The sequence below is a fragment of the Paroedura picta genome, chromosome 6 (assembly GCF_049243985.1).
Source record: "Paroedura picta isolate Pp20150507F chromosome 6, Ppicta_v3.0, whole genome shotgun sequence".
Lineage (NCBI taxonomy): Eukaryota > Metazoa > Chordata > Lepidosauria > Squamata > Gekkonidae > Paroedura > Paroedura picta.
Genome location: NC_135374.1, coordinates 77571992 through 77643722, shown reverse-complemented (window position 1 = coordinate 77643722; position 71731 = coordinate 77571992). Strand labels below are relative to the sequence as shown.

At 42.5% G+C, this 71731-nt stretch overlaps 1 protein-coding gene across 2 annotated transcripts; it reads right to left on the bottom strand.

Moving 5' to 3' along the window:
* Positions 1 to 12601: 12601 nt before the first annotated feature.
* Positions 12602 to 52351, bottom strand: GEMIN8 (gem nuclear organelle associated protein 8). 2 transcript variants are annotated; one of them, XM_077343200.1, is made up of 4 exons: positions 52059 to 52351; positions 45010 to 45046; positions 35724 to 36141; positions 12602 to 15216 (listed from the first exon to the last, which is right to left on the bottom strand). In XM_077343200.1, the coding sequence occupies exons 1-4, from the start codon at positions 52334 to 52336 to the stop codon at positions 14963 to 14965; spliced, it is 987 nt and encodes a 328-aa protein (XP_077199315.1). In that variant the 5' UTR covers positions 52337 to 52351; the 3' UTR covers positions 12602 to 14962. The 2 variants fall into 2 exon arrangements, with proteins under 2 accessions (XP_077199315.1, XP_077199317.1); XM_077343202.1 differs by lacking the exon at positions 52059 to 52351 and adding an exon at positions 51887 to 52003.
* Between the last annotated feature and the right edge of the window lie 19380 nt (positions 52352 to 71731).

Sequence of the window (71731 nt, the reverse complement as noted above, 5' to 3'; positions counted from 1 at the left end):
CCTGGCAAATAGAAGGGGAAGAAATGGAGATAGTGACAGATTTTATTTTCCTGGGCTCCAAGATCACTGCAGATGGGGACTGCAGCAAAGAAATTAAAAGACGCTTGCTCCTGGGGAGGAAAGCTATGGCAAATCTAGACAGCATCCTAAAAAGCAGAGACATCACCCTGCCAACAAAAGTGCGTTTAGTCAAGGCTATGGCCTTCCCAGTTGCAATGTATGGCTGCGAAAGTTGGACCATAAGGAAGGCCGAGCGTCAAAGAATTGAGGCTTTTGAACTCTGGTGCTGGAGAAGACTCTTGCGAGTCCCTTGGACTGCAAGGCGAACAAACCAGTCAGTCCTAGAGGAGATCAGCCCTGACTGCTCTTTAGAAGGCCAGATCCTGAAGATGAAACTCAAATATTTTGGCCACCTCATGAGAAGGAAGGACTCCCTGGAGAAGAGCCTAATGCTGGGAGAGATCGAGGGCAAAAGAAGAAGGGGACGACAGAGAATGAGGTGGATGGATGGAGTCACTGAAGCAGTAGGTGCAAACTTAAATGGACTCCGGGGAATGGTAGAGGACAGGAAGGCCTGGAGGATCATTGTCCATGGGGTCGCGATGGGTCGGACACGACTTCGCACATAACAACAACAAGAGGCACACCGGGCCAAATGTTCCCCTGTGTGGGTGCAGGAAGACGTGGGGCAACCTGCCTTGACTAAAACTCCAGCCTGCAGCCTGGCATGAAACCTCCAGTGCATAAACGGTCTATATGAGACAGGGTGCTGATCTTGATGGTCCACTGTTCTGATTCAGCAGGGCTCTTCTTATGTTTTTAAAGAACTCGATGCTGTTTTCAGCATCATTTCTGAGTTTTCTGTGATACCCAATTTTAGCCATTGTCTTTGTATGTTTTGTCCAAATGTAAACTGGCTACTGTGTGATATACAAATTCAGGACTTTAAGTTAAGGTGACCAGATTTTAACATTGGTAAAGCGGGACACCATTGACCGGGGGAGTTCTTGATTAAAAATTTGGTCTATATGGAGCAACAAAAAGTTTCATAGAATGCATAAAATGCAAAAATAGTATTGTAATATATATATTTTAATTTCAACATAAGTAGAAGAAGAAGAAGAAGAAGAGTTGGTTCTTATATGCCGCTTTTCCCTACCCGAAGGAGGCTCAAAGCGGCTTACAGTCGCCTTCCCATTCCTCTCCCCACAACAGACACCCTGTGGGGTGGGTGAGGCTGAGAGAGCCCTGATATCACTGCCCGGTCAGAACAGCTTTATCAGTGCTGTGGGGAGCCCAAGGTCACCCAGCTGGCTGCATGTGGGGGAGCGCAGAATCGAACCCGACATGCCAGATTAGAAGTCGGCACTCCTAACCACTACACCAAACTGGCTGTACAATTTGCCAGGTACCCCCAGATGTCCCTCCAAAAGTGGCACAATCTGGTCACCTTACTTTAGATTGTATTTGATGCCTTTGCTTTATTCAACATATATCTTAATTCTACAGATTGCATGGGCTGTTCTTTAATTCAGAGCAGGCAACCTTATATGAAGTCTGAGGAATGGCTCTGCAGTGTCTTTAATTTGGAAATTTTGCTGTAGAAATTCTTCCTGTATTCCTGATGTTCTACTTGTATGTCTAAAAAGGTAAAGGTAAAGGTATCCCCTGTGCAAGCACCAGGTCATGTCTGACCCTTGGGGTGATGCCCTCTAGTGTTTTCTTGGCAGACTCAATACGGGGTGGTTTGCCAGTGCCTTCCCCAGTCATTACCGTTTACCCCCCAGGCAAGCTGGATACTCATTTTACCAACCTCGGAAGGATGGAAAGCTGAGTCAACCTTGAGCTGGCTGCTGGGATTGAACTCCCAGCCTCGTGGGCAAAGCTTTCAGACAGCTGCCTTACCACTCTGCGTCTGAGTATTGATCCACCTATTTTGTATTATACATTCTAACCAGCAGCAGCTCTCCAGGGGCTTATGTAAAGAAAAGTATAGCTTGAGATCTCTTAACCTGAGGAATATCTTCCACAGGCTAACCATGTGCTGGGTTATGATTCAACACAGTGGGTCACACATTATGGTTTTGGGACACACACAGGTTCAGTCATGGTGGACTGTTTCAAGCATGATTGCAGCTGCTGAGTCGTATGAGGTCTGCTGTCTTAAGAACACTTTCCTAGAAGTAAGCCCCATAAGTTAAAAAAAAGAGCTTACTTACAAGTAGATCTGTTTAGGATTGCTCCCAGAGGGTGCTGGGCTGCTACCAGGCTGATTTTGTAGGAGTATGAAGTGCCAAGTCCTTATATAGTTTGCACCTCTCTCTGGCATACCAGGTTGGAACACCTCCTGAGAGGGTGACCAGGCAGCAAGGGAGACCTGTGTCCTTCTAGATGGAAGCAGGTGGCTCCATGGGGCTGCTGTGGTCAAGAGACTGCAGTCTATGTGTGCAGGCTCTCCTATCCCATGCCTGATTTGGGGCCAACAATCTGTGTTAAATAAAGCTGTGGCTGTGTTGAAGCCATTCAAGTGTCTGCGTCCTTCTTCCTGCCTAAGTGGCTGCCTGCAAGGCAAATTAAGTGTGCAGTACAATTTCAGAAACTAGTACTATCCATGAAACCACCTTTTGCTGAAAAACTAAAAGAAGGCCAACTATGAGGCTGATCATTTGCAAATGTTTTCCATTCCTTTCTGAAAATTAAAGCTGAGCCTTATATACTGGGGAAAAAAACTAGGAATAATAATCATAGTTACAGAGCATGCCCAGAAGTCCACCAAAGAATAAGTATGGAAAGCAGTGCAGAAAAAATCTTGCTACATTTTGGTATTTTTAAAAAATATTACAGGAAGAAGATTAGTTCACTTTAAACAACTTAAAGATAAATCATTGCTTGGTTTTATTAGTAAGCTGTGCTTATCTTCAAAATTGATAAGAACAAATTGGTTTTGGATCTTGTAGACACATGCTAATAAATCGACTTATAAGTGTGTAGCTTTGTTTAAGACTACAGTGCAACACTCAACTCAAAATAATTTGTTAAAATGGACAGTGGAGCAACTGGGCTATTCATGTGATTAAATTTTGGATCTTAGCACTGCTTGTAGGGTCACATCCTAATTGCTTAAATACACGTATGCTGAATTTGGAGTTGTGCCTTCAACAGTCAGTAAAGGGACAGAAATATGGATCTCTTCATTTAGAGCATTAAGAGCATCTTTATGTGTTTTCTCTCAGCGACCAAAATGGCAATTTATTTTACCAAAGAAAATGGTTAAAGGCAATGCATAGTATCTGAAGAAAACCTTAAGTGATGAACGGATATGCATAGGAGCAGGCAAGTATCTTGTTCCCATTCTGTCTAAGCTTTTAAAGGTAAGAACTGGAACTTTAAATTCAGTCTGGAAGCTTATTGGAGAAGCTGTTTTGGCACCATGGAAATATGCTTCATATAAATGTAGACCTTGATAATGTCTCAATACTTCAGTGCAGTGCTTTTGTAGCATTCCACAGAGAATCCGCTTATTTATCATGTTTTATTCTGTCCTTCCTTCAAGGAATTCAAGGAAACGCATTCAATTCTCCCCTATTTTATCCTCTCCTCATTCCTGTGAAGCTGGTTAGTCTGAGGGAGATGGCCCAAGTGTGCTTCACAGATGAGGGAAAGTTGTCTCCCAGATCCTAGGCCAACATTGTCACCATTATGTTGATACTTTATACTTGATTAAATACAAATTTATTATTTTACAAATACAGATAGTTGCCAGCACTTTATGGTGAAAATTATGCCCTAAAGCATGAACATATTTTTAGTAGCCACAGTCTACTTCACCACCTGCTTGAAGTGCCAAGAAAGCTTATGTACAGTGGAGGAGAAAATCTTTCCACAGTGATGCCAGAAGATAAATGTGAGTGGTCTGGATGTGTCCTCATTCCACGGAAGCCTAATATTATGGGTGACTACTGATATGGTCCACGTGCACAAAGCAAATACAGTGGCTGGTATACAATATCTGTAAAACGTCTCATAAAAGGCACACAGAAAACAGTTACTATGTGAGGTATCAGGTTCTTATTCCAGACTGATAAAATGTTTCTGGGCTTTAAAAAAATTATGCAAGCTGGCCCTTTTCTTATATTATGGATAAAACTGTATTTCTGTTTTGTGCCAGTGCAATCTCTGCTAGAGTAAATTGAAGTTAGAATAGATTAGAAGAGTGCAACTTTGTTTGGGATTGCTTTGCTAGATCTGTACTTTTCAAATGAAGTTTTAGATTCCAGCTGTTTGGTATCAATAAGTACTCTAGTTTCCACCATCATTAGAGCATCACTGTTCTTAGAATGAGGGTCACACTTGCTTCAGCTGTTTGCCATGATAAATAACTGGGCTGCTTTCACAAGCCTCTCTGGAAACATCAGTCATGTCACAGAACAGATTAAAAAAGAAATACTGAAGAACCATCTGCCAACAACGGTGATGCTAGAAATGAATTAAATAACTACCCATGGAAACAGTCTCGGGTTATGTTTCCTTCAATCATGGCTCAGTATGTAAATGTGAGCAGTGATTGCTTAAAATAATTATAATTGCACATTAAGCAGGGTGCATAATTTCTCCCCTCAATGAACCACAGTTAATGTTATCTGAAAATTAGTGAGTACCATTTCAAAATTAATTACAGCATGCTAACTAGATTGTCACGGGTAAGTGGCATGCCCTTGTCTTTCCAGTATGCACTACTGCCAACCTGTATAGCAATAATTTTGTAGAGACGTAGAATATTATTTTAAAAACATAGAACTGGAAAAGAATTAATGATTGTAACTTGGATTGCGCGCTTTGGTGCACTTTGGCCGCTTCGGCGAAGCGCACCGGAGTGCACAACCCTAATTGTAACCTACACTTAAAATAGAATGGAGATCAAGTGTGGTACAGTGTTTTGAGCAGGGGTAGTCAAACTGCGGCTCTCCTGATGTCCATGAACTACAATTCCCATGAGCCCCTGCCAGCACTTGCTGGCAGGGGCCCATGGGAAGTAGTCCATGAACATCTGGAGGGCCACAGTTTGACTATCCCTGGTTTTGAGTGTCAGAGTAAGGTCTGGGTACCATAGGTTCAAACCCCACTCTGCCATGGAAATACTCTGTGTGACCCTGGGCCAGACATACTCTTTCAGCCTAATGTACCTCATAGGGTTGTTGTGAAGATAAAAGGGAGGAGAGGAGAAAGATATAAGGTGCTTTAGGTTCCCACTGTGGAGAAAGTTAGGGTATAAATGAAGTAAGTAAGGAAATAAATAAAAACTGTGCTGCCTGGCATTTGTATACTTGTGTATAATCTGCCTTGGGCTATATAGGAAAGGTGAAATATAAGTATTTTTTTTAAATACATAAAGTCAGACTTAATGGGCTGCACTGACAGGGTGGGCCAAGGCTAGTTAGATCCTGTCGGACCTCAGAATATCAACAAGGTTGGCCCACATTAGTACGTGCGTGGGGCATTATGAAGGAAGTCCAGGGTCACAACACAAGGCAGGCAAAGGCAAACCTCCTCTGAATGTCTCATGCCTCAAATACACCATGGAGAAGCAATAAGTATACTGTGACTTGAGAGTGCTTTTCACTAGATTGTTTAGGTGCAGCCATCAGGCACAGGACAGGCAATTCTCCATAAGGCTTGATCTGGCTAACAACCTCCTACTCAAAGAAATACGTGTTAAATTTTAATTGTCCTTTTCATGATTCCTTGATGCCCGTGGAAGCCAATGTGGGAGCAATATAAAAAACACAATAAATAGGTTTTGGTTCTAACAATCATACATTTTGATGCTTGTTGAATACATGGTGATTGTTAGAGACTAGCAGATGATGCAGCAAATTAAAGAAACTAGAAGGGCAAGAGGGCTGTTTCTGCTTACTATTTGAAGAGTAATGTTTTTTTTTCTGCATTACCATGGTAAAAGCAGTCAATACTGACTGAGAGGCCAATGGTCTGACTCAGTAAAAGGCAGCTTCAAGTCTGCAAAAGTTATGTATTATATTCATTAAATGTAGTTGTGGATCACAGTTTAAAAACAAAACCTTTCCTATAAAAACTGTCCATTCCTTGTAAAATACGCTGCCTTTAGTTTGTTTAATGCACTTCATATATATTATGTTCCTTCTTTCCTTGCAGCATACATATACAAAGTTGTGTGTTTGCCAAGAAAAACGCAGAACTATGTATAGTCACAATATCCTGAGATTCTTACTTTTCAACACACACACACAAATATCTACTGCTTATGACTAGGATAAATTAGAATGTTATATGGTAAAATCTAGTGAAGTTCACTAGGATCTTCCCTGATCATAGGATGGACCTTCAGTTCCCTTCTTCAACTTAAAATATTTGGAATGAACCAATAAAGGCAAATTCACCCAAGACTGAGCAATTACTTTGCAGAACTCAAACCCCGCAATGTTTTCCAAACCATATGGAAACTGCTTTTCTATGAGCCGCTCCAGAATGGCTGGGAGATCACTTAAATGGTCCAACTATGTGGGTAGAGGTGAACACATCTATTACCAATTTTGTGGAAAATACACCATCTGACTGTGCCCACATTGCTCTGTCACTGAAATCTTCTCCAAGCTGTTCTACTTGGTTGGATGAACAGGCATTTAAGACTACAAAAAATGTAAGGAAAGGTCTCTTTTCTCCATTGTGGTTGTGACACCAACTGAAAAAGAGCTGCTAATGGGCTTGCATCCTACTATTCAATTCATCTTTCTCCAAATTTTTATTACTTTCCTGAATCTCTTCTTTCCCTCTCCCACTCTCAAACTCTTTAATGCTTAATGCTCAAACTCTTAAAGTTGTCTGCAACAAGCATCCTGATGGTAAATTTGGATCACCAATTAAAAAACAGAAGAACCATATAAAGGGGGGAAATGATATATCATCAACTTGAGAGCTGAATCAGCATCTCAGTGGTGGATCTGCCAGCAGAGTTTGCTAAGGGTGTTTTTCTGTAGCCTTGATTGAACTGAGTCTGTAAGGCAAAAACGCAGCTGCCAACCATCTTAGCTTTCATTTATTTTGGTTCTGCTTCTACATACAAATGAAATTACCTACTCTTCTTTTTTTGCTTAGAAGATGGCATTCCTTCCATTGATTTCTTCCCTTACTATTTAGCCAATGCTAATGCTGTTTCCACTAAAATGTAAGACATTACTGCTGCAGCTGTCTTCCGTTCCTTTTGAAGGCAGGGCAAGGTTTTTTTCTATGGCACATGCTATTTAAAGTGCTTCTCATCCCTACTCCCACTGTTGGTGTGGACACTTAAAAGACAAACAGACAGTTCTACGTGTGCAAGTCTTTTAAGAACAGAAGGACGATTTTAGGTACATTTGTAAAGATTTCAGAATCACTTGAAATCAGTTCAGGAAAGATGATTTATAGTCACATTTTAACAATCTTCATGAATTTTACATTCATGATGTTAATCTAAGTTTGAATTGCAAAATCATTTTATGTTGTGGATTTGATTAGCACAAAAGTGATGGTTTTTAAAAGTTGACGTTCTGCTTTCCCAAGAAATCTTGACCATGTTTTATGTATTCTAATGAAATTTATTTCCTAATTAATTTTCCATCAAATTATAGCCAAAGTTTGCGTTCATATATACACTTCTTACAGATTAGTTAATTTAACAGTAGAATTGGACTGATTTAGATCACTGTTACAGATGTGGGCTTTCTATGCCACTGAACCTTATGCAAATAAGGGCTTGTAAACAAAACAATCCCAAGCAACCACCACTTATATATTGACTCTCTAAATGGACCAATGAACTGCTCCCACTTAGACCAATCAGGTTCTTTGGCGGGCATTCCAAAGTATATATAAGTTTGTGTTGTGTCTGTGTTCCCTGTTCAGCCTTTGGAGTTGGCGTTGGAGAGAATAAAAGGGCTGTAGTTTTAGTCTGTGGTTACTGAACCTACAGATGCTTCAGTCGCACTGCTCATATTTTTTAAAAATTATGTCCTGAAGTGTATAGACATTTTACTTCATTAACATTTAAAAAGGGGCAGTGTTACTCAAATATTTTAGGGAATCCCTAAAAATCACAACCAATGAAAAATCACATGTCCTAACTGGAATTCTCCCAGAATATTGATTACAAAATGATGGATCCAGCACTTTGCAAAGATAGGTATTTCCCTGGTGAAGTTTGAAGGGCCCCAATGTGCTGAGCCTCAGTCCTTCTGTTCTAGACCACTGTCCTTCTGTTCAAGCAGCACATGAGACCAATATATTCACAGTCCACAAGTCTAATGTCAAATTCATGTGGTTATTGTTCCATTGCGCAAAGAGCAATTGCCATGGTCAATGTATTGCAATTTTGGTCAACTAAGTCTTTGGTATTTTCTAATTAAAGCACATTAGCCACTAGATCTAAAAAAATAATTTTCTCTGACTATGGGTCCAGTAGTTTAAAATATCACACAATGGAGAGGAAATGAATATGGTATCCCTGTTGGATTAACACACTGGTAGAAGGGCTAAAGGGAAAGCATTCTAAGTGGCAGAGAGGTTTTCACCATATTCTTTTTTAAATTACAAAAGGACCCCTGAAACTTTCATTCTGTTTCCTCCAATAAGTTGATCTAGTCTGACAATTTCTTACAAGTACATCCATCCATCATGGACCTCCAGGTAGGTGTTTACCAAATATGCAGAAGTTTTTCCATTCAGGGCCTGGACCTGCTTAGTTTCAGCAAAGTTGCCATAGTTGCCTTCGGCCTATCCCCAGAGACACTCCCCCCCCACACACACACATCTTTCTGTTTATCATATTATGCCATTATGCTGCATTGCGTTTGCTTTCTGTGGGATACATTTCTACAAATTGTAGCTAACCAGTTCTAGCTTTAAAGACAACAAAGACAGTTGCCCCTCACTGAATGCCAGGGAAATATATCTTCAGCCCCATTGGGTGTAATGTCAGTTTGAAAAGGATGGCATGATGTCAGCTAATTTTACAAGCCAAAGCTGTGTTGCATTAGTGATTTCATACTGGATTGCAAAGCTGTTTTTCATCAATGCAAAATTACATGCGTGGGATGTTATAGCATCTCTGATTAAATCCTGCTTGCTGTAGCCCTACAGATTGTTTTGGTTAACTGAAGGTGGGCAGTGCGAGGAAAGCAAGCAAGCTTTGTCCAGTGGTGTCATTTTGCCAAACACTGTCCACAATCAATGAAGTATTGTACTGAAGATAATTTAACAATGGTGGCTCTGTGAAAATGGCTGAGTGTGCGACGTCCTGCATACCACAAACTACATGGTTACCGAAAACCATGATAAAAACAGAAAATTATGGGCATTGTGTTCTTCCACATAAGATTTAATTACTTCTGGAAAGAAAGTTGCAGTACTTTTCTCCAAAGGCACTTCTGTACAGAATAATATAATTATGAAGGATAACAAATGGTTCAGAAAACTTGTGTATCAGATCTTGTATGGACAGGAGAAATGCATTTATGATGATGACTGTAACAAGGGACTCTCACAATGGAATGTAAACACATTGATGCCATATATTCCTTCCACTAATTATTTGCATTTCTATGGCAGCTACCGAATATGTGTTGCAGCAAATACTGTTAATGGGGCTGAAGATGGATAAGTAGATATAGATTCTGTTTTTAATTCAATACCCTGAAAACCCTTTCAGATGGAATGAATGTTTGGCTATACACTGTTAATTCAAATGCATATTTTGTTTCACTATCAATTTTGAAATACTGTGCATGACTGCATATTTTTGGTCACAATCTAATCTAATAAATGCAGTTACAGACAGTGAATACCTGTTTGCACAGAGCAAGATAAGATATGGGAAAGAAAATTTGTACATGTATCCGTACATGCATCTATGTGAAGCTGAGAATGTTAACACAAATCTACACCTGTAGAACATGGAAGTAGTTAGTCTAATGGTGCAATCATAACAATACTTCCCTGGTGGTAAGACACATTGACTAGGATTCTTAATAAACTTGATTAGGATTGCTATGGATGTGACCGTTACATATGGATTGACTATTCAAGTAATCTGCAATTGTTCATTTCTGTGACTAGCAATGTCTGCTGCTCTCTATCTAATTATAGTTCTGACTGCTGCCTAACCATGGACAGTGTTCCCTGCATACTGAGCTAAGGTCTCTACGGATTTTATCGGTCTCAAGATAACTGTGTTGGTCTGAAGTAGAACAGCAAGATTCAAGTCCAGTAGCATCTTAAGTACCTACAAGTTAGCCAGGGTATAAACTTCTTAGTCAACTATCCTTTATCAGATAGCCTCACCACATTTCCCATCATCAATGCATCTAGTAACCAAGTGTGGACCAGTGTGAGGATATCTAAATCTGTGGATTGAGCACACACTGACCGAAAACACATATTCTTGCAAACTTGGGGGACTCCCAAGGTTTGCCAAAAAATCAGAAAACATTGAAAAAATACATTTTTTCCCTTCAAAACCCCTAATTTTAAAATATTGTCCAGCACTTGTGCAGAATAACAAAACTACCTTTTCCATTGATGCAGAACTTGCACCACCCCTCTCTTCACTGTCAGGTCAGCCTCTCCCTCACTAGAGACACTGTCAAAGTCAAGAGGTCCTCTGTGGCCATTGGCCCTGCTGTGGTTTCTAGCTTCCTGGTAACTGCACCAGCCTTTCCCCATCATCATAGGAGTTGCTGCCAAAGTCAGGCAATGCTCCATGGCTGCTGCTTACCACTGACCTCTCCCCCCGCCCAAATATCACTGGAGCTGCCCCTGCGACAAACCAATTGGATTTCTGCTGCTGTGGCTGCCTACCTCCTCACCGCAGACCTGAGTCCCCCCCCCCCCCCAATTTTGTTAGGCTTCCCCACTACTGTCACTGCTTCTCCTGGACCTTCAAGTTCCTTGAGTTCCCATGTATATTCTGACAGTGAAGTTGGCCAAATCTGAGGATACTTAAATCTGGTGAATTCATGAAGTGCTAAGACAGATCTTTCAAGAAACTTGAAAAAGTTTACAGGAAAATCTGAAATAAAGAAATAAACATTATAAAGACCTCAAATGATAAAAGCTCTGTGGAGTAAAGAAAAGGATGTTCTCAGTGGCTGCTGTTAAGCAACCACAGCATGTTTGGTTCTGTCAGTAAAAGACACAGAGAAGGTACAGGGACCCTTTCAAATCTATTTTGGCCTCTGAGGGAGTATCTTTTTTTTTTTAATTATATACCGCCCTTTCCATTAGGCTCAGGGCAATGCAGAGTTATGATACAAATGCTGATAAAAACATCCCTTTTGCGTCAGTTCACAGGAGTCCTCCACATGAGCCATTATCAGTGGTCACAGATACTACACTTTGAAGCAGCCGTGAGGCAGCCAGCACTACCTCTGTTATACATTAGGCATTAGCTGATCGCATGACTTGGAAAGAGCAGCAGACTGTGGGAATAGCTGTTTGAGTACTCCCTTACGGTCTGTGAACATCTACCTGGTTGGAATTGAAATCTGCAGGCACTGGCCAGCCTGGACAACTTGAAGGCCTGGTTCTGGGGTGACAAAAGAGCTCACTCAGAAACAGAGTGGGCCCAGGGTTATCTACTAGGGGGATCTGTAAAATTGTACTCCGGTGTCCATTTTGATTGAAACTTAAAAGGGTTTTAGATTAGAGGCAGAACTACAGTCTGTGCAAATTTGGTACCATACTCTTTAAAAACAGCTGCATCAGACTCTCAAATTTGTCCCCTCATTGAAAATAATGGTCCTGAACAGCCTGGACCTGGAGGAAACTCCACAGACTTGAATCCTGAACTGGTACTGCCTTACCTGAAAATGTGGAATAATGGTAAAGGTGGTATCCCTGAATCCTGGATCCAAAACATTTTTCAGAGCCCTGGTGAGGATAATCAGGGGGAGCCCTTTCTGTGATCTTAATTATGTGACCTTAATTCCTAGGCAGGGACTGGTAATGGGTTTGAAGATACATGTTCTACCATTGAATCCTGAAGGGATTTCATAATGCATTGCTTACATCAACCTCTTGGTTGTTGGGAAAACATGATCACAAATTTTGTTCACAAACAAATCAGAAGACAGGTATATGCTGTTAAACACAGCTGGCTCTTCAGGGAGCCACAAAATACAGAAACCTTCAGAGAGTAAAAGGGTTAAGAAATCAATGAGAAAATTTTTCAGCAGAACAGTCATTTTTTTCTTTAGATAATCTTCAAAAATACATTTTTCACTTAGACTGGATTTTATGGAGCTGAATTTTAATGGTTTAGTGCAGAGAAGCAATAGAACATTTTTAGTGGTAAATGCTATGGCAGAGCAAATGTGCTTAACAGGATTTTTTTTAAAAAGAGAGATGAAAGCTCTGTTAATAGCTTGACTGAAGTCACCACCGACCTTGCCCTGAGTGGGCTGGAACTTTTGAAGATGTCTGTATGTACATAGTTGGTATGAATTTCACTGCTCTACAATACTGAATACATTGTAACAACTGGTAACTGAGGTCTTTATCATACAACCCAAGGCAAGAAAGAGATATGCTTCGCTACATTTCATCATTTATTGTTAGCTTTGATGGGGAACTCTACAAGACTACATGTTGAGTTATGTGCCCTGAGTTCCAGTTTATAACAGGGTTCCCTGAGCTACTGAAGGCAACTTGCTGTACTGCACACTTCCCTCCCTCAGCATTTGTAAAATGAACTGGCTCCAGTTGTGTGAATACCGGGAAAACAAGAAAAGGACTGTTAAATGATAAAAGTCCAAGGCTAGAAAAGGCTGCAAACAGAAACAACCACATTTGATATTACATACTGGATGATGCTTGTTCAAACTTACAATGCCCATAATATAACCTAGCAACTTTATGACCTCATCCAGCTTCTCCCTCCAGAGGTTCTAAGCTTGCATGCCCCAACACAACACTGGCTTGTTATGCTGAGAGAGAAGGATGGAGGATCCTGAGATTCAATCCTCTCATTTCTGGTCCACTGACTTGATAATAAAGACTGTCCATCTTCTCTACAAACCAGGTTGCCAAGCTGAAATTTGTATGAAAGAGAACATCTTACAAATGAGGCTTCCATCCCATTAGGCTCTGAATGGAGTAAAGAGAGGCATGTACTCAAAGATCCCTCCTTTCATGATAAACTACGTCTTGCTTTGGTGTGCAATCCCTGCAATTTTGTTCTAATCTGTATTTAGTTGCCTTTCATTTTGCATGCAAATTAAGGCTGTTCAGTTTAAAAAAAAATACACACATTAAGCATACTGATAAATAAAAATGGCAATACCAGCACAGTGCAGGCTTGAGCTAGAATCAAAGCTACATCAAACCGGATTCTAAGGAGGCAAATTTCCCCCCAACATACATGTTCATAAGTGTCTCCATCTGATAACATCTTAATGGCAACACACAAGCTACAGGCACAGACCAGAAAGCTGAAGAACAGTGGATGTTTAGACCATGCATACATTAGTGCACACTGACATCTGTGTTACTAAGCAAACATTAGGATATAAATGCTTTAAATTATATGAATTCAGAAAATCTAATGTGAAAACCAGCCCTTCACCTGGAAGTAAGAGAAGAACATACGGTTTAATGGAATCAATCAACTCCATGTGAAAATCCAGTTTAAACCCAGTTTAATGCCAGTGATGAGTTTAATAACACATAGCTGGAAAATGTGAGAGCCATCACAACTAAGCACTTTGTTGGAATCCTTCATGTGTTAGCATCGGTATAGTACATATGCTTACAAAAATACACATTTTCATGCAATTTGCTAGTATCAGGGTGGTTGCGAACCAGCTGGTTACTATGATAAATATCTGCATTGTACACTGCCAAATATTATGCTTAAGTGAGTTACATACCAGCAAGCCCTATCCAGCAGGCATGCTTATGGGAGGCCCTAATTTGAAAACAGATGCTTTTAGGAAAACATTTTCTATAGAAGGTATTGAAGTCCATAACAGTTTCAGTGCATGCATAGAAATTTTGGCGTATGACTCAAAAAAAAATTATGAGCAACAAATATTTGTGATATGTCGTGTTCTCCAGGGTGCATTCTGTTGCTCTTTTGAGTGGTAGTCATTGAGTCCCCTGCATTTGAGTCCCCTGCATTGAGTCCCTCATTTCTCAAAGAAATGAGTACTGAATTTCTTATAAAAAATGTTCACTCATTGAGATTGCTTTGCTTTCTAACCAGCTTAATGCAGCTTAGCAGTGAGTCAGACACCCATATTAACCTTACAAATGTTTATTAATTAGGTACAGAGCAAAGATGGACAAACCCATTTCGGAAAAAATGTGGTTCTAAACTGTAACTTTACAGGTCACATTTCAGACAGAGAAACTTCCTGTCCTATTGAAAAGAATGAGGAATAACTCAAATAGCTATAATACAGTTGTTGAATACACCATAATTTTGCCAACTTCTTCAAGCTGCCTCTAGAGTATCTGTCAGTGCAGCTCACAAAGCAATTTTTTTGAAAACTCTAATGGCAAAAGTACTATAAACATAAAAAAACTCAAACTTGATTTCTAGGAATTAATAACATTTGACTATGCTTTAACCTCCCCTCCCAGCACAAATGCTATTCCATTTTGTATTAAAGGTCAAGGTAAGCCAACATTACAATTAACTGAACTATACGTTGTTTTGGAAGAAGTAAATTTTCTGTATTCCCTAGTAGTACAATTGGCCAACTGAGCTCTTCCTGTTGAGCTGGAATGGACCCTGGAAGCTAGCTGACAGATTCAAAGCACAACTGGAAAGGAGAAAGGAAAATAAAAAGGGCCCTTTTTGCTGACTCCAAATTCATTTGCTTAATCCTTCTGCTTGGTTGAGCATCAAGATATGCAGCCCTGACTCTTCTAAAAAGGGATCAAGACATACTGCTCAGAGTTTCAGAGGAATAATTGGCCAGTACTTGGGCTGCTTTTTATCACAGTTCCTATCGAAGCTGAGTTGCATGGTGGTCTCCATAGCCTGGATCTTGCTGGCACCCTCTCCATAAAGCTTCTTCATTTCAGCCAGCCTCCTCTCGCCAGGCTTTTCAGGGGGCGGCTGTCCTGACCGGCCAACTGATGGGTGAAGGTCATGGTCCGCCTCAACATACGTGTCGTGTTCTGCCTCAAGCTGCTGCTGTTTTCCTAAGAAATCAAACACACAAAACCAATCAGAAGTTAATGAGGGGAAAAGCAAAGCCAGCTGTGTGTCAATCACTGTCAATGAGTTTTAGGGACACATTCTGCTAAGTGTGTTACATCTACCTCAGCTTCTTCCTGTCTACAAGCATGTAAGGCCTTAACACAGGGGTGGGCAAACTGTGGTCCTCCAGATGTCCATGGACTACAATTCCCATGAACCCCTGCCAGCATTCACATGGCTGGAAGGGGCTCATGGGAATTGTAGTCCATAGATACCTGGAGGGCCACAGTTTGCCCACCCTTGCCTTAACACATTCAGGCAAGCAGTGAGTCTTATAAGGGCACTGGAACCCTTCTCACAGCCAGCATGAAAAATCCAGTTAATAGGCAAAGTACGCCATACGTGCTGCACTGTAAATACAAAGCCATTTGCATATAATATAAAATAAATTAGCTATCAGCACACTTAAGTATAATACACAGAATGTGCTTGTTAAAACATCTGGGAGATGACAGGAGGCAAAAGGCACTGTGTTCAAATGCACAAAATAAAGGAGCAAGTTTAGCACAGGAAAAAAATCTATTAGACATGGACAAAAGTTAAATTCACTTCATATTTCCCCAGAAAATGGAACCAAGGGGCCTAAATGGTTTTGCAGCTGTGGTGATGGAATGATAAAGAGGACAATGCAACTAGCTGAACGGCTGCCAATGGAAACGGCTGATATTTTCCACTGGGAAGGGAGGCATGAGCTTTAGCTTGCCACACATGTCCAAGCTGAGTTTGTCTCTCGAAGCACAGCTGCTGGCATCGTGTTGACACAAGCCTGCCAATTTCACACACTCCTGAATGCTTGCACAGGCTCTCGTCATTTTTCTTTAAGGTGCAAGCAGCCATGTGACAAGCAGCCATTACCCATATTCAGGCACAAAAACTCCTGCACCCCATTGCCTGGCTGACTTCAATGTAAAATGTCCACAGTCATATTTTCTCACTGAAGTCAGTTGAATGCAGAGTTCTTTACAATGTGGAAAACAAAATAAATGTATTAGTTGTAAAAGACATGTTGGAAGAGCTATGAAACAATAAAGAAGCCATTTCAACACATGAAGTGGCATGCAAAAGTATTCATTCCCCCCTCAGTGTTTGTCCTGTTTGGAGGGGGGGGGGTAGTACCATTTGTTTCTCACAACATCTCTACCACTTTGAAGGTGCAAAATGTTTATATTGTGACACAAACAGTACTCAAGCCCAGAAAACAGAAATAATGGCTGGGCATAAGGATTTGTCCCTGAAAGTCAATACTTTATAGAGCCATCTTTTGCTGCAATTACAGCTGCAAGTCTTTTGGGGTATGCCCCTATCATCTTAGCATATCTTAGCTATTGGGATTTTCACTTATTCCTCTAGGCAAAACTGCTCCTTCAAGTTAGATAGGTAGTGTTAGTACACAGCAATGTTCAAGTTATGCCACAGATTTTCTATTGGATTGAGGTCTGGGCTTTGACTTGGCCATTGCAGGACATTAACATTCTTCCTTTTAAACCATTCCTGTGTAGCTTCAGCCATATGTTTAGGGTCACTGGCCTGCTGGAATGTGTACATCCTAGTCTCAAATCTCTGGCAAACTGAAACAGGTTTTCCTTAAGAATTACCCTGTATTTAGTGCCATTCAAACCTGACCAGTTTTCCTGTCCCTGCCGATGAAAAACATCCGCACATCATGATGCTGCCACCACCATGCTTCACAGTGGGAATGGCGTTCTTGAGGTCATGGGAAGTGTTGGGTTTGTGCCATGCGTGGTGGGAGTCTGCCACATGTAGTCTGGCAAACTCCAAATGTGTCTTGTTCTTTTCTTTAAGCAATGGGATTTTTTCTGGCCACCCTCCCATAAAGCCCCATCAGAATATGGTGTAAAGTGGCTCTATGGACAAACCCATCCTTCAGTGTTGTCCTTCAGTGTTGTCCTTGGCATCTTTGTTGCATCTCTGCTTAATGCCCTCTTTGTTCAGTCTGTGAGTTTCGGAGGGTGGCCTTCTCTTGGCAGGTTTGTAGTGGTGCCATATTTTTTCCATTTTGTTATAATGGATTTATTGACTGTGGGACAGTCAAAGTTTTGGATATTTTGTTTATAACCCATCCCTGATTCATACTTCTCCATAACTTTGTCTCTGACTTGTTTGGAGTGCTCCTTGGCCATGTTGCTTGCTAGGTGGTGCTCTAGAATCAGGGGCCTTTTAGCACAGGCCTATTTATACATACAACCTGTGGCAGATGATGTGCCACTTGGACTGCATCCTGGTGGACCCCAATTAACTAATTATTGGACTTCTGAAGTTGTGTTTTGACCAGTGTCATAGCAAGGGGGACGAATACTTCTGCACAGTCACGATTTCTGTTTTTCTTGCCTTGAGTACTGTTTGTGTTACAATAAAAAAAATATTTTCCACCTTCAAAGCATAGGCATGCTGTGAGAATCAAATTGTGCTACCCCTCCTCCAAACCCAGTTTAGTTCCAGGTTGGAATGCTACAAAACAGGACAAACACCAAGGGGGTGAATACCTTTGCAAGCTACTGTAGCTGATGGAGGCTGCTAACAATTAAAAATACACATACACACTTAAAAAAAAACGGTATTCATGTCAAAGGCATAGATATTAGAGGTTTTATTGGCATGCCAGATATGGGTTTTGCCAAATGCTGGGGGGTTTTTTGGCAGAAAAGAACCACACATGAAGGCCTTCTTTAGCAACAGGTCCCCATGCCTTAAGCTGCATCAGCCTGTATTTATGTGTACTACCTGCATCACTGAACAGGAAAGATTGCCAGTTTCCATGACAACGGTAAGACCAAGGCACAGACAAATATGTGTGCTTGTTTTAATTTTAAGAACAAACAAGTAATCAGTGTCAACAGGCAAGAACATTGCTGCAGTTTGTCCACACATGCCTAAATGCTGCAAGTAACATCATGAAGAAAAGAGGCTAATCCACATGTCCTGCTTAGCAGAGCACTGCATCATGGGAAGGCTGGAAATGATTCCTGCTTTCTAACACAATAAAGATTTCTGAAGAAGGATCAAAGAGGAAGGCCCGAGGTTTGATAACATACTTCCTACAGCCACATATACAGGCAGAGTCCCGGATTTCCAACTTGGATCCCAGGGTCCATCGGACCAGCTCCCTCTCTCACTGGAGGGATGGTAGGGCCTCAGGCTGAACAAGATGGGATTAGAATAGATTACAGAGGATGTCCACTGCTGCCTGTTATATTGGGTTTTTTTACTCTTAATTGGGTAAATTATGGGGGGGGGGGTTATTGTATTTTAAATATTTTATTATGTAAACTGCCGCAAGACCTGCTGGGGAGCAGCGGTATATAAATCTAAAAATAAATAAAAAATAAAAATAAATAAAGTTATTAACTGGCAGAAGAGGCCCTTAAATTAAAGAAACATCCCTACCTCAGTACAACATATGGCTAATATATCAAATAACAGTAATGATAACTCAGCATTTATATAGCATTTTAAGATGTTTCCCATGCTTTACATCCAATATCTCACTGCAATCCTTACAACCACTCTGTCAATGCCTTTGCCTACATACTGCAGATGGGAGGCTTGAGCTAACTCTCAGGAGAGACAGGACTCTAGCCTGATTCTCTTATCCAATAGATGTTCAAAGTGATGATTATAAGCATAAGTACGGTTATTGCTGACCCAATGGATACTGCCTTCCATACCTGAATTGAAATATGTATCAGGTTCCAAGATGATGCAAGGGTTTCTTTAGCATGCCAAGGGTGTGAATTCTCCACTAAAACCATCTGCATACCACAGACCAAAGTTAACATCTTGCTATACCTGGTTCAAAATATCTGCCATATATTTTAAAGGGTGTGTGTGTGTGGGGGGGGGGGAGAAACCACACACACATGTGTAACAGCCTACTGACAATATGCCTGGTTCTCAAAACTAAATTCTACCTTGTTCCTCATCCACAGAAAGTAGCTATTTAAACTAAACAATCTGGAACTTCAATTTTTGACATGTGTTGCAAAAGATTGGGGACAGAAAGCATTGCGTCACCATTAAAGCTTGCTTTATTTTATTTTCATTTATTTCATTTTACTTCCATTTCATCAGCCTAACTGAGCAGAGTTGTGGATGGAGATGTGGAAAGAGGAGGGGCAAAGAAGAAGAGCTTTTTGATTATCATCCTCACTCATGTCTTTTCTTGGTTTGCCTTGCTCTTAATGCAACTCTCTAGAACGATGCAAAATATGCCGGCTAACAGCTTCCAGTATAATCAAGTGTTCAAATGATTTCTGGATGGCTAAACTTTATTTGGGCCAGGCTGCGTTTCCCGCAAGTCTAGACAGTTCAGGGATAAAAATGCATATGGTATGTATATTCAAGACTTTTCAAATATTCAGCAACTACCTCTGACGGCAGCTTAGGGAAGTATTTTTCAGGGAAGTATTTTTTTTTATTCTGGCATCCATTTCTCTTCTGGGCAGAAAAGGTTTAATGCAAGAAACATTGCTATTTTTCTAATCAATGGAGTCGTAAACAACCATTTAGCCACACAGCAGTGTAATAACAAGTTTTTACAGCGTCATTAAAATCACAATTTATACAAGAACTTCATGACGAACTGGCAATACAAGTCAAATAAATGTTCCACGAGTGTCTGCAAAATGAACCAACAAATTAGTCAGCAGGACTTCTTAGTTTAATGGCTCCAAGCACAAAACATTATATACCCCTAGCTCAATCTCAGTTGTGGCAAATCATTAGAAACACTGGAATTGGAGAACTTTGAAACTTGCAATTTGTACTAAGTTATCCATATTTCCTGAACATTAAAACTGATAGCTATAAAGAGTCTGTCCTTAAAGTATTCCACCCTCACTTATAACAATTATGTCAACATTATACTTCCAGAAAGCTTCATAACCAAGCCAACTGCAGGGTCTCAACTACAAAGATTAAGTGAATAAACCAATGACACATGTAATATCAGACCAGCTCTTTAACTCAAACTCAGGAATGTATTATGGCCATATAGAACTGCCTTATGCCATCTCAGGCCCATGGTCACTTATCTCAGGACTGTATATTCTGGCAGCAGCCCTCAAGTATCTCAGTCTCATAAGTAGCTAGTGGGAATTTAACGGTGGTGGAAAGTCATCGTGTCTCATATCAGAGTAGTGGACTTGGAGGAAGCTGAGGAGTTCACTTGACCTTGGGCCGCTCACCATCTCTCAGCTGAGTATTAGGATCGACATCCACATTAGGATACTAGGGCTAAAACTAAAAAGTTATTTCAAAAAGCATTATTTAGACATGAAGACAAACAGTGGCTTGTACTATGTGAAAGTGTGGGGGCTCACACATTACTTCCTTCCTCCCACATATATCCTTTCTCCCTCCACCCCTCATTGTAGTGAAATAATTGGTTATTTTTGGATTTGCAGCAAACCATAGCAAACTACTACATCAAAACTGGCTAAGTGGCTTATTTTATTTTATAGTTTGGAAGAGTGCCAATGATAGACTGGATATAAGAGCACATCAAATGAAAAAGAGCACAACAAATAAATAAGAGAGTAGTAAATGAAGAATTACTTAGTTGTCCATGTAAAGAAATAGGAACATATGCTGTATGGCCCCTTCCACACATGTTTAGGCCATATTTATTCTACATATCACCTTTTCATGTATACTAAACTGAGGGCAGCCCTACTTAAAACATCAGTTTTTTTTCATGTCTGCAGAGGAAAAGGTCAGCAGAGAATGTTTAAACAGGAACAGGGGCCCAGCGACCTCTTCAGCAGAAGGGTGGTCCCAAATTGTAAGGGCACTTCAGTAGCAGTGAAGCACTATCTACATTATTTATAGTCTGCCTTGCTCACTAGGTGAATAAAATCTATCGATGGGATGGGACAGCCAATAAGCAATGTAATGGGATTAGGACTGCAGGAATTCAAACCAAATAAAAATCTGGAAGAAGCTTAAGTATCAAAATGGCACGTTAAATAATGCAGAGATTACTTAACAGGAGAATGCACACAGCAATAAGTAGTACATACTATATATAATTGAGCCTCTTGTGGCGCAGAGTGGTAAGGCAGCCGTCTGACAGCTTTGCCCATAAGGCTGGGAGTTCAATCCCAGCAGCCGGCTCAAGGTTGACTCAGCCTTCCATCCTTCCGAGGTCGGTAAAATGAGTACCCAGCTTGCTGGGGGGTAAACGGTAATGACTGGGGAAGGCACTGGCAAACCACCCCGTATTGAGTCTGCCAAGAAAACGCTAGAGGGCGTCACCCCAAGGGTCAGACATGACTCGGTGCTTGCACAGGGGATACCTTTACCTTTACTATATATAATAGTACAGCACAAGTTATTTTCCCTTTACTAAACCATTCTTCCTGAACCCTTCTGTGATAAAGCTCTACTACTCTCTCCAGAATACTTCAGTTTTGCATCATTTGTCAACTGCAAGAAGAATGAGAGTCATTATGATGAAGCTAAAAGAATCAGAAGGTTCAGAAATGCACCTTCTCTTTTGGATACCTGCCATTTCCTTTCCTTACATACAAATTTCAGAATAATGCTCTTCCTAGGGTGGAAGTCCAAGCTAAAAAACATACAAACAAAAATCAAAATTAGAAACAGAAAAAAAACTCTCTCATAAACCCACAGTGGCCATGACTGAGAATCTTCCCGGATGAACAAGTCGGAAACATTTTATAAATATTAGAGACAACCTGCAAGGAAGAAAAGAAGAAAGACAGAAAGAAGGAAAGGAAAGAGGACACACAGTTGTAATAGGCAGAGACATAGCTGATTTCCCAAATGCCAAATACTAACATATCTCTTTTTTAAGGGGAAGGAAAGCAACAATAGAAATCAAGGGCAACTGCTACAGAGAGGGCAGTCCTTGATATATTGCTGTATATATTGCTGTAATGAGTGTTTCAGTAATCTTGAGAGGAACCAACAAGAACTCTGTGTCTCTGGGCTTCATCACGCTATTGATCTGTAGAACGATAACTACTTTCCACCTCATGGGGTCTTGGAAAGGATTAATGAACTAACAGCAGAGAGTCGTTTTAGAAATCTTTCAGTTTAAAAACGACCAACAGACACAAAGGCATCACAGCCTTCTCTAAAAAAAATAAAAATTAAAAAAAGGTTTCTCGCTGCATATTTCTTCTTCCATTTTTGAGCATATAATAGTCTTGCTGTTGTAATCCTATACATATACAAAGTTTTATGTTTTCCCCCCAAATTCTTTCCTGATTAATTCCAAGAGAAATGTCTCTGGTTTCATATGTATATCAGTCTTTAGTAGCTTCTAGATTAAAGCATGCATTTGCATCCAATGTTTTTGGCCTTCTTTTACCAAAGATGAAAAATGTCTCTTCATGTTGTTCACACTTCCAACAAGTATTATATATATTTTTGTACATTTTTGATAGCTTTTTGGGTAATATGTGATCAAAGTTCTTCTTAAGATTAGCTTAATTCAAATTTAAGACCATCCATATACTTTTCCACCGTTCCATTTGTATATCATGTCTGATATTTTTTGCCCATTTTTCTCATACATTCTTTCACAGAGTCTTCCTCTGTCTCAATTTTCAATAAAATATTATACATCTTGGCAAAAATATTCTCATCATATGTGCTCAACACTATTTCAAAAACAATTTTAACTTGGTCAAAACTATTCACTTTTTATCTGCCTTGAATCAGAAGATACATTAAAGAACTATTGACAGGAATAATCTTCAACTATCAAATCTTCTCTTTTTTCATATTACAATCCTGCTGTGAGAAATCTAGTGTATCACAATTACCATTTTGGTCTGCAGTCTGAATAAACAGTAATCAACTACCACTACAGAGCTAAGTATATTAACTCGGAAGTAGCTAACTTCAGTGGAACAAGAACACATGAAGCACTTTCCAGTGACTCAGACCTTTCGTCTAAAAGGTCAGTCTTATCTACTATGATCTATCACTATGATCTACTATTATCTTCAGAATCTGAGGTTAAGACGCCAGCATATTGCCCATTACCAGATACTTCTAAGTGGAAATGCTGGGGATTGGACCTGGGACCTTCAGCATGCAAAGAAGGTACCTTACCACTGAACCACACTCCCTTCCTCTGACATTCTTGGAATTAATATTCTGAGGCAACATTCCACCTACAGCCACAGAGAGAGATGAATATGGCTTCAAAATAAATGGACTGAAAAGACTAGTTTTAAAAGCCTCCTTGTTCCCTTTCAGATGTTAAAACAGCAAATAAATGTGAAGTTATTCTTGATCGAAACTTCTGTTACAAAGTTACGGTTTAAACAGGACAGATATATAATGAAGAGACTTAATTATTTTTTCCAGTAAAAAGTTCTAAGTGTTAAAAAGTACTACACAACTGTCAAGTAAAATGTTTTTTTAAACCCTCCCCCCCACCAAGTATGTTCCTGCCAAGAATAGTATCTCCAGCTGCCTAGCAGTTGTCAGAGTAACTATTGGTACAGACACAAAAGATAAAATAAGTTCCACTGATCGAGATGAAGCAGGTCTCAGAAAGTTAAAAAAATATTAAAATTGTTTCCATGCTTCTTGGCAACACAGCAGGCCACCCTGTCCATCAGTTTTGCAAGGGGGCCCCTTGAGAGGGAGTAATAAAACCGTATGCCTTTGGTAGGAATGGATACACAGGTTCATTGCCCACTCTCTACCTTACAGTTGCCTTTAACAGCACACCACCAGCATCGTTTACCAACACTGGGCTCTGGCGTCAGGACTAAGATGAGCTGCAAGCCATGTCTCTGGAAGCAATATAATTTCTGCTCAAGAAAACTGAAACTCGGTTGCCTGAGAAAATGGAATGGGGAGAGAGGCATATATGAAAAGTAAAGGAGAACCCCCTGAAACATTCTTCAGGGTTCAAGAAACCCCAGAAGTGATGCAAGCATGCAGACTATAGTTGGGAAGCATAGCCACCCTGTGCCCCTACCCTTCTCACCCTATCCAGGCCCATCATTGGCAATTTTGGGAGGAGGGGGGTCATAACCATATATGCTCATATCACCTGATAAATGTTATAACAAATTAAAAACATATTTAAAATTAAAAAATATATATAAATATTGATTCTGCCCCCCACTGCCCATTCAGAAAACCCTTCCAGGGCCTAAACGGAAACCCTAGGGCAGGGGTAGTCAAACTGCGGCCCTCCAGATGTCCATGACTACAATTCCCAGGAGCCCCTGCCAGCGAATGCTGGCAGGGGCTCCTGGGAATTGTAGTCCATGGACATCTGGAGGGCCGCAGTTTGACTACCCCTGCCCTAGGGTTTCACACAATCCTGACATAGGTGGACAGCAATCCAGTTGGTATAAGTGTAACCTACTTCATCACTAGAGATCATAAACAGGCATAGCAAGATTACCAGTAAAAACGAACAATTGAAGGAAAATTATTTTAAGTAGTAAGCTTGCTGCTGAGATCAAATTCCTCAGTGTCAAATTTGCTAATGATAACAAAAAACTTCACTAATTTCACAAGGATCAACAGACAGTCCTGGGAAATAGTCCTGTCAACTTGCATTGGCTTTGGATAAGATAGCCCACTTTGAAATATAAATCTCCTAGTAGAAAGTGGTTGCCAATTGCTGCCCGGATCAGGTTCAAGGTTCTGGTTTTGACCTTTAAGGCTATACGTGGGTTGGGACCCACATACCTGAGGGACCGCCTACCGCCCTAGATCCCCCGCAGGGCTTTACGCTCAGCGGGGGAGAATCTCCTGATAGTTCCTGGCCCTAGAGAAGCGCGCCTGGCCTCGACCAGGGCCTGGGCCTTTTCGTTCCTGGCCCCTACTTGGTGGAACGAGCTCCCGAAGGATTTACCAGCTTTCCGTAGGGCCTGCAAGACGGAGCTCTTCTGCCGTGTTTTTGGTTGAGGCCGGGGTCAGCGAATGAGTGCCAACATCCCCCCCCCAGACCTAGCATCTCCTCCCCACCCTCCCTGCCGCTCTGATAGCAGGGGTGGGAATAATAAGTTCCGCCATGTTGGGATTGTTTTAAAGTCTTTTAATGGGTATTTTAACGGGGATAGGACTGCTGTGACTCGCCACGAGCCTACGGGGAGTGGCGGGATATAAATCAAATTAATAATAATAATAATAATAATAATAATAATAATAATAATAATAATAATAATAAAGAAATGGGTCATCTTATAAAGCTACAAACCAAAGAATTTTGTAGGCCTTCTCAGGTGGATTTCTTGGAGAAGTAGCATAATTTTTAAAAGAAAATCATAAAGAATAAATCCTGCAATAGAACTTCAGTTCCCAAGAGCACTTGGCCAAAATTAACACAGGACCAAACAACAACCCCATGAAGAGAAAAGATCAACTTAATGGGTTCACTCAGGGTACAAAACAGTTTTCAGAGAATGTTTATTTTGGGGATAAAACCCAACTTGAAGTTGACAGAGATCCGTGAAATCTGTATGAGTTGCAAGAATTTTAGCAGATTTAATACACTAGCAGAATCTTTTAATTTTGTACAAGAATGAGAACTAGTCAAGAGTTGCTGAAATCTCCCTGGGAAAAACAAAAGGCAAGAGTTCCCACTGAGCAGCTGAACTGTTTCAGCCTATACAATGCAATTATGTAGCAGAATTTTACAATGGCAATATAAGTCGGCCAGCTGTGGAACTATCCAGCTGTGGCATGAACAGCAAATTATTTTAAGTGACATTTTTATCACTAAGTGGACAGTTTCACTGGAACTTTTCCAAATATTGCTAAAGTGGTTTCAAATTTACTGATCTCCAACCATGTTCTATCATGAAACCTCCTCAGGAGACAAGCAGTACTACCTTCATCAAGGTGTGCATCATGCACCTGACCAGCAGTATAGGCAGGGAATAATCATTTGGCAGACTGCATAATCTGTCATAACAGGGCCCCGAGTGAGCAAAATAAAGTTTATCAACTAGAAACTGTTAGTCAAAAACATGCAAAGCCTACTTACCAAGTTTTTGATTTCAGCAAGGCCACCCAAAGCCATTTAATTTCCATTTAAGTATAAACACAGGTTCTACAAGGAGAGAACTACAGAAGCAGTTCACCAATGAAAATAGTAGTCTATCAGTATATCTAACTCTCAATATGGCTTAACCTGGAGACTGGAACCATGAAGACAGATCTTTCAAAAAGCCTGAAAAATAGCTCAGGTTTGCAGAAAAATCTGACTTGCTGGTTGGGAATCCCCATATTAGGCAATGAATTGGCTTTGCAGACAACAATAGAAACTGCAGTTGCCAGCAGTAGGCCTCGGGATTCAAGAGGGCAGACATCACCAGCCAAGCAACAGACTGTGCTAGCTGTGCCCTGTGAAAGTGAGGTTTGGAAGTGGAGCTTCAACAGGGTTCAATGCCTCAGAGCCCATCCTCCAAGGCAGCCATGTGTGCCTGGGGAGCTGATCTGTATAGTCTGGAGATGAGAAATAATTCCATGAGATCTCCAGGCCCCACCTGGAGGCTGCCTACTCCTGGGTTGGAAATATTCCTGGAGGTTTGAAAGTGGTGCCTAACTCCAGTGACCTCACCCAGATCAGTGGCCTAGTGCTCGTTATACTCCTGTGTACAATGAGCTTTACCCATAGTTAGCACATAAAGCAGAATGTCAGAATTTGTCCCTGGAAAACGTTTGTTTCATAAAACTATTAAATTCTATGGGAAATGCAGTATAAAAACATACTCAAAAATATTCTGGCAGGATAGTTAGAATGAGATAATTAATGAAAGGATAAATTCTGACATGTAGATTTCATCCCGACCCCCAAAAGGGATTGTATGAATTCCTGATGGTGCTGTGGCTGCTTTGTATCATCTGTTCTGTAATATGTTCCATGTTTTTCCATACTGAATACAAAAATCTCCAGAGTTGCAAACCAAAGTGAGGCTGGCCCCAATGGCTCAGCGAACACAATTCTGGAGTTCTGTTAAGTGGAATAAATATAGGACAGAGACAGAAAATGTTAGCCTCTGACCAAATTTATCTTCTCCTGGGACAGTGAGCAAACCAAGAGACAGAGGAGTAGACTAAAAAGAGCTGGCTTTTTATACCCCACTTTTCAGTATCCATAGGGGTCCCAAAGTAGCCTACAATCATCTACCCTTCCTTTCCCCTGTGAGGTAGGTTAGACAGAGAGGGTTCTGAGAAGAACAGTGTCTGGCCGCATGTGGAAGAATCAAACCCAGTTCTCCAGATTAGAGTCCACCACTCTTAACCACTAACCCATTCTGGCTCTACACCATGCTGGAATTATATTATTATTATTATTATATATTTAATTTGTGCTCCTATAAATGCATTGCCTGTAATAATCAGCAATTATACTCTAATCTTGGAGCTATTGTTGGGGGCAGTCGTATACTTTCCTCTACAAAACGTTATATAGTCCAGTGGTCCCCAACCCTTTTATCACCAGGGACCACTCAACGCTGGGGACCACTCAACGCCTTTTACTGAGGCCCGGTGGGGGGGGGTAGTTTACTCCTCTACTCTCAACCACTGCCCTAGCGCTCTCTGATCGCTATGGTAATATTTAAACATCCCTTCAAAATATGATACAGACATGCCACAACAATGAAGTGTGTTGTAAAGGGCTGGGGGGGAAGAAGTAAAGGGCCGGGGGGGGGGGGAGGAGAAGGCGTCCTTTGGGGCCCACCTCCAATTAGTCAAAGGGCCACATGTGGTCCGCGGCCCACAGGTTGGGGATCGCTAATATAGTCAATAAGAGGTCTGAGAGAAAGGCAAATGTTCCTGGGAAAAGAGTGTGTACAGGAAACTGAAACAGAATTCCAAGGTTTTGGGCGGGTGAGTGTTAGCCTCTGACTAGATGTCACACAGGCAGGGAATGGCTTTTCCTGAGAGGCATTCCTGGCAGTTACTTGTTTCTTTCTCTAGCACCTGTTCTCACAGGCTTCTCAGGAGAAAAAAAATGGAAGAGAACAAAAATCACAGATACCATTAAGGAAAACTGCTGACTCTAATAGAATAATGCCATTAAACGTCTGAGTTAGAAATAATGCTTAAGGTTGGAAAACTCTGTTTCTAAACAGTTTAAAATAATCTCCCTCATTTCCTAGCTGAAGCAGCTGTTCTCAGATCCCTATCAGATTCTCCTTGTTTTGAATGGCTTTATTATCAGGAAGGTTGTTTATATTTCAATTCCACCGTCTGCGTTGCTCTGGTAGATTACCTGCACTGGGATAGGGAGACAGGAAACTTGTTGATTTTCCATGGACCACCTTTTGGAGGTGGGACTGTGAGGCACCTGTCATGCATTTGGCCAAAAGTACAGAGAAACAACTGCTGGTCTTGACAAAAAAGATCATGGTTAGAAACAGAGCTGGCCGTGTCTATTAGCTAAACATGCCAAAATAAGGGAGTCTAGAGACTGGAACAGAATAGTCTTGGAGAGGAGTAAGAAACAAAGGAGTATCACAACAGCACGGCCTTTTTGTAGAAACAGTCTAACCCATATTAAGTGAGAAGGTGCACTGGGACCCAAGTTAACTAACTCAAATGGCACCACAAAAGTGAGGATGTAGTTTAAAGATGTAGTTCACTGACTGGGGATTGATAGTCATGTATGAGAAACTTGTTATTGTTTTTAAATAAACATTATTATAGCAAGAATTTACAGTTTTAATATATGTAAGAAGACATTCTAGTACAGATAACTTTGTATGATGTTTGAAATTATAAAAGGCTAGAAAATAAGCCCGCTGTACTTGAAATACAGTGGGCGCTAGTGGGGCTCGGGAGGTTTGCAGGCTGGCTCTCCGGTTGTGCTGGGGCAGGGGCTGGATCCAAGGCTGGGTGTGGGGTGGCGTGTGAGCCGGTGGCGGCTCCTCCTGGGCACCCCCCATGGCGCGGCCTACCATGGCGTGTGGGGGCAACGGAGTAAAAGTCGGCGGTGGAGCAGGAGGTGAGGCCGCTGTCGATGGGCTGGGTCTTTGGCGGCGGGCGGAGCCGGTGTCACGGTTGTCGTCGTCGCTGTCTGTGCCTCCACAACTGGTTCCCAAGGCTCCTCTGCCAGGCGGGCCAGTGGGCGATGTGAGGTGGCGGCCGAGCAGGTCTGTGTGTGTGCGGGGCGGGGGCCGCCACTGCCGTGTCCTCCTGCGCCGGGTGGCGGCATGGTCCGCTCCCGGCTGTGCAGGCCAGGGGTGAGGTGTGGTGCAGGCAGCCGCGGCTGGAGGCAGCGCCGCGGCTGGCCCGTCCTGGTCATGCGGCGAGGGTGCGACCTGCTGTCTTGAAGGCGAGGCAGGTAATGGCGGGTAGCCGGCCGCATGCTGGCGAACTGGAAGGGGGGCGGATCGGGTGGCGCGAAGCGCCTCCCGATTAGTTAGTCCAGCAGCAAGGGACCAATTGAGAGCTGTGCGCCGCTGGATTGACAATCGGAAGGCCCAATTGGGCCCTCCGATTGTTAGTCTGGGGGAAGGGGCCTATTGGCACCCCTCCTCATCCCGGACAAGGCCCACCCTTGAGGCCCTTACTGCTTTATTTAATCCTCTCCGCTACTTTTCCTGGGAAAGTATTTTGCTTTTGGTACAATTCTAACATGCATCTGATACGTTCCGAGTAGAGTTTAATTTCATAGCTGATACATACCATGGAAGGACCCACTTAATTAAAACAAACCAAAAATGTCACATAAGCTTTTGATGTCTCTGGATTAAGAATCTCAGAGGACTGGAGAAACACACATTTCATGTCATTTTGGTTGTTATTAAAAATGTATTACATGGGTTTTGATCTTGTGATCAGGAGAACTAAATATAATCCTAACAGACACTAATCTTACAAATGGATATACTCCCTATGAAGTTCAAGTTTTTACAGTTAAAAAATAGAATTCCAGAAGATATTTTATGCTATATTTTTAGAGCAGTTTTTCCACTGTTTAGCAATAAAGTAGCAGCCTCTGTTTATCTCTTGTTACTCTTGAATTGCAATATTTAATACAAAGAATAATAAAAAGATTGAGAAAAAGTTGACCATATATAGCATCAACCAGGGGTCCTAACATTTTTGAGCCTGTAGGTGCCTTTGGAATTCTGACACTGGTTGGTGAACATAAATACAAAATGGCTGCTGCAGTTAAATTAGCCAACTACAAAATGGCTGCTGCAGAAGGCAGAGCCAACTCACAAAGTGGAAGGGAGGCAGATTATGTATAGTTCTAATAGTAAGTCTTCAATATTTCAGGCATGAATCCCATTTAAGCCTTAGTCTGTATAGCTCTCCAGTGGCCAATCGAAGCCCTTATAGGGTACCTTCTTTCCCCTCTTTTACTTTCTAAATCTACTTGATAAGTGCCAGGAAAAGTATTGGCAAGTGGCATGGTGCCCAAAGGAGCCATTTGGGGACCCTGGTGTATATGATCAACAATGGGAGAATTCTGAAAAATTTTGCTGGAATGTTTATTCAATTGTTTTCATTTGAAAAAGAGTTCTCTATAGATTTAAAAGGCTTCCTCTGCTGAAGAGTTTCAACAGAGAATGCTCAATACATCTGACAGGTGCATTAACTAAGAAAAAATGACTTCATGCTTTTTCATACATGACCTCTGGGAGGCTGTTTAAACACAACCGCAGAACATTTCCTGCTGCTGAGAACTATCAGTTCCAACAAGAATAAGAGAAAGAGCAACCAATGTGAAGCATCCAAACCATCAAATAATTATAAACTACTTATAACAATTATAAACAATGAAAAAGTATCACTGAGTGAAAGCTTTCAATTATTGAAGGGAAGTGAGAAAATGAGTGATGTCTGTAGGAAAAGAAAAGGGTATTTTGTATACTCTTTTTGAAATGGCTGTGCTACACTTCACCTGGGGCATTTGCCATGCAAGTATAATGATGTAAATAACTTGGCATATTATAAAGGTTCAGTTAAGTACTGTTCACAGAGCTAGGTTGGGGCCATCTAGGAGACTGGCACATGATGTGAATTACAAAGAGCTGGAGAGCACTCGAGAAGAATTCAAAGAAAAGAAAAGAAAGCTTTCTGAGAAAGAGTGGGCTTAGTGAGAAAAAAATTCCATCCTTACTGGAGTGTTAAATCAGGCACTGAGCTTCAGGAGTTCCCAGTTTTCAATGCTTCACTGTCAAAGTTAGAGCTGCAACAGCACATGATGCCAAAAATAAAGTGAACAGAAACCCATAGATTGTCAGAATTTGCAGAGGCTCCTGGGGTGAGGGCGGAAATCAAGGAAGGAAGGAATGGAACATATTTAAGACCAATGGCTATTTTTCTCTATATATACTTTAATAATGACCATAAAGACATGATGAAAGCATCATATTCAATCTAGGTTCAATTACAACAGATAACATCTCTAGATTTTCCACTTTTGTAATTTGTAACTGAACCTGGATTGAATATGAAGATTTCATCATGTCTCTGTGGTCATTTATTATAGTATATATAGAAAAAAAATCAGCCATTGGTCTTAAATATTTTCCATTCCTTTCCTTCTTGCTTTCTGCCCTCTCCCCAGGCAGATGTTTACAAAAACATCAAATGCCCATATCTAGGAGTAAGTTTAACAGGGAGTAAACAGATATATACAGTTCTCCATTATACCTTATGTGGATCATTGACTATAATGATTCACACAGGCTATAATGGAGATGAAAAAAGTCAGCATTCCTGATATTTAAAGGTAAAGGTATCCCCTGTGCAAGTACCAGGTCATGTCTGACCCTTGGGGTTACGCCCTCCAGCGTTTTCATGGCAGACTCAATACGGGGTGGTTTGCCAGTGCCTTCCCAGTCATTACCGTTTACCCCCAGCAAGCTGGGTACTCATTTTACTGACCTCAGAAGGATGGAAGGCTGAGTCAACCTTGAGCCAGCTGCTGGGATTGAACTCCCAGCCTCATGGGCAGAGCTTTCAGACTGCATGTCTGCTGCCTTACCACTCTGTACCACAAGAGGCTTGTCCTGATATTTATCAAATCCAAATACCATATTAGTATTAGGATTTGAGAATAGAGAGAAATGCTGATATTTTTGGGTTCAATATATCCAAAAAACAACAGCAGTCTAACCTACTGTTAGACTGTCAGTCTAACCTACCTTACATGTAGGATCTCATTGATCAGCCTCTGCTTTATATGCAGGTGACAGGTTCAATCATGGAATCTCAAGTTAAAAGGATAAGGTAGGTGATTTGAAAGACCTTTACCTGCACCTCTGCAGACCTTATCCTTATGCCAGTCTAAGGAGACAACGTCCACCATGATTGGCCAAAGATCTGATACCGGATAAGGCATTCATGTGTGTGTTCATGCACTGGACTTGCTCTCCTGCACAGTCACAAAACCAATAAGCCAGCCAGAACTATTCAAGATGGATAATTTGATGACATCTAGATTATATATCCTTCCTTCAGTACGTTGTTGTTATTATTAGTTCAATTTATTTCCTGGCTCGTGGCAGGTTACAGTGTCAATCCATACAAGAGTATAAGAAGGACGGTCTAATAATTAAACCAAACAGAGAAACAGACCTATCCACTGGCAATATGATAAATATATTCGTAAAAGAAAGAAAAATGTCCTATTTTTGTAGTTTTCCTTTTTCCTTTATTCTTTAGGACTTCTGTCAAAACGGAATCCAGGTAATCTCCGTTTTCAGTTCTTTCATCAGTGACAAGTCCTGAACATTAAATAAGAATTATTATTACAATATCAAAATAAATTATAACAATAAATGCAATAAGTAAAGAGAGCTCCCTACCTGAGTCTTCAGTATATATATCAATAAGTATTGAAAGTTTAAACATGCAAGTATACTATAAGTAGTATTATAATGTTCAGGACTTGTCACTGATGAAAGAACTGAAAACGGAGATTACCTGGATTCCGCTTTGACAGAAGTCCTAAAGAATAAAGAAAGAAGGAAAACTACAAAAATAGGACATTTTCCTTTCTTTTACGAATATCTTAACACCGCCCGTGGCGCCACGGGCGCCACGGACTAAATAAAGCTGTAAGACGTTCTGAGGCGGGATGTGTCCGGGATAAGGAAGGGTCCAGATTGGACCCTTCCTCCGGACAGACAATTGGAGCGACCAATCGGCAGGCGCAAAGCGCCTGCCGATTGGTCCCTCCGATTCCCAGCCCCGTGCAACTGCGAACCGCGCTGCAGTTGCTCCTTTGCAGGCGGCCTGATGCGTCGGAGGCGCAAAGCGCCTCCGATGCGTCAGGCCGCCGGCCTGGGAGGCCCCAGCAGCAGCGCACAGCATGGCTGCCGGGGGCTCCCTGCCCTCTCAGCCGCAGAACAACAAGAACCAATGAGGAACCGCCAAGAAGTCGCCGGAGCTGCCGAGGAGCAGCCGTCTGGAGCCCCAGAGATGCCGTCGAGGAGCCGCCGCAGCCCAGTACGCCACACCTGGCGGGGGCTCCCTGGGATGCGGCCTGACGCGCCGAGAGGCACGAAGCGCCTCTCGCCGTGTCTGGCCGCCGCCCTGGGAGGCCCCTGCAGCCGCGCACAGCACGGCTGCCGGGGGCTACGTTGCCTCATGCCCGCCGACCAACACAACTCGCCCCCGCCCGCCTCCTCTTTCAGGTAGCCTGTCCCTCGCTCTGGCCCCTGCCTGCTAGCGCCCATTGTATTCTTCATACAATGGGCTTTTTTACTAGTATTTATCATATTGCCAGTGGATAGGTCTGTTTCTCTCTGTTTGGTTACAGTATCAATCCATACATAGCAAAACTCCCAATAAAACCCCATTAAAAACATTAATACAAAAGACATAAAACACAACATGGCAGTATAACTCATCTACCCTTCCCTCCAATGCAACTCCCAGCAGGGAAAGTGAGAGGGAACTATAACTGAATGCTATCAAGATGTTCAAGTGGTCGTATCTACTACTACTAAAGGGATTGTCTGTAGACAATGACTGTCTGTAGGATTGTCTATAGAGAATGAAAGGTAACATTATTACATTCCCCTTAATCAAACTCCATCCTGAAATTTTGTTTTGCCTCAAAACAGTTCCAGCAAAATCAATAGCCCCATGTAATTAAACACAGAGCTAGTGTATCACTTCCACACCATGTCTCCAGGGGACTGTCTCCACAGCACCACTTTCCAAGTTATAACGGAGTTGGAAAAATAGCACTGCCTCATTTCTTTTAGTCTTAGGAGATCCTCCGGTAGCTGAGATGCTTGCTGAGCGGGAAGCTGCGTTATCCTACAACACAGGCTGTACATTTTGCAAATGCCTCAATATAAAACTTGTGCGGGAGTAATGATTTCTTTCACAGTGAGCTGTACTAATCATCAAATAAAAACCATAAAAGCTCCTCCAAACACAAGTCATTTCAATAAAGTATTATCTTGAAATGAAAATACTATTGATTTGCCTGAAGCCTCTCAAAATTAGACTTCAATTATATGAAAGGAGGAAAGGATGACTTTCTGCACTGCATTGAAGCAGAAGAACCGAAAGAGACAAAGATGTCTTGGAGCTTATACTGTTGGACTAGGCCAGCGGAACAGCAAATGGCCAATCCATATTATAATGCTACACATGGTTCTCTCACAGCTCTCTCAGTCTCTCCTACCTTACAGGGTGTCTGTTGTGGGGAGAGGAAGGGAAGACAAATTGTGAGCCACTTTGAGACTCTTTCAGGTAGTAAAAAAGGTTACAAAAAAACAGCTCTTCTTGTGTGAAGCTTTCAGTCTCTTTGTATATATTTTTTGGCTATACCTCTTCACAGTGTGTCTTAAGACCAGCACAGAAGGAAGGGCTAGATACAAATGACAGTCAGGATTCCACTGGTTCATATTTGATATCAGCCATGAAATCTCTAAAGTGGCCAAAGGCAAGACACAATTTTCTCAGCTTCTACTCTGAACCTAAATATGGAATACCACCAAACAACAGGACTGCTGTGAACATTCTAGAACCCCTCGTCATGTTACTGTTGGTAGCGTGTGTGCTGTACTTGGATGCAAGTACTAATGCTTACTTTCATTTATTTATTATTTATACAATTTCTGTGCCGCCTCTCCAGGGAACCTGCTTGAAATGGCAGACAAAGCATAATAAAATTCTAAAACAGCATAAAAACTAGTAAAATTAATATTTTTCAAAAAGCAACCCAAAACTCTTAATTGCAGAAATTTCAACTCCCCCAATTACTCAAATGGCAGAGAAATACACTCTTATTTCTGCTCTAACCAGACCCCGTGTTTCAGTTTTTGCCATGCCCTGCATGTATATCTGAAGATGCCAGCATAGCTCTTCTGGACCTCAGGAAAAATCTCCAATTCAGACCATCACTATGTCCTTAAAAGAAGGGTCTGGTACAAATGTGATAAATAAGGAGGCCAGCAATATTGGGACCAAATGGTACAAAACAACATAGCTTAGAACTTACGCAGCTCTTCCCTGTGCTTCTCAGTCTGCTCAAAGTACTGGCGGAGTTCTTCTGTGATTTCCATGTTGCTCAAGTCGTACTCTATTGCCTCTTCATCGTCAGACTCATTTTCTGTTTTGGAATATCTGTCCAATCCTGTGTCTTTGCCACGCAATGGAAGTTGAGGCCAGGGACTGCTACTTTGGCTGTAGGCAGAATAGTGTGCCTCTCTCGAGGAGTTACCTTCATCCCAGTCAGAGTAACGCTGACTGGGATGACTAGAAGGGAAGATGGAGTGATGGTAAAAGGTCTCCATTGCTTTTCTATAAGCCATTTTGTGCCTGTGCATCCACTGCATAGCTTGGCTGTAATGCTTCCAGTACCTTGCATAGATTTTTTGTGAATACCATGGTCCTACATCTTCAGACACTGAGTCCTCCTAAAAATGAGGGCACAGAAACAAAAGTTCAGTAGACTGAAGCACTATTTCCACCACAGGAAAGACTACATTAAGATTGAACTGACCGCTACTGAAGTCTGAACATATGGGGCATGCAAAAAATAAATCCATATTTTGGAGTTCATTCCTGTCACTGATTCAAGAAAACAATGAATCGGCAACAGCTTTCTGCCCTACAATTAAGAATCAAACATGGTGGACTCCACCAGCTTCCCCTGCTCACCTGAGAATTCCTCTTCCTCCAAAGCATATGAGAATCATACTCATCTCATGAAGCAGCCCACAGCCCCAAAGAAGGGCCCAGGCTCTCTTATTTACTAACAACAGTGAGCTAGAGACATTAAGAGGCTGAGAGAAGAACACAGATGTTACAGAGAAGGCTTTAGTAAGAGGGATGTTGCATTGCTGCATTGGTCTGCGATGTGATGTGAATCAGTAGGCAATTAAGTCATGAATCATCATCTTCAGAGTTTGTTAGGACAGAAAGATGTACCCATAAAATACACTGCATGTTCTCCCTTTAAGGAAAAGTCCCCTACTAAGTTCCCTCATCTGCAAGTAGAAACCCATACTTAACAAGGCTTTGGAACTAAAGTCAGAAGTTCACAGAACAAGTCACACAATTTCCTCTACATGAGTGTAACAGGCACTTTAAATGTTTTTCGGCCACTACAAATGTCCATATACATTACAGCCTTACAGACAGAAAGCCCCTTATCTGCCATCTAGTTCAACCTGCCGCTCAAGGAAATCCAAAGCTATATTGCTGACAGATAGCTTTCTAGCCTCTGCTTCAAGATCTTCAGCAACTGAGAGAGCCCATGCTCTGAAACTGGTTCTATTGTGGAACTACTCCATTGTGGAATTTTCTCCTAATGTCTGACACAGACAAAATAATCTACCGACCTTCATCTTAACCCTCTAAATCTAGGCTGCCTTCTGGAACAGCAGAGGAAAGAGTCTTTCCCTTCATCACAGTGACATTTTAAGTAAGTGAACAGTGTGTTCATATTCCCCTCAGTCTTCTCCAAGCCGAATGTACTCAAAACTTTACACTTTTCCAGACAGCTGACTAGCGGTTTCCCTACTCCAAATCTGCTGCAGTTTGTCTGGACACTGTAGTCCAAGTGAGGTCTGACTAGCATGGAATAGAACAGAACAATTATTGCTTGTGACCTATATACTGCCTGTAGTTGGGCTTTCTCCTGGCTACAACCTGTGAGCTGCCAACAACTCCTATGGCCACCCTGACAGCAAGAAAGTCAGCACCACCAGGCTAAGTATACCTCCTACACAGCACTGATCAGTTGCAGAGCCAGCTTGGTGTTGTGGTTAGGAGCGGTGGCTTCTAATCTGGCAAGCCGGGTTTAACTCCTCAGTTCTTCACATGCAGCCAGCTGGGGGACCTTGGGCTCGCCACAGCATTGATAAAGCTGTTCTGACCGGGCAGGAATATCAGGGCTCGCTCAGCCTCACCCACCTCACAGGGTGTCTGTTGTGGGGAGAGGAAGGGAAGGTGATTTTAAGTCACTGAGTCTCCTTTGGGTAGTGAAAAGCAGGATATAACTTTTTTTTTCTAATGATGAAGCCTAAAATTGCACTAGCTTTTCTCCCTGCAGTTCTATCACACATCCAACTCAGAATCTAATGCAATGCTGAGTGTTTTTTAAAATTTATTACTGCCTGTATCTAATTCTTTGACCTGAAACTTTTTAACCAAACACAGAACTTTGCATTTGTCATGACTGAATTTCGTTTGTTAATCTCAGCCCAAATCTACAACCGATTGAAATTCTTTGTAATTCTGTCCTCAGCTATCCCTCCCAGTGTTAGGTTATCTGATAAAGATAAATGCTGAAATATCTGTCCTGGTCAGAGTCAGACAGTTAAAACAAATTGGGATCCAAGGACTGGACATTAGTCTGAGCCTTTTGCACAGGCACTGTAGCAATAAATTTAGTTGTAAGTTAACATTTCATCAGTAATATAAAGCTGAGGATTTAATTTTCATTAGCAACAAAGAACAGCTCAGGAAGCCCCAGCAAAGCAGTTGGAAGTGAGAGCTGTATGACGATTCTCCCAAGTATTTTTGTGATAGGGTTTCATTCACATCCTGAAACTGGACTGGGAGGCTCCAAAGAGACTGCTGTTGGCTTCCGTTTGCACTGACATCCTTGCCTACTCATTTAAACTGGAAGAAACTGAATAAAGCCATCCACATTCTCTGGGATCTGCATGTGGAGGAAAAGTAGCCCAACTTCCTCCTTCTCAATCTGTATGCAAATACCTTGACCATATGGCAGCTTCAATGGTACACTTTCTCCTTCTTCAAGGACTGAAATTAGGTAAGCAAGACCTTTGCATTACCAAACACTGAGAAGAAGCCCCAGTGCATACATTAATGCTATTGTGTGCAGAAGAAACCCTTTTCATCTGCCATCAGCAAGTCCAATATAACTTGTAATTAATGTACTAATATCTTCTCCCTATCCCAAAACCAGGAAGATAGGAGACTGGATCTCACAAACCATCAGAGGAAGGTGCTGATGGTCTGGAATCTTCCCTGCTGACCCTTCAACCCAGGAGTCATTTCTGAGCCTGGGAAAGGTTCTTTCCAGGGTTACAGGACCTGCATACTGGTAGGGCAACTGCAGGGAGGAGAGGAAACATGATTGCCCTCTCAGCCTGATCACAGCTGATCACATGATCATGCATGATCACAGCTCAGCTCATTTTCCTGACCCCTTCCCTCTCCTTGTTGCAGCTACACGGTCACCATGGCTACCCAATATCTCCTAGGGTGGCTGTGGGCAGAACTTAAAATAATGCGATATTAGGTTGCATTGCTAGAAGCATAGACTCTAGAGCAAGGGAAGTTATAATGGCACTCTATTCTGCACTGGTCAGACCTCATCTGTACACCGCCCGTGGCGCCACGGACTAAATAAAAGAGTAAGCCCTTGGAAGGCGGGCTGTGTCCGGGATGAGGAAGGGTGCCGATTGGCCCCTTCCCCCAGACAGACTATTGGAGGGACCAATCGGCAGGCGCTTCGCTCCAATTCCTTGCCGGAGCAACTGCGAGCCGCGCGCAGCGCGGCTCGCAGTTGCTCCTTGGCTGGCGGCCTGACGCCTCGGGAGGCGCGAAGCGCCTCCCGAGGGGTCAGGCCGCTGGCAAGGGAGCACCCGCCAGCCGCGCGTAGCGCGGCTGGCGGGTGCTCCCTGCCCGGCGGCCTGACGCGGCCGGAGGCGCGAAGCGCCTCCCGCCGCGTCAGGCCGCCGGCTACTGAGTCCCCGGCAGCCGCACGCTGCCCGGCCGCGGGGGGCTCCCTGGGCGGAGGCCTGACGCGGCGAGAGGCGCGAAGCGCCTCTCGCCGCGTCAGGCCGCCGCCCAGGGAGCCCCCCGCGGCCGGGCAGCGTGCGGCTGCCGGGGACTCCCATCCGTTCTGCCAGCCAGCCGCCAACGATGAAAACAAGCCGCAAGCCAACCGCTGCCGCCGCCAGCCAGCCCTCGCCGCCGCCAGCCACCCGCTGCCGCCGACAGCCAGCCCTCGCCGCAACAGAAAATGGCCGCCGCCGCCAGCCAGCCGCTGCCCCCGCAAGCCAGCCCTCGCCGCCGCCAGCCAGCCCCCGATGCCGCCGAAAATGGCCGCCGCCGCAAGCCAGCCGCTGCCCCCGCCAGCCAGTCGCCGCCGCAGCCAGCAAACCAGCCGCCGCCGCCGACAATGGCCGAAAATGGCCGAAAAGATCCCCCGCCGCTGCCGCCGAAAATGGCCGCCGCCAAACATCGCCGACCTCCGAAAATGGCCGCCGCCACCTCCAGCTAGCCGTCGCCGCCGCCTCCACCCAGCCCAGGATGCCCCGCCGCCACCGCTGCCGCCCGCCAGCCCTTACTGACGCCTCCGGTAAGGTTCGCTCCTTTTCTGCTTGCTGCCCTTTCTCCTTGCTACCCTTCCCTTCCCATTCTAGCGCCCATTGTATTGGAATTACAATGGGCTCTTTTACTAGTTTGGAATATTGTGTCCAGTTCTGCGTGTCACAGTTCAAGGAGGATATTGACAAGCTGGGATCTGGTCAGAGAAAGGTAACTAGGAGGGTTAGAGGGGCTGGAATCTATGTATTACGAGGAGAGGTTCAGCGAGTTAAGAATGCATCCCTTGGAGAAGAGCAGGGAAATGGTTAATATGAAAGCTGTGTTTAATTACATAAACGGCAGACATGTTGAAGAGGGGGCCAACTTGGTCACTGCTGCTTTAGACACAAGGACTAGGAGCAATAGGTTCAAATGATGGGAAAGGAAGTTCCACTTAAATATTAGAAAGCATTTTCTGGCAGTGAGGGCTATTCACAGATGAAATATGCTGCTCAGAGAGTGGTGGAGTCTATTTCCTTAGATTTTTTTTTTTTAGGAGACTGGACAAACACTTGTCAGGAGTGTGTTTTTTAAGTCCCTTGGGGGGGGGGCTGGACTGGATGGCCCTTTGTGGTCTCTTCTAGCTGTGTGTGATTGAGATTCTGACCTGACAGGACGAATGCACAAGTTGAGATGGAAGGGGTTTTCAGAACAGAGCAAATGGGCATTTGGCATTGGCAAATTATTAAGGAAGCATTTTGGTAGTCAGTTCAGATAACGAAAGGCCAAATTGGGAGCAAAGAAAAAATGAAGATGGGGAAAGCAAAACTGGAGGCAGAGGCACATTATATCCTTGGAGACTATAAAATCAGAACCTGAGGGAGCAAGATTATTATTAGTTGCTATAAAAGAGCAAACAGGGAAAGGGCAAAAACTTGAACAACAGAAGAAGAAGAAGAAGAAGAAGAAGAAGAAGAAGAGTTGGTTCTTATATGCCGCTTTTCCCTACCTGAAGGAGGCTCAAAGCGGCTTACAGTCGCCTTCCCTTTCCTCTCCCCACAACAGACACCCTGTGAGGTGGGTGAGACTGAGGGAGCCCTGATATCACTGCCCGGTCAGAACAGTTTTATCAGTGCCGTGGCGAGCCCAAGGTCACCCAGCTGGCTGCATGTGGGGGAGTGCAGAATCGAACCCGGCATGCCAGATTAGAAGTCCGCACTCCTAACCACTACACCAAACTACACCAAAAGTGACTTCGCAAAGGAGAAGGGCAAATAATTCTAAGAATCACAGCCAACATTTTTTAAAATTGCTTTGTCAGGAATTGTCAGGAAAAGCAGAAGGCATTCTCCAGCAGGCTGCATCGCTAGACTCCTGTACAGGGGTAGGACGCATGGCCAACTTAACAGGATCAGGCAGCAACCTTTGACGAAGCTTCCCGTGATGGAGACACTGCTCTGGCACGGCCCGGAAGAACCCTGCCTGCCACTGCTTCTTCGGGCACAATCCTATCCAAGGGTCCTTGGAAGTCAGTTCCATCATATTCAGGGTGCAATGGCCACCGTAAGGTTTTCAGTGAGAGAAAAAAGGGCTGCACCTACTGTGAAAATGTGGTTGCGAAACCTAATACAATAAAGTAGTTCTCATATTTATGATATGCACTTAGGAGGCAAAATGATAGCAACTGCTGAAGTCAACAGCACTGACTTCTTGCCGGCTGAATTTGCCATCCTAAACTCTTAAGAAAGAGTGAATTCCCCAAACCTAATTGTATTTACTCTTTCCATTTAAGTCTGACAATGAGTCTTAAGAGGTCAGTCTTCCTTTGTCTGTGGCTATTTTCTTCTCCGGTTCCCATGGGCTACTAGGACACAGGGGTTTTTTGTGTGTGTCAGACATACTTGAATACAAGTAAAAAATCTCTCTTCCCCCCTTCCACACCCACCCCACCCCTCAATGGTGTGTGTGGGGGGGGGAGGGGTACACAAGAAACAAAGGATTCAATCTGCATTCTTCTGAATAGCAACATTGCCATTATATTCACAGTGCTGGGCTGTGCCCTGTATCCTTTTGAAGTCAGCTTTCTCTGGCCACAAGAACAAATTGCTCCTCCTCCTATGCTGTGATATTTTATATACTCTCTTTATAGACATCTTCCAAGTGATACATACTTCATTCTATTTATTTGCAATTAAGGATGCTGAATCCAGCTTCAGGCTTATTATACCATGTACTGAATGTAAACAGCACACCCAGATGCAGGCCACATCACTCCATGCAGTTCCACATCTGCTGGCACAGTCCCCCTCTAAGATAACTGCACCCCAGAATGCACGTTGGTGATTGTTCAAGTGCCATCACCAAACAGTGCCTGGCCTTTTCCACATGCTTGATTCCTATATATGAACAACATGAAACCTGGTGGGGACACGCTTACCATCCCTAACACACACGGAGAGGAAAGGCCTTGTTGGATCTGGTGGACGTCTACTAAACCCAGCACATGGTCTCCGAGTGCAGCCAACCAGGAGCCTTAAGGAAGCCTCAGGGAAGCACATAAGTGCAGAAAGATGGTAACAGTTTCCCTTTATATCAGCCAAACAGATTAGATACAGGGCAGAAGCCAAAGTCACCTCTGGAGAGCCGAAGGGCTTTTCTAATTGCACAAGAGGGCACCAATTTCCTACTGCAGACTCCATGCTGAAAGGATCAAAGGATCCAACCCCTGCCCACACAAAATTACCTGCATTACAGCAGGCTGCAGTGAAAAAGGGGGAGATCTGTTTTGTCATCTGCATTCACATCCCTGAGGATCCAACACATATTGCTTCCAAACATGGATATTTCATTAAAAAATATTAGGCAAGTGGTCATCGCCATGTCTGTGACAATAAAGGGTGCAAAGAGATGTTTCCCCCCCTATCCTGAGCCTTACCCTTGCTCAGTTTCATTGATTGATCCACAGTGCAATCCCAAGGTTGCTCCAGTGTCAAGTCCATGGCTTCAGGCCAGAGTAACCCTGAAACTGCTTATACTGTTAGAGCTCTTGTGCTACAAGACAAAAAGAACCTCCCCCCCCAATACATTTTCTTCAAACAGCTCACAATTGTATACAATCCTATTATTGTTCTTCGTACCGTAAAGTTCTAACCTCCTCTTTCTGAAGAACTGGGGGAAGGGAATCTTTTTTGCAAGTATTAGAAGGCCACATTTCATGATGCTCTACTGTGGACACATCTGAATACGGTGGTAGATATTCCTTCACCACAAATGCCAGGCCACATGCCACATGCCTTGTTATAACACCAAGGCAGATGAAACAATAATGCAAGATCTGTATTTGTGTGAACATAACCTTTAGCCCAATCCTAAATCAGTTTTTCTTGTCAGTAAATCAGACCAAATTCTAAGGAAGGAGCCTTTTTAAGTATGCATGGGATTCCAGCCTTTGACTATGCAATGAATGCCACGCAGAGCCAAGTCAAAGGGCATTGTGTAGGTCCATTCTGAAAAACTGCAGCATAATTTAATAAGATATCTTTACGACATGTTCATGCATTTTCTTGTTTAGAAAGCATCAGCAAACTGCAGTTGTGAAAGCATGGGTCTTCTGTTCGTCCTAAGACAATTCTGAAATGCAAAATATTATCACCTGCTCTTTTTAGCCTAAGTATTTCTTGGTGGCGACTTCACTTGAAGAGTGGAATACAGCTGGCTGATTTGCCTAGCTGTTGTTAATTTAGGAGGGAAGCACAAAGGAGCATTTCAAGGAGTCAGGATTGTGATTCTGGTGCTTAGCCAAAGGAAGGGGGGATCGAGGAGAAGAAATAAGAAAATGGGTAGAAATCTCCCTGAGAAAACATTTGTTAAAGTGAATATCACAAACAAAATGAGGGGATTTTTCACATTTAAAATGGAAGAAAAAAACTGTTTATAAAGTGCAGTTCAACCAGTTGGATAATACAGAAGTATGCCTCAAGTTCTACAGTGTGAAAATCAAGAAAGACACTTTGCCAAGCAAACAGTAGCTGAAACCAAGGGGCACTCACAACATTTTTTTCCTGAGGTCTCTATTTTCCCTCTGAAGCTATGAGTAACTCAAGACTGGTTGCAGGATAAGTTTGCAAACATGGTTATTTGACAGTGTCTAGACTAGATGAAATTTCTGGCCCAGAGTACATGTGGAAGCAAACCCAAGTTTGCCCTCCATAATGTGGGAAACGGCTCAGAGTCTGAGTGAATGGAAGGGAGTGGGAGGAAACAGAGAAAGAAGCCGCAGTTTGATTTAGAGCATCTTCTGGCACCTTTGTTGTTTGTGAAAGCTGATACTAGAATAAAAATCAAGTGGCCTTTCAGGTGCCATGAAATCCCTCATTTCCTCTACCTGCTCTACACACATCTAACCTTCTCTGCTGGCTCCTCTCATTCTTCTGCTGCCGCTATCATCTATCTAGACCTCACTGGTTCCCAGAACACTATCCCTCCTTTGCTCCTAGTAGGGGGGAAAAAAAGAACCACTAAAAACTTGTCGTCTAATTCCCCTAGGAAAACTTGCCTATTTATTTTGAAGTTATAATCTGTCTCACCCTTTTACAATAGACACTAGGAGTCAAACACTTTGTTTATAATAACAGGTTTCCTTATCTGACAGAAGCAGCCATCTTGCTGGTGTCTCCTGAGCTGCCCTCTCCAGCCCACCAATCTGACAGGCAGTTCTAATGTCTCTTTTCTCAACAGAACAAACAGACCTGTGATGGTCAGGAGGAACTATCTCAGCTGGATGCCCCAGGAGTTGGATGGAGGCTAGGTCAGCAGGCTGCTGCTGCTTCTATCGTTACCTCACTGTGGAGACCTTTAAAAAGGTAGCTCTTTCATCCTATGCAGTTAAGTGTTGGGACTTGTAATTCAAATGCATGGTAGACACTGAGGTGTAGGTCACTTTCTAATTCTGCTTTAACATGCCAAGAGTTATCATTAAATAGAGTGCTGAGTCTTACCATTAGCTTGGAAATCTCTACCGGTGATGAATATAAACTGAAAGGCAAAAAGAGTGAAAATACCAAAAGTTAATACATGTTAATATAAATTATATTCCTGAGTCCAATTCAAAGTGCTATTTTTAACATATTAACCCAACATGGGTTGGAACCAAGAGGCTGGAGCCTATAGATTTGTTCTGCAAAATGGTAGCACCTTAAGAGTGGTGGCCTCGAATCTGGAGAACTAGGTTTGATTCCCCCCCCCCCATATGCTGCCAGGTGGGTGACCTTGAGTCAGTCACAGTTCTCTGCGCTCTCTGTGTCTCATCTGCCTCTGTTCTGTTGTGAGGAGAGGAAGGGGAGCCTTCGGGGAGGCCTTCGGGGAGGGCGGTATATAAATCTAAATAAATAAATAAAAGGGAAGGCGATTATAAACTGCTCTGGGACTCCTTGGGGTAGTAAAAAGCAGGGTAACCCCCCCCCCCCGGCTCTTCTTCCTCTGGCACAAGGTACCTTCCTGGAACACAAGAAGCAGAATACTACCATTAGTGGAACAAAGGAACACATCCATAGGACCCAGCCCATAATATTGCCAGGAGTGCCTTTTCCTGCGGCAGCATCCCAGATCATCTAAGACAGAGGTGGCCAAACTGTAGCGTTCCAGATGTCCATGGATCACAATAACAATGAGCACCTGGAGACCCACAGTTTGACCACCCCTGATGTAAGAGTTTCTTCTCCTGGCCCCTGTAAACAAAAGAAAACACAGGGCCATTGGTCTGCTGACATAAGTCTTTGCAATTCCCCCCTGAAACAGAACAGCCAGGTCAACACTCTCTACTGGCTAACAAAACAGTGGGAAACATTTTTTGTTTCACAAGCATCCAAAATGAATTAACTGTCTTTATGCTTGATGTTAATTTACAATTAAAAACTAGAATAGTAGCTGCCCACCCAGTTTTAACTGGGGTTGAGATGTACACAAGGAGAATTATTGCAGACTGAAAGAATTCTGTTGACCAAACATGTACAAATACTATAATTTGGCTTGATGTATTGTATCACTGAAGGTCAATCCCATTATTTAAGACTGCATTGTTCTAATGTTGTTGCGTAGGGCTTGTGCCAGTTTTGTCTTTTGAGCAGCCAGTCCTACATAAATGTGAATGCCAAGGACTTCCATTAATGGGGATCATTAAAAGAGCAAGTGTTTAGATGCTCAGGAGTTAACTCCATCACACTGCTAGGATTTTCAACAAAGAGGACTGTGCTTAGACTAAAGCTGTAGAAGTCGGAACTCCAAGTCTCTTCTGCAGCAGAAATTTTCCGTCTCTTAGGACGGTGGACTGGAATGAAAGGAGATTGGTGATATCAGGGTGGCTTTCATTCATCTGAAATGCAAATTATGAAGCTACTACAAGGCAACACAAAGGCACAGCTAGCACAATTGTACAGCAGAGAGAGACAGAGAGAGGCTGATTGACCTTTTCTAACTAACCCTTGCTCCAAAGAAGTTAAAAGATCCATGAACAGTCCAAGTGTTGTCAGGCTACTCACATGGGTAAAGATCTGAAATATCACAGCCTCATGGATGGCTGGGGAGAAAGAGAATTCATTCTCTCCTTTCCCTCTGCTTTTACAAGAGAGAGCAGAAACAAAACACGGGACAATGCCAAACTGATGTTGTAATTAACAGAACACTGCAGAGATTTGCAGCCTGTTGAGCAGATTTCTTCCCAAACATTTAAATTCCCATGCTCCAAACTAGACTCATGTTCATCCCAAATGTTCACTTTCCCATGCTGTAATCCTTTTAAAGTTTGTTCACTTCTCTCAGTTCACGCATGCTCATTTAGTTCTTTTAATATAACACATCTGGGCTCTGGCAAGGTCACAGAAACATAAAGGTCCTTTTTTCACATCTGAAACACAAAGTCTTTTGTATCTGTCTTTCCGGTTTCCTGCCTATAATTAGAAAAAAAAATCTACATTTACATTCTGCCTGCTTTGACAATTCACCTAATGGGGCCTAAACTCTATGTCAAAAGCAGACACCCATTCTTTGCAGGAAAGCAAACATACAGTAATTATAGCCTCATCAGATTTCATAGTATATTCATGATGGTGACTAACACTGGACAATCCGGAGGCAGATACCAATCCTCCTTCAATAAGAGTTTGCGTTATTATTTGATTTTCACCACATGGTGGCAGCAAAGCTCCAGGGACTTTGGAAGGAAACTGTATGAAGCCTGTAGGAAGGGATATTCAGACATCCTACATGCCCTTTAGATACAGAATGCACTATTAAGAGCTAGAACATCCACACAGAATATTTCCTGTCTACTTCACCCCACCCTTTAGGTTGAAGAGTTCGATTATCCATAAAACTTAAACCGATCAGTAGCATAACAGAGGCAGGATAAATTGCTTGCATAAGCAAGAAACAGACCATGTATCGTCTCCCACATTCTGAATTCTTGAGCAGATAAACACCCAAACCACCAAAAATAGTGCAAAGATAAACTCAGCTGTGTTTAAATAATACTGGAATGAAGCTCACAACACAGCCTTTACCACCTGTCCCCAAGCAGAAAAGAGCAGGCACATATGATAGAGGCTTGCTGTGTGATCAGATGGGAATGAGGAGTACCTATACCTCCTGTAGAGCCTCTTGTGGCGCAGAGTGGTAAGGCAGCCGTCTGAAAGCTTTGCCCATGAGGCTGGGAGTTCAATCCCAGCAGCCGGCTCAAGGTTGACTCAGCCTTCCATCCTTCCAAGGTCGGTAAAATGAGTACCCAGCTTGCTGGGGGGTAAACGGTAATGACTGGGGAAGGCACTGGCAAACCACCCCGTATTGAGTCTGCCATGAAAACGCTAGAGGGCGTCACCCCAAGGGTCAGACATGACCCGGTGCTTGCACAGGGGATACCTTTACCTTTATACCTCCTGTGCATAGGTAAATGATGGCAAGACACATGGGGGGAGATCCTGACTTATTCACTAGGCAAAGACCTGTCAACCCTGAAAGTGTCAGAACTGGACTCATTCTCACAAACCAACAATTGTCTTGCTTCTAGAATTATCACTGGAATTACTCCCATTTCCTAGCAACAGTTTAGTATTAGGTCCAAATCTATATACTGGCAGGAAAATATACTCTATTTCCAAAAATCACACTAGCAGCCATGCTAACAGGGACATATTCTGAGAACTGTAGTTATTCAAAGTGACCAAAACGATAGCAACAACAAAAAAGCTACAGCAACTTATTTGCAGAACGATTAGCTAATAAATGAGCTTTTGCAGCATAAAGGTTCCACCTCCCTGACTGGGTGGCTGTGGTGGGTCAAAACCAAGACAGCCCCCAGTCATAATCATTCTTATTGTGCAAGACCTTTAAAAACTCTAGCATGCAGAAAAGAAGCCCCCCAATTTAAATATTTGGTTTAATAGTATCAAATAGACTTATTTACTGATTAAATTAACCTATTAGAATAATAAAATTATAGAAAAATTGGAAGACATACAGAATTCTAATATTTCTAGAATGCAAAACTTATTTTTAAAGGATATCTGATGACATTTGTCTCTAAGGGGTATAGACCGCAAAGTTCAGTGTGATGTGAAATCACATGATGTCCTTTGCATGAGGTTGGATTCTGTTATTAATGTGCTATTTTAAATATTGTATGTTTCTTTTATTTTGATAAGGTACTATGTATCCATCATTAGGTACTGTAAATTTTAATAAACTTATTTTTAAAAAATACTATGAGTTTTCACCAATTCTTTATACTAAATATTCCTTCAGCCAGTGTCTTTTCTGTACACCTCTTGCTACAGTTGCAAAACTACAAAATCAACACGGGACTCTTCCGGGATTCATGATCTTGGCAAAGGAACATCTCCCACAACCTAGTGTAGGAACAACACATTCCCAAGTGGTTGACAAGGCAGCGTTGGCTGGCAGGAAAATACACTGTATGGAAAGAAAGGGTTCATTCAGGTTGCCAATTCCAGCTCAGACAATATGGTAAAAGAGACTAGATAGAGACAAAGGGCAGTAAGTGTGGAACAAATTGCAGGAAGGTTTTAAACATTCTATTTTTTATTTCTTGATTCCATCATTAATCGAAAAGGAAGTTGCATCCAAGAAGTCAGAAGGAGATTGAAACTGCAAGAGGTCAGCCATGAAGAGCTAGAAAACTTCCTATCTGCTGGGCTGCTTATCTCCTTATGCTCCCTGCAGAGCTCTTAACTCTGCATGTATGAATCTGCTGGTGGTGCCTGGCCTCAATCAAGGACAGGGCTTTTTCAGTCCTGGCCTCTACCTGGTGGAATGAGCTACTGGAAGAGCTGAGGGCCCTGACAGAGATCTCTGGGTTCCACAGGGTCTGCAAGATGGAGCTCTTCTGCCAGGCATTTGATTGAGCTGGGCTGGAGACCAGGGTAATAAGATCAGTACCCCACCCCCCACCCCCGGGCCAACATCACCTGGTGACGCCTACTTGAACATCAACTGTGAACAGAAGAACTCAGCCATTGAGGGGTTGAGTAGGGGATAAAAACTGTATAGTTTTGTCGACAAGATGGTATAGTCTTGCTGGTTCTATGGGGATGCTCCATTTTTATTGTACTATGTTTTATTGTAAACCGCCACGAGCTGGCTGGTCTGAGAGTGGTGGTATATAAGCCTAATAAATAAATGAATAAAGTTCCTTCAGTGTAAGGATGTTTTGCTCGAGACCAAGTTCAAATTAATTCATGCCATCGTATTCCCCATTACTATGTATGTGTGAAAGTTGGGCAATGAAGAAAGTAGACTCTTTTGATATGTGGTGTGGCTTAAGGATAGTGTGGACTGCCAAGGAGGCAAGTAAGTGGGTTCTAGACCAAATCAAGCTTGAATTCTCCATAGAAGCTAAAGTGGCTAAACTGAGGCTATTGTACTTTGGTCACATTATGAGAAGACTCACTGGAAAATACAATATTAGGAAAACTTGAAGGCAGCAGGGAAAGAGGAAGACTCAACATGAGATGGACTGACTCAGTAAAAGAAGCTATGGCCCTCAGATTGCAAGGCCTGAGGAGGCTGCCAGAGACAGGACGTTTTGGAGAACGTTAATTCATAGAGTCGCTGTAAGTTGAAAGTGACTTCACAGCACTTAACACACAAACATTCTCTATTCCAAATAACTGTGGAAAATGGTTCTACATCTGTTTTTGTCTCTTACAAAATCTAAACAGATGTAATCTATCATAAATTCCTAGAGGTCCAATTTGTATTCCAAGTAGATAGTCAGTGTAATGATTGTACCTGACTATTAGTCTTTCTCAAGCAAACACTGAATTTACATGTGGTGCTTGTTACTCAACATAGTATGAAATCTGGTGTAAAACAGAAAATCTACTAAACCTCTTGACATTCCATTTGTACTATGAATCTGTAGACGTTCCAATCCAGCATATGCTAGGAAGAGTCAGAACATCCACATAGAATATTGCCTACATCACCCCACTATTTAGGTAGAATTTATTCAGTTATCCATAAGAGATCAGTAGCATAACAGAGGCAGGATAAATCACTTTCAGAAGCAAGAAATACACAATGGATGGTATCCTGCATTCGAAATTTTTGGGCAGACAAAAAAAAAAAAGCCAAACCAACCTAAATAGGGCAAACAGCTGTGTTTAAATAATATTGGAATGACGCTCACTTTACTGAGCAGCATCCAGTGTATCTGGAACTTATTTTCAAAAGTTGTTGCTCATAAAGTTATGCTATGATGCCCTCTCCTGGGCTTGTGTATCAAGTGTACATTCCACAGCATCCATTTCCAATAACTATCCAATTACAGAAGCATAAACCCAATCACAAAAATAAACTGAAGCTCTAGTCCATGAAGGCTTAAACTGGAATAAATTTTGTTCAACTTTAAGATGTCACAAGACTCCTGTTTACTTTCTGATAGACACAATACAGTAAATACATTATTTATCGACTCTAACCCTGTTGATATTTTACAGTGAGTGCACGTGCATCCTGCTTGTATATCTTCTGAGCCAACATCTGTTCACTTTGCTAATGAAACCCGGAGCTACTATGTAGATAGATGTGTGGTTTCAATCACACATTCAGCAATACATGCATTCAATGGTAGATGAGAAACTCAATGCATGTAGAAGGAGAAAATCAAGTATGCACACGCACTCACTGCAACTTTCTATGGGGTCAATAAAATCAGAGTCCAGCAGCACCGTTAAGAGTGTTGGTTTGAAGTAGCACAATAGAATCAGAGTCCAGCAGCACCTTTAAGACCAACAAAGATTTATTCAAGGCGTGAGCTTCCGAGGGCAAGCATTCTTCCTCAGACTATGATCTGCAGGCAGACTGCTCAAGGCAGGCTTCCCTCGAGACTCTGATTTTATTGTGCCACTTCAAACCAACTCGCATGCCTTTTTGATTTTAGTCTCACGCTATTAAATGTCCTGCAGAAACAGCACAGCGCCTCTACCCACAAAGCCGCTGCTCACTCTAAGTGCTGAGAGGCTTGCCAGTTCGGATGTGACTGGACAGTGGGGCGGAAGTAGAGCCTGGGGAAGGAAAGGCTTGGGGAGGGGCCTGAGCAGCATGGCATGCCAGATGGCGCCCACCTTCCAAAGCAGCCTATTACTCCGGGGGAGCTGATCCCTGCACCCGGGAGATCCGCTGCAATCCTGGGAGCTCTCCAGCCACCACCCGGAGGCCGGTCACCCTAACCACTGACCTTCCTTCCCGTTGGTGGGTCCTCCAAGCAAGCCCTGCCCTGCCCTGCCCGGATATGCTGCACAGAGCGCCTTTTGGCAGTCATTCAAGCACACGCCCGTCTAGCCGAAGAACGAGAGGCAAGACCTGGAGGAGCCACGACGAGAAAGCGCCTGTGCCGGCACCCCCGGAAAGAGCGGCAGGGACGGGTTCGGCTCCCGGAAGGGTCCGACTCCGAGAAGGCGCGCCCTTGCCCGGGAAACGGCCTCCCTCCCTCCCTCCCTCCCTCCGCCCCTGCCTTGGGTCGCCGCGCGCGTACTTGGCCTGCAGGGCGCCCCGCTCCAACGGCGCCAGCCCGCCCGCCTGCCTGCGTGCGGGGAAGGGGCGGAGCGTGGGAGCCAGGCCGCTGGTCTCGCCAAGCGCCACGGAGCGCGTTCTGAGCCCTCTCTGGAGCCCTTGGCCCGCCCCCGGGATTAGGCTGGGGCTCGCTCCGCTGTAGCTTGGGGGAGGTAGACAGAAAAATAAAATTCTCCAGTGCAGAAAAGGGCCCCCGGGCATGCTTGAATACAGCGTGCTCAGTCGTTCTCTTGGAGCCATTGTACTGGCTGTCCTTTGCGTTTAAAATCCCTCTCATTTTCTCTTGCACAATTGTGCCATCTCCTGGACTTGGGTCAGCACAACAAGCAAAGTTGAGTTTCCCCCATCGTATTTAGGAACGTCATACTCTTCGCTTCCCTCAGGACGTATTTACCCTGGATTTTAACTCACGCGACTTCTGATTATAAAACCCAAGGACGTTCGGTTTCCCTGCTGCTAAATCCAGCTCCCAGTGATGTCAGTAGGAAAGCCCCACAGAGTCTACTGAAGTAGCCTAATTGGCGCCCTAAAGAGACATTTGAATATCCCTTTGAACCCAGGCAGGTGGGAAATGGCCCGGCTTGATCCCCCAACCTCCACCCCCTAATATCCTGTTTGATCTCAGTCCCACCTGTGTGATCAGTTGCTATGACACGTTTGTTTTCTGTATGGATTCTAGAGCACAGCTGATAAATACTGATTTTGGAATTACTTTAGTTCTATTACAAGCCACTTTGAGCGAGGAACAGTGACATACCCTTGAGGACAACATTAATCTTTTTAGATAGAGAACAGATATTTCTGTAGATAGATTTATTAAAATATGGCTCCAAGCTAACTACAAATTTCATGCCATTTATAGAACCATAATCCAGCAAATCATGGTAGTGTACAAATGTCCAACAATAAAAGCACATTTAAAACATTATATAACTATAAAAAACATGTCAAGATTACCTAAGGCAAATTTCCAATGTCGTACTTTGCATGCTATGGCTCAGTATTTAGCTACCTTTTTGATGACCTCAGTATTTTCCTTGGAGAGGAGGCTCTTAATTTTTCCTTCCTCAGAGTCACCTGGGCCTATTCCACACACACATTAGTTAATGAACTTTCAATGCACTTTACAAGTTCTGCACAGGAAAAGCCAGCTGCAACAGTACACTGAAAGTACATTATCCTACACATGCAGAATGCGCCCAGGAATCTGGAACAAGAGTGGGGCAATGATTTCAGATATTTCAGTACATATGCACCCTCTCAGGCTACATCTTATCACTGGATTTTCTTTTGAGAGGAGGGCATACTTTTATATGTTTATAGACAGTTCAGTGGAGCTGTGCTTCTGGCAGATTTACAAGATGAACTTCTGAAATTCTGCTGTGTCAGTTGTTCAGCATCTATGGAAGAGCATTTCATGATGGTGAGGGATGAAGACAGACCCTAATTAATTTCAGTCTGGTAGAGAGTATCTTTAAAACACCTGTCTAGGGATCAAATTGCAGCACAACTTATTTTATCAACATGTGTGAGCCGTAGTGGCTTCTGACTCACCTGGGTGACTGAAGGATCAGGGGAACAGTTGTTTCAAACTAGCACCTCAGAGTAGGATCTGGGAAAACAAGATCTGAATCCCTATTTTGCCATGAAAGCTCTCTGGGAGCCACTAGATTCAAACTTTGTTCTGCTGCTTTGACCAAAGGAAGGCATTTTTTAGTCCCTGCTAGGAAAAAAGAATGGGGCATAAATGAAGTAAATAATAATGTCACAGAGGAGTAGCCACGTGAGTCTGACACAGCAAAATTAAATAGAAGCCAAATAGCAAATACTAGGAAAATTGATAACTTGTCCTGCTAGGTATTGTACCTTCTAGAAAACCTATCAATGTCAAAATGCACATACTGTGCAGATAATGTGATGCATAAGTGAAAAGGAGGAAGTGGAAGAAAACAGCTACTACTCTACTGATCTGTAGTCCCCTGAGAAGCTCCTCTAAGAATTTGAAAGGGACAGAGCTGTTACACCAGCACCTAGATATTAAGGCAGCCTGTTAGCAGAAGAGACAAGAAGCTCAGCTGCAGCCAGCTGGTACAGCAGCTATCTCTCCAGGCAGCTGTGCAGCCAGCTAGTCAGTCAGATCATGGGTCCTGGGAAGAAGTAGGGAGATGCAATACTTGAACTGTGACCCCAGTTACAGGGAGGCGCATCTTCTGTTAGCTGACTGGTTGATGGAGTAATTCATTCTGTGGAAAATATTTATTTATTTATTTTTTAGATTTTTATCCTGCCCTTTCCCAGGGGACTCAGGGCAGCTTACAACAAAGTCAAAATAATAATGAAATGTAATTTCAGTTTTAAAAATATACGTCAATCACAGCCTTGCCAGCTCTCACAAACAGTTTCCCCCCTCTTCAGTGCCGTCAAAAGTCTGAATTTTCTTTGGTTTAACTTCAAAACACTTCTGCTTGGCCCCATTTATAAAAGCAAAAATTTATGTTGCCATGCCAGTGATCATTCCTGTACCAATATATCTAATGAGATTCCTGTATGAACAGCTCTTGGGAATGGTACCAGTTCCAGCATGCCAGTAATTAAAAAAAACCTGAGAGATTTTATTCCTGACAATTTTGATGTGCAGTTCCATCACTCATCTTCTGCACAATCCAACAATAGAGATATGTATGTATTAGCAGCTTCCTGTGCACATTGTCAATGCACATTTGGATCAACCCCAGGATATTCACTAAAATCCAACTCAATTTGATGTCTCTGTTTCAAGGTACCAAGGAGTAAGGGAAACCATATTGGAGGATTTTGGAGTTCTTGTCACAAAGCTAGCTTCCCGTTATTTCAGTTGGATCAGGGAAGGAGGTAAGTGGGGAAAGATCCACATTTTATTCAGAATATTTTACATGCTGGAAAGTTGTGCCCTGTGGGGAAAAATGCCTTGTATAAACACATTGTTAACTGGATACTGGGTATTGGATTCTGTTTGGATAGGTAAAGACACTACTCCAAAGCCATACTGTTCTGGAGTTAAATGTGTGCTTATTTCATATGATGCTCGTACAGCTGCTGGCATTTCAAACTGATAAAGGCAGGATGATGGACAGCCAAATAGCGCGCAAACAATTATTAAACTGTAATTACAGACCGGCTCTTCTCAGTTCCCCTTTGATATTCTAAAGAGATTCTAGACTTTGCTCATTTTACGTGGGACAGGTGGGTTCCTCATAATGCGCACAGGGCTCCCATGATTCCAGCACATGGGGCAGAGAAAGAAATGCCATCTGCATTAAGGGGATTTTCTTGTCTCATGATGTGGACCAGTTTGGGGGTGCAATTTCTTTCCCATGTTATATCCCCATGGAGGATGATGCATCCTGGCATGGTTTTCTCTCTGTTACCAGCAATATAAAATGTAAAGGAGGATCCAATGATCCTGGCAAATCCAGTGCTGCTCCACCAGGATTAACCCCACCATGATGTAAATGTGATCATTTGGCCCGCCAGCAGCAAACTCAGAAGCACAGTAGTAGCCCCCAACACAATCCCCAGTGTTGCAAAACACACAGAGATACTCCTCGTTACTGTCCCTCCCCCCATATGGTTTGTTCACACCTAGGGACATTCATGAGCATCTTGTTTGTTTGTAGGTGTTTTCATTGTGCAGATTTCATAATCTGCTCAGGGACCAGCCAGGTAGTTCTTAGACAGAAAACAATGTCAGGGTGGGTGTTTTGGGTTGCAGCAGAGCACATGGGACCCACAGAGAGATGAATGTTCTATCACAGCGTTCCCTAGTCAAAGCTTGATCATAACAGAGGCATATTCATTTCCTGGCCAGAAGATGGCAGCATTGTCCTCACTAACACACTCCTGACAGCCCTTAAACAGGAGGAGCGCTCAGTTTCTGGCTGTGGGAAGGGTGACAGTAAAGGATGGGAAAATAAATTAGATGACCCAAAGGCGAGGGCATGTGTAATTCAAATGCATTTCAAATGTTTTGTGACATGAGATTTCAGGAATGGGGAGAACGTTTTGTTGCTTTGAAAAATGAGAAAATCATAAAGGCAAGCAAAGAATGAAAATAAATATGACCTCTTACAATCGGTGAACGCAAGGACTGGTCACAAAAATCAATAGTATCAATCAGCATTTTAATGATGAAGGCTGGCCATCTCTGTGTAAAGTGCTAGTATAATTCTGTTCTTCTTTGCTTCAAATTTTCTTACATGCCTGAGTTTATACCACTTGCCTTTTGCCTCTAGAAAAGCTATATTTGCAGGTGCCAGTTGAAGAACTTTTCTGCCCTTCTCTTGCCATTGGTGCACACATGAGAACCAGAAAGCTGGCTCAAAATGGAACAGGTTTTCTGATATGCGAAAAACTGTAAGGCAATCTGAAATGTACTTGTATTGGCTTTCTGAATCGATTTGCCAAGCAGATAGGCTGATTGTATTTCAATTATGCTTGACAAAGCTAAGCATGGTTTTGGTCATAACCTTTCTATGTTGAATTGCAAGATAAATGTGTGTTTCATTCCCTGAGTGAGGGTCTCAAAAGCTGGTTGGCAAAAAGAGTAACACATATCTGTATAAACTAGGGTTGCCATCCTCCAGGTGGTGGCTGGAGATCTGGGATTACAACTGATCTCCAGGTGACCGAGATCTGCTCACCTGGAGGAAATGGCCACTTAGGAAGATGGACGCTGTGGCATTATGCCTCACTGAGCTCCACCTCCTCCACTAATCTGTCCTACTCAGGCTGCACTCCCCACAGTCTCCAGGTTTTTCCCAACCCACAGCTGGCAATCCTAATGTAAGATGCAAAGAGCTGCCTCTGTCAGCCTGTGGTCAACATTACATGTCTTGAGAAAATGTACCATGAACAAAAACCTGAGAAGTGACTCTCTGAAAGAGATGGGTGCAAAGGGGGCCATGAGTTTAGAATGGTTTCCTCTCTGTGTGATAAGTTCCTCAGTGCCTTGAATTCATGTGGATAGATATGGTATGAATGGGGGCAGTGGTGGAAGGGGCATCAAATTGCAGCTGACTTATGGTGGTCCTGTAGGGCAGGGGTAGCCAACCTGTGGACCTCCAGATATTCATGGACTACAATTCCCATGAGCCCGTGCCAGCATTCGCCAGCTGTAGGGTTTTCAGGGCAAGAGATGGTTAAAGGTGCTTTGCCATTGCCTGCCTCTGCATAGTGACCCTGAACATCCTTGGTGGTCTCCCATCCAAGCACTAACTGGAGCTGAACCTGCTTAACTTCTGATGAGATCGAACTAGCCAAGACTATCCAGCCCAGGGTATGGTCTGAGTCGGGGGACCTTTTCTTTTGCTTGGCTCAGGTTTGGCTCAGTTTGTGCAGAATCACAAATGATCAATCCCACAGGATCATTCATTTTAAAAGATGGAAAGAAAAAAATAGAAAAGGAGTGAATCAGAGGGGATTTGTTCAGAGTGAGAATAAAGCCTCTACAGCTGGACTATGCTTTCTCTAGCCAGCTGTTGCCTTGTCTTAAATTTATGCTAAGCATCTCAGGAGAGAGTCCCAGATACAGTTCAGCATATTTTAGGGGTCTGCATAGCACTTAGAAGAAGATAAGTCTAAAAATGCATTTTTTGGGGCCTGTGAATCAGAATTAAAGCTAATATTGGCCCTGATGAAGCTTATTCTCGTTGGCCAAGCAGAGGGCTTCCAAATGTATATCAGATTTTTTGAACCTTCAGTTCTTAACACAGATCTTAACCAGCGGTCTTGTTCTTGTATTTTCAGCCCCTTAATCTATACTTTTATATTCCTCCAAAGAGCTCAGAGCAGCCTACATGATGCTCACATCTTCCATTTTTACTGTTACAACAAACTTGTGAAGTAAGCTAGGCTAGGAGACAGTGACTGTGCTCTCAGGGGCATGAGCAGACCCACGGTCCTGACAACTCTGCAGAGCATCTCACTTTGAACTACTTTCATTCCATGCCTCTTGGAGCATACTCAGTCCTTATTAGGCTGTGGGTGGGTTTTTTTTTGCGGGGGGATAAGAGGGTGTATTTCCTTTTTAAAAGTTTTATAACTGGGCATATGCAGGGCATGCAGAAAAACATATGTTTTTCTGCATGCCCTGCAGCTCTGACTTGTCTGTGGATGGTCAGTTTTTGCTGTGGTTTTTATTGGCTCATAAGGATACTATCTTTACCACTAGATACGGTGATCATTACGATAATGAAATGCTTGTAATGATATTACCGACAAAGAACTGATGGATGGGCAGTTTCCCGAAGGCTACTCTGTGCACTTATGAATTTGTGGCTGAACTAAAGTCATAACAGAAATTTGATCCTGCCTTCGACCTAGAGATCACAGCCATCACAATACTCTTAACATGCAAAATTACACTTGTTGAAGCTCATTGAACTCAATGGTCTTAGAAATGTGTAACTCTACTTAGGATTTCATGCTAACTCTTGTGCTGTTGTACAACTATAAAGCCAAGATATGACTCTGTCTACATCTACTTGTATTTCAAGACCCATGCGTGCCCCCCAAATGCTCAAGATTGTGAGCTATGATCACATACATCAGCTAACACAAACAGCTTTTAGACACACGAGAAAATACATTGATGAAGTAAATGAAATTTATAGACATACACAACATATTTATTGCAAGGAGAATGAATAACCTCACAATAAATGTATTATGCATGTTCATAAATTTCAATCTCTTTGCCTGTTTTGAGCATCTATGGTAGTTTTATTTTGCTTATTGCTGTAGTGATTGATTGAGTCAATTTTGCTTTTGTGCAGTAATGTCAATAATATTGTTTCAGCCAGAGTGTTCTTTCAGATTATAGGCTTTGATAGAAATGGTTGCTATTTGTCACAGTGACACTGGATCTCATGTAAGAGGAACCCGAAGCACAGCCAGTCATAATTAGGGTGCCTGGCTATTTTCCCATTCTCCCCAAAGTGCTTCTGAATTTTTAAGTCTTCTGATACTTCGAGGATCTTGCAGCTAGACTTTGCTAATGTCGCACAGAGTCAGAGCTGACGTTAGGTAGGAAAGATGGGGAAGACTGACTCAACTTTGGAATTTCTAAAATCAAAATGCTATGAGAGTTCAAGACTCTATGGAATATACATCCTTTGTGATGTAAACCCTTCTAATTTATTTATTTTTATCTGTCTATTTATTTATGGTCTGCCTTTCTCACATGAACTCAAGGCAGATTGCACACAGTGAGTCAATCAACAAGTTGGGATATTCACTAATTAATACATTAAGTTGTTAGAAGACTGGAAGCCACCAGAAAGAACAGGTGCATAGCATAAGTGGTAGTATTGCCTATTAAGTAGAAATTACATAATGGGATCCTGTTTTTAATGTTATGATGATGGCCCAGTTCACTTTCTGCCCTTAGAGGCAAGATTTTCCCTTAGTTTTTCTTCCACTTTTGTGACTGAGCCACCATAGTTATCTGTTTTATTATTTTCTGAAGAATTTTGGCTGTCCCAACCTGTGTCGGTATGATATTTTAGCTGTTTGCTCAGCCCAGGAACCTGAGGGAACAAACGGGAGCCCCCTTCAACATATACAACTTAAATGGCACTTGGGTAAGTTTTTATATTCCAAATTAACAAAATATTTTATTCAACATGAGTCAGGTGAAATCAGAGGTAAATTTTCTGAATAACTGAATATAGATCACTCTGAAGTAGAATCGGTAGATTCACAGACTTTAGTTCTTATGTTTCAGGCTAATGGGAATTTCTTAAGCTATTCAGTGTTGCTTAAAATCTTTATGTTGAAAGGATTTTGTTCCAATGTTTTCCAGATACTCCAACACACTTTCTTTGGGTATTCCTTGATTCTTTACCCCTTTTCTTGAAACACTGTACTTATTATGTGTTTTAAATTCTTAAGGTCTCTTCAGAGCTATCACTCTATTTAGACTGGGTGGGGAAATTTCTTTCTCTCTATGTCTATCTCCTTTCTTTGGCATGAATGGGTGTTTCTAACCAGCCACTTGCCTTGCCAACTTTCCTCAGTTCTCCTGTCTGTGTTACACTGCTCTCAGTCAGGACTGAATTCTGCATGAATTTTCCTCCTCTAAAGTCTCTCTGCTCAGCTGATGATAACCAATTAGATTACTTGGAGCAGTGTGTCACTAAAGACTCTCTGTTTCTGTGAAGAGTGAACCCTTCATAGTCTTTTAGCTGTGCATCTTTTCTAAGCTTTCAAAAGTGCAGTCCAACTATTTGCAGCAGAAAAGATCACAAGTCCCAATCATTTATCCAAGTAGGTCTGTGAAATCTTTTTGTGTTGTGCAGCCTTATTACCTGTATAGAAAAGCCCTCTTGAATAGTTCAGTTTTGCATAGCTTGTGGAAGGCCAGGAGAAGGGGAGTATTCCTCTTCACCTCCTCAGGCAAGCCATTCCACAAAGTGGAAGCCATACAGAATATGTATGTGCAGTTGTTGATTTTGCCCTTTTTCACATTGGCATCTGCAAAAAACTCTGTTGACACAAGCAGAATTGTCATTGTAGAGCATAGAGAAAGAGGCAGTCCTGTAGATTAGCGAAACCCCAACCTGTGGGCCGCGGACCACATGTGGTCCTTCAACTTATTGGAGGTGGGCCCCGAAGGACGCCTTCCCCCCGGCCCTTTACTTCATCCCCCCCCAGCCCTTTACAGCACACTTCATTGTTGTGGCGTGTCTGTATCTTATTTTGAAGGGATGTTTAAACATTACCATAGCGATCAGAGAGCGTTAGGGCAGTGGTTGAGAGTAGAGGAGTAAACTACCCCTCCCCCACCGGGCCTCAGTAAAAGGCGTTGAGTGGTCTCCGGTGAGTGGTCCCAGGCGATAAAAAGGTTGGGGACATACATTGTAGATAACAGGCACAAAGACCATATGTGATAGCCAATATATGAAAGCCATCTTGGTGTAGTGGTTAAAAGTGGCAGCCTCTAATCTGGAGAGCCAGATTTGATTCTCTGCTCCTCCACATGCAGCCAGCTGGCTGACATTAGGGTAGTGACAGTCCTATTAGATCTGTTCTCACAGAACCGTTTTCACAATTGATGTGATTGCTCTGGACACCCTCTGTCAGATCTAAGAGCATGGACAGCTTCTTGGTTTACTGAGGGGTTGTGGGTGGTGGAATGACAGAAGAGATAGAGAAATTGACAGTGAGAAAAGACCTGCACTGAATCCAACAAGGCATGGCCTAGAGCTAAGTTTAAAACCTATTCTGGGGAGGTGATGGCAGCAAAGAAACAAAATTTCTCTGCCACCATTGTATCCACGTAGCACAGACCTGCAGAACTCTTCAGGGTGGTCACAGACTGTTGGGTTCTGGCTGACAGGAGGAGGTGAACTGCTCTGCAGCCATTATAATCATTTTACTAAGCACTTTGCAGTTAAAATATCTCGCATCCATTCCAACTTGTAATCTACATTCACAGCAATAGGTTTGGGTGGTTCTAAGATGATAATTTTCCAGTTGTGTGGGATATTGTTTAGCATGTGCAGTCAGAGGGTGTCAACAACATTCTTGGAAGTTTGTGACCTACCACCTGTATGAATGCTGCCCCTTGTGGCTGCTGCAGTCTGCCAGTGGGGAGGCTAGTGGACTAGTTCAAGGAGACAGTAATGCTTGATTGAGAGACGTGTCATGTTGTGTCATGACAGACACCCTGTCTGCCTTTCTGCATTTTTTACTTGTTTTGTAAATGATACATCTTTTGTATCATCACAATACATTAAAATTAATATACCTCTGTTACCCATTAAATAAGTCCAAACGGGGAAAGGGATGGTTGCGCCTGCCTCAAAGTGAGTAATAATGCATCCACGTCTAACAAAACCCACTCTTGACCTAGGAAAGTTGAATAACTACTGCCTGGTCTTAAATGTACAATTCTCGAGCAAAATGACTGAATGAGATATTCCTTGAGCAGAATGGCTGGCCAACTTCAGCAATTCCTGAATGAAGCAGTTTCTTCAGCTCCATTCCACTCTTGCTTCCGGCATGGCGATAGGATTTGGTGGATGACGTGTGTTTGGAGGTGGATGAGGGAGTGTGACCCTATGAATTCTCCTGGCCCTCTCAGCTGCTTTCAGCATCACGGATCATGGCATCCTTCTGGATCTCCTCCTTTCAGGACTGAGTGTGGAAGACACTGTTCTGTAGATGTCCCAGTCCTACTTCAAGAGTTCAGAGTGTGGTGTTAGGGGACTGGAGGTCTGCCCTACAGGGTTTCCAGAAGTCCCAGCTTGCCTCCATGCTTTTCAACACCTGGAGAGCTGGATTGAGTTGTCACCAGTATGAAGATACCACTCAGCTCTATCTTGTATTACCAACAGGGACCCTGTGGAAACTGAGCAGGTGCTTGCAGGCAGTTTTGGAATGGACAAGGGCTAACGAGCTGAAACTTATTCTCAACAAAACAGAGATCCTACCGATAGGGGGAGGGTATGTCCTAGGATATGGGTGTTGTCTGCTCTGGATGGTGTGTACTCCCCCTAAAGTAGCAGGTTCCTAGCTTGGTGTGCTGCTGGACCTGGGCCTCCTGGTGGATAAACAGATAACAGCAGTGGCCAGGGATACCTTTCACCAGCTAACTGATGAGCCAGTCTTGCCTCTTTTTGGGCCTGTGTTGCATGACCTAGTAACATGGATTGGATTACTGCAATATGCTATACATGGTGCTGCCATTGAAGACTCTGGAAGCTGCAGTTGGTACTGAATACATTGGCCAGAGTGTGGACTGGAGTGGGTCTTGCAACTACATCATTTCAGCTACATGGGTTACCAATTTGCTTCTGGACTCAATTCAAGGTGCTGGTATTTACTTTTAAATCCTTTTATGGCCTAGGAACAACATAGCTTATGGACTTCCTTCTCCTATATAAGTCTACCCATTTATTGTAATAATCTTCAGAGGCCTTTCGTCAGTTGTCTCCTTCCTCTGGTGCTAGACAGGTAGTGACCTAAGAAAGGGCTCTCTTTATCATGGTACCAAAACTCTGGGATTCCCTCTCAACTGAGATTTGTCTGTCTCCCTCTATTGGTGCCTTCCACCAGAGGGTAAAGATCTTTTTGTCATGCCACAATAACAGTTATTGGCCTTCCCCCCTAGTTCTGATACTGTTTGTTTGTGTTATGCATTTTTATTAAATTATTTTTTTATTAAATTATTTTATTTCAAATGTTGATTTTAATTGTTCAAGTATTTGGTCAAAAACATATTGTTCAAAAACATATTCTCCAGGCTGAGTTGGAGAAAGGGCTAGACAATTTCAATTATGTCCCACAATTTCCAAATTCACTGATCCCAAACAAGCTTCTGATTGTCATTTTTTGAATCATTCTTTAACATCTAGTATTTAAGATCCTTTCCCCATTTGGATTTATTCAATGAGTAACAGAAGTATATTAATTTTAATGTATTGTGATGATAGAAAAGATGTACCATTTACAAAACAAGCTAAAAAGACAGAAAGGCAAACAGGGTGTCTGTCATGACACAACACTTGGAGAACTTTAATAACCTGTACCCCATGTAAGAGGCTGCTGCAGCTGCTGCAGTTGTCTTCCTCTTCTGGTGTTTCCTGGGTTCCACTATTCACTTCATCATTCTGCTGTCTGATATGCGAAAAAGCTGAAGTCCTGCTTGCTTTAATAAACAGGGGGAAGAATAGTGGGCAACAGGAAGCAGGAAGAAGCAGGATAGGAGGACCCACTGGTAGCAACCTGCATACCCATTGTAAAAGCTAAATGGGAAATCTCCAGGCAGCATCTTAGCAGCCCCAGGCAAAGGGGCATGGACCATAAGAGAACCCAGCCCCCTCCTCCTGCCACATCAGCAACATTATGCCATCACAACAACATGTGTCATTAGAGTAGGCACGACGGCACTTCCCCCCAATGAAAATTTGCCTGGTTGCCAAGGCCACCAGAATTTCGTACCACTTTTCTGTCCCTTCAGTCACACTGAGTACAAAACAGCAGTGAGGAATTCCATATGTTGAATACATCACATGAATGCCATAATGCTTTCAATCCATGGTGATTATGCAAAGTCCATCTCATTGTGATTGCATAACCTTTCCTTTCAACACCCACATTCTCCTTAATTTTTTCTTCTGCTGAGAATTTCAGTTTAACGTTCTGTACTTTAATAGGATATTGCATTTTTCAGGAGCCATGAGGAATTGTAGATAGTGCATTATCTTTTCATAATTCACATCCTCGTTCTTAAAGAGGTTTGATAAAAGCTCTCAACAGCTGCTCCTCTGGGCAGCACTTGTGCTAAGTTTGTTGCTTGTGTGTGTTTTGCAGTGTTGATAAAGTAGTCATAAAATAATTAATGAATGAAGGGATTCAGATGCAGGAATTACTGATGTGAACAGACCGCATCATGTTGTAAAAAGAAACTAGAATTAAAATAATTTTGTTGCCAAATAAATGAGGCACAACTGGTTGTGGTGTGCATGTGTGGTCACAAATGGTGACATGACACCAGGATTACAGACGCTGTGGCAGGTCAGCCTGTAAAGCTTTTGTATCATGCTATTCTTCTTAAAACAATCAAACTGCAGTCATTAATTAATTGTGACTTTATTTGGCATTATCTGGATATTCATGAGAATTAAGGCAGCAGAAATGGCTTTTGGGCTGACCCTTCAGCCTCCAAAGCAATTTCCAACATGGGTTTAGAACTTCAGGAGACATTTGGATATTCAAATTGCCACCAGATGGACTGACTTATGGATTTTCTGAATAATTTGGAGAGGGCTTTTGTTAAAAGCATGAGGAGAACTTTTCCTCCCTGACTGGGGATTATTGCCAACTTCACAATAACTTTAATTCCCCTGAAAGGTAACTAAAAATTCTTGTATGTTATTGATGGAATTCATTTCTCCACAGTGCTTTTCATATCTTGACTGCAATATTAATTAATAGATTTTAAGCAGGGTCCTGGTGCATGTGACAGATGCAGGGATAAGACAACAGTCAGAGTATTCAGCAGTGGAATCAGCTGCCTAAGGAGGTGGTGAGCTCCCCCTCACTGGCAGTCTTCAAGCAGTGGCTGGACAGATACTTATCCTGGTCCAGGCTGATCCTGCACTAAGCAGGGGGTTGGATTAGATGGCCTGTATGGCCCCTTCCATCTCTATGAGTCTATGATTCTAACAGGTGAAGAGGGGAGGCAGGGACAAGCATGCTGGTTCTGCTCATCCTCATGACCCTACAACAAACAAAAGCTGAGGTACACAGTAAATGGAAAATACCAGAAAAAAGGGGAGCTGTGTATAATAATACAATAAACTTTTAGATAACAAACCACTGAGGAAGAGAGCATCCTTGAAAACGGGCCATTGAAATTTTTTTTTGTTTTTATCCAGAACCCATTATGGTTTATGTTTGCATGTTAAAGTTATGAAGGTAATATCTACAAAATAAATTGGAATAAGTATAACCAAAAAGATTACATTTTTGTACAAGCCAATTGGTTGGATTTTTTCAGTTTGGATTACTCCATTTGGCCAGCACTCTTTTGTACCTACCAGGGGACTGGCATCCCTACCCAGTTGGCTCAAATGTTTAGATCTATTTAAATTGAGATTAAGTATCTTAAACTATTACAGATATGCCCTGACCTGGGTGTAAACTGCACGGAGCTTTTATTTCAATCCCAGGTCGATTCAGTCCCTGCCGTCTACACAGAATGTGATTTCCGTTTTGATTTTGGGCGATTTAAATTTTCCATCTGCAGAAAGAAGGATTGGTCCGGAGTGACCCTTCCTTTATTGTGCGATATCTTAGAGTGCTTTTAATGCTCAATATTTTTAAAATCGAATTGAGAAAGCAGGCTGTTTTGGATTTGGACTTTGCTCCATGGTAGAGAACCCCTGATTGGCCAAAGCTTGCCTTAAAGGAGAAGCCCCTAATATCTCTCAACTACTGTTGGTCTTGGATATTTTCTTCTCTGCCTTTTATGATCCTTTCCCCCCCCCTCCAAGAAAAGAAAGAGGCTCCCTGCTGGGCTCCTCTCCCCCCTTTAAGAAAAGAAAGAGGCTTGGCTCCCCCCGTCTGAACTACTCTAACCACATGCAGAACACTTCCCTGTTTCAATGGGGGGGGGAGAGGAAGACCCGAGTTCAAATCGATCTGAATTCAACAGGATAATGGAATAAACAAAGTAAGTGCAGACTCTGCCCTGGATAGCCAAAGCTAGGCTGATGAAGAAGAAGAAGAAGAAGAAGAAGAAGAAGAAGAAGAAGAAGAAGAAGAAGAAGAAGAAGAAGAAGAAGCCGCCGCCGCCGCCGCCGCCGCCGCCGCCTTATCATCCCTATAAGGCATGTCAAAGGCTTGGATACTATCAAACATTTCCACTGACGGAACTATTTCTGTTGCTGGAGCATGACTCAGTTCATTTTCTGACACCCATTATATCCCCAAATATATCTGAAAATGCTGCTCCCAGTGGACAGGTGAGAGGGGAGTTGGAAGTCTGCAGTGGGAGGGAGGAATTGGTGCACAATGCCCCTTACCATCAACAGAAGTCCTCTGTGAGATCAAAACCATTTGGATTTGAAACATTTACTTTTATAGAGAAGTAGGAATGAAGGGAGTACAAGTTTATGTAGACTGTACACCTGCTCCTAAGTAATTTCTAAAATATACTTTGTGAGAAAATGGTTTAAGATATATTCAAGGGAACTATGCTTTATTTTCTGAAATGAAAATGGGGGAAATAGCACCAGGAGGGGGTCTCAGGCTATATCAGCAGGATCCCAGCTTCTAATATTATTTCAATATCTTCATGATAGCTTGCCACTTATACTGATGTACTCCAGCAGATGTTAAATGCTGTGTGCTGACATTTTAATGGAAACTGCCATGGTGGCAACCTTTGAATAGAACATCAGCATGAAGGCTGACCTGCTCTTGTCTCTTAACCTTTCTTCCAGCTGCTCTCTTGGCACCTTTCAATAGAGTTATTAGCTTCCAAACAACATTACTACTTCACATAATATGTAAAATTTTCTTTCAGTGGAAGGAGTGAGTGTCCATAGCATATCATGCTTCAAATCTGAGGCAATATCTATGGATTTGTAGTGTGAGTGGGCATACACTTGGGAAAGTATGAAAATGTAGGATCCTGTGGTGGTACCCAGACTGATTGTACCCCTTGAGGATGTAAATGGAGATTCATTTGGAACGCCATAAACATATAAATAGATTACACAAGAGCAAAACACATTAAAGCAGCATTCTGTAAGTGGCACTAGTTTTCTGCTAGCAGGGGTTTTTCCACACAGAGGATGAATAAAATATGTGATTCCTTCCACCATCTCATTTGTACTTTATTCTACTCCATGTGTAAATCAGACTTAGCTCTTTTCAGTTGTGGAAAAGATTAGTAGTCTATAGGAGATATCCAGCCCAGGAATGTCCACTCACTTGCTGGTTTGGAGTGTGGCCTGTTTGTTCATTGCGTAGCTGAATATTTGACAAATTGTTCACCTGTGTTTGAGAAGTTTGGATATTTTTGACTGTATAAATGACTGCACATATGCCACCCCATTTCTTCAGTTTTCTCCCATCCCTTCTATGTACTGTCTCCACTACTTCCTTGTCTGTTGTTTGTGATGTCCTGTAATTGCACAGAACGTCCACATTACATGGTCATTGACATCAAGTTATGCCATGTCCCTTATTGCTGCCTGAGTTGCTGATGAGGAATGGCAAAGGCAGATGGAATGTCTGGGTCTGGATCAATTTATTCATATACATTCTGGCACCGCTCTTGGAAACTGTGTTTTTACCCCCATCCCCATCCCCCACTCCCACCAAGTTCTTCTTATTAAAGCTTGCTAGGCTAACGAAAGAGAAGTGTTTTCTTTCAGTTTCTTTATCTATCACAGCTGCATTTGTCAATATGAAAGGCAGGTGGATTGCTTCGATCAGGAATAATTGGTGCATCTGCATCCTTGCTCTGCCACATGGGAGCTGTGTCCCCCCCCCCCCCAGGGAAAAACTTATCGTATGATTCTGACCAAATCTTGTATTCAACTTTGAGGGTAATAGGTTTAAAACAAAGTGCACTTTCATTACATCTTGAAAATTACACATGAAGTGGAAATAAGTCACACTGATTTCAGTTTAATGTATTTATAGGCTATTAAAGTTTCATAATAACCCATTACAGACACACATCCCTAATACAAGTTAGCTAGCCCAAAAGACTTTGTAGTCTTCCATAGGCCAAACCTGTTGGCAGGGATTAATATCTGGGTGACTGAGTCCTATCTGATCAATACCTTTGAACATGGTACATATGACTAATATATCTGTGATGGAATTTGGAGCATCCCTATTCAGGGGTCATGAACCAAAACTGATCCTTATCATTAATAGCCTTGCTCAGGTCTTGCAAGCTGAGATTTGTGGATTCCTTTATTGTATCAATCCATCTCATGTTGTGTATTTTCCTGCTGCCTTCCACTTTTCCTAACATTATTGTCTTTCCCAGTAAGTCTTGTCTTCTCATAACATGGCTAAAGAACAATAGCCTTAGTTTAGTCATTTTTACCTTTTAGGGAGTGTTCCACTAAGAGATTATCAGAAGTGGTTTGCCATTGGCTTATTTCATGTAGTATTAACTACAGCTGAAGTGGCTCTGCCACTGTCTACAAAAGATCCAACAAAAGCTCACTGAAACTGCCCTCCAAAAATTACTAGCTGGCAATGGTGAATCAAATGTTTATTCAAATTGTATAAAGAAAGTTCAAAATGAGTTTCTGGGTACAATCTTGTTTTCATTCTACTTCTTCAGTGATACTGTAATATTAAATAATGCAAAAATAAATCAAGATATTATATCATATCTCCATGCAATCCTCTTATTTATAATAAAAATTATTATTTTCTATACCTGTACTCATATTGTATTTCCTTTAAAGATTTCTTTTACAAAAGGTTTCTATCATAAAGTGTCTAATCAATAAACCTATATACAAATGAAACAAATTACAATAAGTTAGTTACATAAAATATCTCCTAAACATCGAGTCATTAAGCATATATATCAAATACATTTTTTAAAATACCTTATATTATAAGACATCCATCTTGTACATCCAAATTATTTTTATGCTCCAGTCAACACTCTGGCCAATGCATTCAGTACTAACTCCAGCTTCCAGACATCTTCAATGGCAGCACCATGTATAGCATATTGCAGTAATCGAATCTAGGAAGATCGGGTCACTCCCTGTATGGGCCCCATAGTCTGTACATCACTAGAAGCCTCCCCCCCCCCCAGGGTAGTAGTATTTGTTATTGTAGGACATGGATGGGAGAGGGTGAGGTTCATAGATTGATTTTTACTGCCATCTTGAATTGTATTTTGTACCAACCAACCATCCATCCATCCATCTATTCATCCATCCATCCATCTGTAGATTGCTCAGAGCAGGATCCAGCCAAGAACATAGTTAGCACTATATAAATAATGATCTAATAATTTTTTTAAAAATAATTCCTTTATCAACACCCTGCCAAGATTCTATCCTCAGAACCTGGAATTGACAGTTCCTACAAATGCTTTCAAGAAATTCTCCAGCTGGAAAATGAAATGTGTAAATGAGACTTAACTCATTTCTATCAGTGGCCTCAGGGTTTATATGTTCATGTTGGCATTACACATTGCCAGCTTTCCGTAATGCATAACGAATACCCCCCCCCCCCGAGCAACGGATAACGATAAAATGATCAAGCAAAAAGACCATCCTGGAAAAAAGTGTTTGCTAGCCCTTTTACATTTTATCACAAAACATAATTCCCGAGGACTCTGTACTTCTACACATTTTGCTACAACCATGCTTGCATTATTTAGAGTCAGACTAAAACAGGGAAACCTGGGAATCAGCCAAGAAATCTCTGGTGTAAAAAGAAGCTCCAAAGGAGAGCAAAGAGAAGCTTCTATCTGAAGCTGAGGGATTTGATAGCATTTTCTCAGTTTTAATGAGGTGAATATGGAATTCAGGGGTCCCAGGACAATATTTTCAAAACCTGTTAAATGTCTCAGAAATGAAAATCAAAATATTTATTTTGAAACAGTAAGTGGTCATAGGGTTCCAGGTTCCTACAGTGTTCACTATTGCTATCCTGTGCAGTCCCACATGTGCCCAGGCTGGACACTGGAAGATTTTTATGTCAGAGCCAGAGGGGCTCCTCCAACCAGAGCCTTAAAAGCTGTTTCCTGCCTAATGGTCACGTGCTCTGGGAGGAGCTACTCTCCCTCTCTCATTTGTCTTTTTGTTGTCACTTTGAGAATAACAGCTTTGGGTTAGCTCTTTGAAGCTATGTCACCATTTCAAAAATGCACCACCTGTTCAACCAAAGTGATGGGGTCAGATGAGCATTTGGTAGGTTTACTTTGCCTCAGGGATAATCATAATGTCATGGCATGTAACAGCTGCCAGCAATTCACCCTGAAGGCCCATGCAGATCACTCTTCCAGGTTTAAGGCAGTCCTTTCGGGAAAAGCCCTTTCTGCCTTTTTCCCATTAGCAGAAAAATCATGTGCCTGGGCAAACAACAGCTTTTTTTTTTTGCTCCCAAACCTGTTCAGGAGTGGGTTTTCCACCTTCTATCGATTGCGTCTGCACAATTGGTTCTTACTGTATCTGACTCATAGACATTCTAGATCCGCAGAACAGACACCATCTTCTTTGGAACCTTCTTCAAAGAAAGACAAATCAAAATCTAAAGATGTCTGGCATTCCATTTCTATGGATAGAGCTGCTTTGGAGTCAAGTACACCACCAATCAAAAAACAGGTCAATTGGAGGCGGAGGCAGGTGTGCATACCATTCCACAAAGTCCTTCTCTGAGACATCATTCACCAGCCTGATCCACAATTGTTTGTAATTTCATGGTTCCAGAGGAGGTTACCTCAGAATGCTTCACCAGATCACCCATTCCACCACTTTGTGAGTGACTCCATCTCCAGAGTATCAGCTTTCCTGTTGATTCCCAGTAAACGACAGTACAGATTGGCCTGTGCCTCTGGGACCAGTGACAGAACAGAGAAGCAATAATGTGAGTTCTGTTGACAGATCACATATGCCACCCCTTTGGACCTTCCATTCTGGCCCACTGATGTATGGTTCTGAAGAGGAGGAGGGCAGATGCACTGCTAGATTAGAGTTATCTTCTGAGCCATCACCTGATGACACAGTACGGGACCAGGATCCAAAACAACTCACAACTCTTGGTTTCATTTTTGGTGTCTAAATTTGATGTATAAATACTGACTCAGCTCCTGTGAAAAGGTGTTAAAAAGGAACAGATTGGGTCTCTCTCTCTCTCTCTCTCTCTCCTTCCCTCCATCCATCCCTCCCTCCCTCCCTCCCTCCCTCCATCCATCCATCCATCCATCCATCCATCCATCCAACAGATTGGGAACACTAACAATGTATTCTGATGAAACAAACAAACCAAAACTCACAACAATGCATTTTTTAAAAAAAAGTTTGTAAAAAGGGCATACTTAAACACCCCTAGTTCTTAGACATGTTCAGGGAAGAAGCATTGGCCCTTCCTACA

Coding starts and splice junctions, on each gene's coding strand:
- GEMIN8 (XM_077343200.1), bottom strand. CDS start 52,336: ATGGCTCCAAGAGAACGACTGAGCACGCTGTATTCAAGCATGCCCGGG. Junction 45,047..52,058: donor CGGGGCGCCCTGCAGGCCAA/GTACGCGCGCGG, acceptor TTTGCCTTTCAG/TTTATATTCATCACCGGTAG. Junction 36,142..45,009: donor TAGAGATTTCCAAGCTAATG/GTAAGACTCAGC, acceptor CCTCATTTTTAG/GAGGACTCAGTGTCTGAAGA.